The 72,089-nt window shown below is 38.7% G+C and overlaps 1 protein-coding gene and 1 pseudogene across 4 annotated transcripts; one reads left to right on the forward strand and one right to left on the reverse strand.

Moving 5' to 3' along the window:
- The first annotated feature begins 17,532 nt into the window (after window positions 1-17,532).
- Window positions 17,533-18,560, forward strand: LOC101443914 (oxysterol-binding protein-related protein 9 pseudogene; annotated as a pseudogene).
- A 3,150-nt stretch (window positions 18,561-21,710) lies between these two features.
- Window positions 21,711-51,103, reverse strand: ZMYM1 (zinc finger MYM-type containing 1). Of its 4 annotated transcripts, none has more exons than XM_058303926.1 (12): window positions 50,999-51,099; window positions 46,410-46,490; window positions 46,126-46,242; window positions 35,920-36,087; window positions 34,697-34,769; window positions 34,252-34,501; window positions 30,221-30,395; window positions 29,918-30,130; window positions 27,296-27,449; window positions 25,940-26,077; window positions 25,729-25,766; window positions 21,711-24,879 (listed from the first exon to the last, which is right to left on the reverse strand). In XM_058303926.1, exons 4-12 carry the CDS (start codon window positions 36,013-36,015, stop codon window positions 22,570-22,572), a joined length of 3,447 nt encoding a protein of 1,148 aa, XP_058159909.1. In that variant the 5' UTR covers window positions 36,016-36,087; window positions 46,126-46,242; window positions 46,410-46,490; window positions 50,999-51,099; the 3' UTR covers window positions 21,711-22,569. The 4 variants fall into 4 exon arrangements, with proteins under 4 accessions (XP_058159909.1, XP_058159911.1, XP_058159908.1 ...); XM_058303928.2 differs by having other exon boundaries at window positions 27,296-27,404; window positions 50,999-51,088; XM_058303925.2 differs by lacking the exon at window positions 46,126-46,242 and having other exon boundaries at window positions 50,999-51,103.
- Window positions 51,104-72,089: the final 20,986 nt, after the last annotated feature.

Below are 72,089 nucleotides of genomic sequence, written 5' to 3' on the forward strand. Positions count from 1 at the left end.
ATATTTCCTTGACCTAACAAAAAAGCAAATGAATCAACACATAAAAGCGCCTTTCACAGTTTTTGCAAATTGGCTCTGCATTGACTGGTGCTCTCCTTCAGAGTCTAGTCCTCCTATCAAGTAGTGCAGGATTTTCTACATCTTTTTTGAATGTGTCTCTTGTCTTGGGCTAGTGTGTTCTTGTGGCTTTAGAAATTCCCCTGTTTATAGGAATTAGAATGCCCCCTCTACTCCTTATGAAATAGACTTTCCCCCCTCCCAGATAGACTTTATTGTGTGACAAAGTAGATAATCCTTTGCCCCAGGCCATTTTGACTTAATTGTTTCTTTTTTTTTTGTCTTTATTAATTTTTTTAATATTACATTAAAAAATATTAGGTCCCCATATATCCCCCACCCTCTTCACCCCACTCCTCCCCCCATAGCAACAATCTCCTCCATCATCATGAGACATTAATTGGATTTGGTGAATACATCTCAGAGCACCGCTGCACCTCATGGTCAATGGTCCACTGCGGTCACCCCTCGGGCTGAAGTGTGGTTTGCTGGCCTGGCAGGGGAGCGGCCGCGGTAGGCCTAATTCCGCTGCCCCCATAATAGGGTGGTTGGTCGGGCCCACCGCCACCCCTGAAGGAAGCTCGGCATGGGCGCAGAGTGCCCTCGGGTCTCCCCTTCTCGGCAGCCATGCTTCGGCGGCCGCCCCTCCTCCCAGATGGCGTCACCCGATGCCTTGTGGGGCGGCACCCTTCTTCTTCCTTCTCCCTGCGCAGGCGCAGGGCAGAAAATTCCAGTCTGCCCTTTTCCCCTCCCCCGAGCGCGCGCTTGCACATCTGAAGTAATCCTACCACAGCCCTACGCCCTCCTCTCTTCTCACTTTGGGACTTCTCTCGTGCAACATTGCTGCTACCTGAGCCTTGGCTACCTCATACGATCCACGGCAGTCTGGGAGAATCGCTGGATGGCTTTCTCCTTCCATGTCGGGGGCTTATACCGACCCGCTATGATTAAGAGGAGCCTTGGATTTCTCGGGAGCACGCGCTTGCACGTCTGAAGTAACCCTACCATAGCCCTACACTCTCCTCTCTTCTCACCCCTATCTTTTCACTCTGCATTGCTGCTCCTGAACCTTGGTGACCTCATATGATCCACGGCGGTCTGGGAGAATTGCTGGATGGCTTTCTCCTTCCATGTCGGGGGCTTATACGGACCCGCTATGATTAAGAGGCGCCAATAAAACTCTCAGGAGCGCATGCCTGAGCACCTCCACCCCTGCCTTCACCTCTGCCTCCTCCCCTCCGCGCTTGCTCCCCTTTGCCTTGCTCCACTGCTCATCGTTCCACCCTCCCCTCATCGGGGCCTTCTCTTGGCCCGCGACCACCGTCGGGGCCCCACCGGCTCTGACCCCTCGTCTCACCGCGCACCTCGGCTCCCATCGCCGCGCTCTCAAGGTAAGGGCCCCTTTTCTTATCGGCTCCAAAAGGCCATTAGCAATGGATAACATCCTATCTGCTAAGCAAGCCCCACAAGTTCGGGCCCTCGCCGGTCTCCTAGACACTCACCGGTGTAAGATCTCTTTCAAACAGTTTCAAGTATATTGGGACCTTCTTCTCCCCTTTAATCCGTGGCTTACCACGTGTCAGCTTTGGGACCCGGACACCTATACTCGCCTTATAGATAGGGTCACTTTTGCTGTGGAGCAGGAAGGTAAAAGATTCCCTCCTGGCTTATTACAGGCAACATGAAGTCCAGAAGAAATCTTGAAGGGTATAATCTATGATATGCTATATAAAAAAGGATTTAAAAGCAGCTATACCAAGAAAGTAAGAATTATGAGTCAACTGTAAATAAATTATATATTTCTGTTAATGTGTTGTAATTGTTCTGTGTTTGTCTGTCTGTTCGTTCAATGTCAATGTATATTGTGATACCTCCGGATGGTAAATATAAATTACTAGAAATCTTTAAAAGAGCTCTATTCAAATGGCCAAAAATTAAATAAGTGCTTATATTAATACTTAAGTTTATTATATTAATACATAAGTTTAAATGTTAATAAGATATCTACAATTTAAAAAAAAATGTAAGTCTTAATTAACAAAATTAACTGTACGTCTTCATAAAAAGTTGTTCTTGCCTAGATTAAAATGAATAACTTATTTTTCTTCACAGGATAATATAAAGAATGTAAAACTTATATGAATATTAAAAAGGTTAAAAGTTTGTAAAAATGCTAACGGAAATGTAATAAGTTTTGCAAAAAGACGTATTTTGTCCTAAAGTAAGATGGCTAATTTTTCATAAACTCTTGAACTTAATTTGCATGCGGCAAGTGTAAAAGGTATTGTGATAACTTTATGTAAGGGAATGTGTTCTGTAAAGATAAAATTTATCTTCAATAGCTTACATTAAGGTATTAAATGGCTAATTCCAAAAGGTCATTCTTAAATATATATATATAAAACTGAATTGATGATAATAATAATAAAAGGTAATTTTATAACAGGAAAGATTAACAGCAACCAAGCTCCCCTACCAACTTGCTTTTAGGAAACGGTTTCTAATATTGCATGCTACTAAGTATTTAAAGAAAAGTTATTTTTGAGGAAACAGAAGATGATTTTGTCTTTGCAGCCATTGTCTATTTAGCAACACCCCTCGCTATCAGCCTAGCCACTGTTGCGCCGGACGATTGGAACCTTAAACAAAGACTCCTCCTCACTGTCATCTTCCTATCTATCGTTACTATATTTACTGCCCTCATTCTCCTTCGTTTATAAAGCAGTCTCCTACAAACCACAAAGCTTCTGTCTTAAACATACCATTCTCAACCCTATCCTCTAAATGATCTTCTCACTTCCCCCACAGCCTTTAATACTTTATTTCTTCCTCATAACCTTTGCTTTCTTGATAATATTTTCCGCCATCTGTCTAGCCGCTACCACCCCAGAAGATTGTAACCACGGCCCCCCATGCCGCCATCGCTCTCAAGCAGCTCCAGCCCTGCTAAACGGCCCGCAACCCGCTTTCCCCGGCCCGTGGCCTGCTTTCTAGCATCCAATAACGCTTCTGCTCTTGCCTCCCCATACTTCTGCGGAGCTTCCTCCTGTCTCGACCTCACTCCTCTTCTCAGCGTCCATCCAAAGCATCCTTTCTCGTCCCCCGCCCCCCTCCTTTTTTCGCTTGAACCCCTACTGCGTTGCAGATTGGGCCGCCCCATGTTGGCCCGCCCCATTAACATCGGCCTCTCTGGCGCCCGTGAAGACTTTGGCCTTCTTATTGTCCTCGCCTACGTCTCCACCACTCCCGACGCTGCCGCCACCACCATCGCTGGTGCCCTGACGCGACTTGTCCTCACAGCTGCGATCCTCCAGACCATCACACAGTCTGCCTCTACCGCTCTTCGCTGCCAAGAAGAGATCAACTACCTGTAACGCGCTGTCATCCTGGACTTTTAACAAGCAGATGGACCTTATAGCCACCAAGATCAACAAGAATTGGACATTGGCCACCCTTGCTTGCAACGGCAAGATACTGCCCCCCAAATTGTACATTTGTATCCCCGTCATACTCACCTCCCTCTTCAGCCCCGCTTCCCTCATTGCTTACTGCCTCTTGGGCCTCGGCTACTTGTTGCTGCTGCCATCCTGGCCCTTATTTGAAAAGAAGGGGGAAATGCGGTCACCCCTTGGGCTGAAGTGTGGTTTGCTGGCCTGGCAGGGGAGCGGCCGCGGTAGGCCTAATTCCGCTGCCCCCATAATAGGGTGGTTGGTCGGGCCCACCGCCACCCCTGAAGGAAGCTCGGCATGGGCGCAGAGTGCCCTCGGGTCTCCCCTTCTCGGCAGCCATGCTTCCGCGGCCGCCCCTCCTCCCAGATGGCGCCACCCGATGCCTTGTGGGGCGGCACCCTTCTTCTTCCTTCTCCCTGCGCAGGCGCAGGGCAGAAAATTCCAGTCTGCCCTTTTCCCCTCCCCCGACAGCAGCAACAGCCAGGCGTGGGCGGGAAACTCAAGTCTGCCCTCCACCCCAGCAACAGCAGCCACCAATCCCTAAACCCTGCCCCTTCCCCCAGCAACAGCGACAGCCAATCCCTAACCACCACCCCTCCCCCGTCCGGTACCGCCCACTGACCTTTCGCCGGCAACCAATCAGAACGGGGCGTGGCTTCGACCAATCAGCCTTCCCCAGCCCCTATAAAACTGTTGCCTCTCCCTCAATAAAGTGGACTTGCGTGTTTACCTTGTCTCCGCGGTAGTTCTTCTGCCGTGCGCCCTCCAGTCCTGAGAGCCCCCGACAAGGGCCTGGCCTCCCTTGTCCCCAGTTCGTCGCCTGCTTCTCCGGGCGACCCCTTCGTCGCCTGCTTCTCCGGGCGACCCCTTCGTCACCTGCTTCTCCGGGCGACCCCTTCGTCGCCGGCTTCGCCGGGCGACCCTGTCAGCCGAACCGCGCAACCCCTTGTGAGACCGATCCCTCGTCTGCTGCCGGACCGACCCCTCGTCCCAAGTGGGACCGACCCCTCGTCCCAAGCGGGACCAACCCCTCGTCCAGAGCTGGACCAACCCCTTGTCCGCAGCCAGACCCCACCTCTACCGACCGAGCAAGCCGCCGCAGTCCACATCATAGAACACACTCTCTCACGTTCCATCCAGTGGGCCATGGGAGAACATACAATATCCAGTAACTGTCCCTGCAGCATCACCCAGGACAACTCCAAGTCCTGAAAACGCCTTCACATCTCATCTCTTCCTCCCATTCCCCACACCCAGTAGCCACCTTGGCCACTTTCTCCACACCAATGCCACATTTTCTTCAGTTACTAATCACAATAGTTCATGAATAGAATATCAGTAAGTCCACTCTCATCCATATTCTCTCCCTCCATCCTGTGGACCTTGGAATGGTTGTGTCCACTCCACATCTATATCAAGAGGGGGCTTAGATTCCACATGGATGCTGGATGCAATCCTCCTGCTTTCAGTTGTAGGCACTCTTGGCTCCATGGTGTGGTGGTTGACCTTCTTTAACTCCATGTTAGCTGAGTGGGGTAAGTCCAACAAACCAGAGGGTAGGAGCTGAAGTCTGTTGAGGCTCAAGGCTTGGCTATCATATGGTCAGTCCAGAGATTCAGATCCCCTGGGTATATATTAAACCCCAGCACCAACTACAGTTCTGGTTTAATTGTTTCTTACACTGCTTTAGCTGCTGGCAAGCAAGCTTCTGCCTGCAGGGCAAGTTATGGGAGGGTGAGTCAGGGAAGTCTCCTATTTCAGTCTTTCAAATTGCCACCTAATTGACTGACATACAGGCACCCCAATATGCATGCAGGGGTTACTCTGCTTCCCCCAGATCAGGGCCAAGGGCCTACAGTTGAGAGCAGGTTGCCCAGGGAGTGGTTGGGGGAGTGGCTGCCAAGTACACCACAAGCTTCTCCTACTGCTTTTAAAGCTCTTTTCTTTTCTTTTCTTTTCTTTTAAAGATTTATTTTGTTTATTTATTTCTCCCCATACTCTTGTTGTTTTGCACTTGCTGTGTCTGTTCATCTTCCTTGTCTCTTCGGGAGGCACCAGGAACCAAATGTGGGATCTCCGATGTGGGAGGGAAGTAACTAATCACTTGAGCCACATCTACTCCCTGCTTTGTTGCATTTCTCATTTATGTTTCCCTCCATGTGTCTCTTGTTGTGTCATCTTGTTGTGTCATCTTGCCAAGCCTGCTTGCTGTGTTGCTTATCCTCTTTTAGGAAGCACTGGGAAACTCTGCTCCCTGCTTTTGTTGTGTCTCTTGTTATGTTTTTCTTCTTGTGTCATTTGTTGCATCATCTTGTTGCGTCACTTTGCTGAGCCTGCCTGTCATGCCAGCTCAATGTCTTCTTTTAGGTGGCACCAGGAACCAAACCAGGGACCTCTCATGTGGTAGAAGGGAGCCCAATTGATTGCACCACATCCACTTCCCAAACCTGTGTTTCCTCGATTCGGTCTTTGTCCAGTTACTGCCACACTTTAAGTGTTTTCTGGAGTTTTGAGGCAGATGGCTCTGCCAGTTTTTGCTAATTTTTCAAAGGTTCTGTGGGGGGAAGAGCACCCTGGAATATGATGCCACCATCTTGGTCAACTGGAACCATGTCAGTGTGTCTTTTTAATACATCATTTCATATTTTTTATTTCAAGCAAGTTTTCTTGAATTATAATGTATCAGCCAGATTCCAGTCAGGACAGAACAACACTAGTTATTTGAACAGAGAAAATTTAATATAAAAACTTATTAACTAAGGATAAAATTAGCTGGGTTACTCAGAGAATAGAAAGAACACGGAGGTAGGAGCTAACTTCCCCAGAGATGAGGGAACAAAGGAAGGAAATTGGAATTATTAAAATTAAAGGAAGAGCCTCATGGAGCTGAAAGATCTCTGAGGGACATTGCTCACCTGGTATTGGTCTCAGAGCTGGTGCATAAGACCTAGATCCCTGGTGAAGGAGTGCTGGCTGGCTGGTGCTAGTGTCATCGAGGAGGGGGCATGATGAAATTGGTTCTGCAAGTATTGTAAAAACTGCAACCTAGATTCAGCTGCTGGTCTGGGAAGGAAGTGCTGCTGCTGGGAAAAGAAGCATTTTGGAGATGATGCTCACAAGAGCTATAAGCAGACATGAAGTCCACAGGAAGCAGACAGGATGAAACAAATCCTTTCTTTCTCCTCTGCCTTGTGGTTGCCCTATAGTGCCCCCCTATGGGCAGAGGCTAACAGAGATACAGCTGGCCAAGAAGAAATGTGATTTGCAGTGTTCTAACTCCATCATCACGAAGCAGAGTATAGAAGGGAGCTAAGGGAAGTGGACATGGCTCAACTGATAGAGTGTCCACCTATCATATAGGAGGTCCAGGGTTTGATCCCCAGGGCCTCCTGACCTGTGTGGTGAGCTGGCCCATGCACAGTGCTGCTGCCATGTGCAAGGAGTGCTGTGCCACACAGGGGTGTCCCCGCGTAGGAGTCCCCCATGTGCAAAGAGTGTGCCCTGCAAGAAGAGCCACCCCATGTGAAAAAAGTGCAGTCCACCCAGGAGTGGTGCCGCACACATGGAGAGCTGACACAGAAAGATGATGCAACAAAAAAGAGAAGCAGTTTCCCAGTGCTGCTGGATAATGCAAGCAGATACAGAAGAATACACAGCAAGTGGACACAGCAGGCAACCGGGAGAGAAGGGGAGAGGAATAAATAAAATAAATCTTAAAAAAAAAAAAAAAAGAAGGGAGCTAAGGACATATCTTAATAACTGGCATAAGTAGATTTTATTTGCTTTTTTTCTATTGCTTCAGATTTCTATATAGTTTTTAGTGGTTCTTTTGCATTACTTTGTATTTCTTGAGAATTCTTATTATATAGATGGCAGGTCTTTGCCTATAGTCTATAATACTTGAATCCATTTTAAGTTTCTTCTCTTTTGATTTAAAAAATTTTCCTTCTTTCCAATCTCTCTTTCTCTTAAGTAATTATCCATTGTGTTTATTCACTTTTGGGTTCCCTCTAGTTTACTTTTCACTGTTAAAGTGATTATTTCTTTTTATTTTGGATGTGTCCCTGAATCCCTGTCACTTCTCTTTACAAATATTTTATCAAATCAGCTCATTTTTGAGTTTTTCTAATTCTGATTTGTATTGTTCATAGCTTTCATCATTTTCAGAATTTCTTTTAGCTTGCTTTGAAACCTTAGGTTAATTTTTATGTTGTGTAGGAATTTCCTGTCTTTTATTCTCTTTTATCTTATAATTTTAAAATCATATCCAACCACAGTTCTTTTCTGTTACTCACCTTTATGTGAAATATGTTTTCCTATATTTTCGTGAGGGTGAGTTGGGCCAGAATAGCTTTTCTGGCCTCAAGGCTGAAGAAAGTCTATTATTTTCACAAAATGATCAATATAAATGGCCCAGTACTTCCTGAGATCTACTTCCTCTGCTTTTCTATCTGTATCTTTTCCTTCCTTAGTCCTATTGTCTCTGCTGTGTTCAACTAGGATTTTACAACCAGCAGTTCTCCTTAGAAGGAGTTTTTCCAGAAGGAAGCTTGTTAGTTTTAAAAGTTCATAAGAGGGAAGCAGCTGTGGCTCAATCAGTTGGGCTCCCGTCTACCATATGGGAGGCCCTGGGTTCACATCCTGGGGCCTCCTTATGAAGGCAGGCTCACCCGCATGCCTGAGAGAGTCACCGGCCTACAAGCGCCACGGAAAGCCAACTCTGCAAGGTGACACAACAAAAAGGGAGACAAGTAAAAACACAGTAGAGTGCACAGCGAATGGATACAGCAAACAGCAAAGCAAGCCGCAAGGGGGGAGGGGAATTCAAAAAAAAGTTCATAAGGGCCCAGACCACTCCATTATATTCAGAGCTTACTATATTCATCTTAACCTGACCTGCAAATTGGAGATTGCAGAACCTACCCTCACACCCCACCCCTGTTTTGACTGCTGTCTTCAAAGTTTCCTGCTATATTCTTTCCAATGAAAACCTGTGGGTGGTTTGGGAGATCTCCTGGTCTCAGGGCCATCACATATACTACTGTCTCCCCCATGTCCTTCCATATTGACAGCCCATACCACTTAGGCCTTGTAGCTGCTTTTGAGTTTGTCACTACTTGATCATATGTTGGGATTTGTTGGGATACCTTGTTTGACACCAAGTTCTGTTGTAGATGTTGTTCAGAGGTTTCTGCATTAACTATCCTAATTGCTCCATTTTATATCTGGGGAAATTAAAAAATGACACTGCTGTTTCTGCCATCCTCACCTATTCTTTAATGCACTACTGGTAATGTTTGTTAGTCTTTTACTTTGGAATATTTGTAAGTGATGATACATATAAGAGGCAGTTGAGAATGGTGATTGAAAGCATGAGCTGTGGAGTCAGACCAGTACAATTCCTGGTTCCAACATTTACTAGTTGTATGATCCATAACCTCTCTAAGTTCCTTCTGTAAGATAATAAGACCTATCTTATGGGTTGTTGTGAGAACCAAATGAAATAATTTGTGTAAAGCCCCGAGAAAGTAGTAGGTTACATAGTAAGTTTTCAACAAAGTTAGCTATTATAACGATCTTTTTTTTCTTTTTTAGGTCTAGGCATATATTAGGCTACAAAAAAAGAGTAGAAAATAAATAAAAATCTTGAAAATTAACAAAACAAAACAAACAACCTTTTGTAATAACTCTTAGTTCCATGACAAGATAGAAACCACAGCTGCAAATAGCTAGAAAATAGGGAAAATTATTTCTCAAAACACATTGTAGACAAAGCTAACAGAAGAAAGCTCATAGCTTAATTAAGCAATTTCATTATAAAACAGAGTATGAAAATATATGCAATAAACATTCCAATACTAGAATTTAACTGTCTTCTATTTTCTTTTATTTTAAAAGATCAAAGCAGTAATCAATTAAATTTTAAAAAGTAAAATGACAATAACAAATGTTGGGGAAGCGGACTTGGCCCAGTGGTTAGGGCATCCGTCTACCACATGGGAGATCCGCGGTTCAAACCCCGGGCCCCCTTGACCCATGTGGAGCTGGTCCATGTGCAGTGCTGATGTGCGCAAGGAGTGCTGTGCCACGCAGGGGTGTCCCCCACGTAGGGGAGCCCCACGCGCAAGGGGTGCGCCCCATAAGAAGAGCTGCCCAGCGCGAAAGAAAGTGCAGGCTGCCTAAGAATGGCACCGCCCATACGGGAGAGCTGACACAACAAGATGACGCAACAAAAAGAAACACAGATTCCCATGCTGCTGACAACAACAGAAGTGGACAAAGAAGACGCAGTAAATAGACACAGAGAACAGAGAACCAGGGGTGGGGTAGAGGGGGAGAAATAAATAAATAAATAAATCTTAATTTAAAAAAAAGATTACTCTTAAAAAAAAACAAATGTTGGAAGGATGTGGAGAAACAGATGACAATGCATTGTTGGTAGGAATAGAAAATAGTGTACCAGAAAGATCCATTTGACCATATTTAAGTTGAAGTTGCATATACTTTTGACCCACCAAGTCTGATTTCAGGTAAGTTCCCTAGAGGAGACCTTCCCAACTGGTGGGCCAGGAATGGGTTTATTTATGCTGAAATATTCCCTTGGCCCACAGGGTGGTTGGATGAGGCCATATATGGCCAAAGATCCCAAAGTCTCATGTTTTACTTCAGTGTACCATACAAATATTATTTTCCATATTATCATCTACCTCCTGAAAAAGAGTTGGTAAACAACCTCTTCCTCTAGTACAGGGGTTCTTCACCTTTTATATTCCATGAACCCCTTTGCCAGCTAGGTGAAAACCACAGACCCCTTACTAAGTCCACACTATACTGTGTATTATTTAATAAATACATCATACCTGCATCAACACATCCCCACAAGAATTATGTTTTTTTTTTTTAAAATTTCAGTTCAAGCTCACGGGCCCCTTATTAAGAACCCCTGCTCTAGTATCTTTCTTGGGTTTCCACATTAGAAAGTTAAGTTCCACTGAAGTCATGGCTTTATCTTATCTTGTTCTTTCTTGTATCACTAGTAGCTAGAACAGTAATGTCTAGTATATAGTACTTGCTAAATAAATATTTGTGAAATGTACAAATGTGCATAACACATATAAAAATATTCATTGGAGTATCATAAAAGTACAAAATTATAAACAATATAAAGTGTCTATTTAACAGGGGAGAGGATAAACTTGTATACTTAAATAATGGAATAATATTCAGCAGTTAAATGAACTAGAAATCCAAGTATAAATCTCAAAAAACAATGTTTAGGGAAGACAACAGAGGCTGGAAAATGACTCCCAAGTGCTGAATCAAAGAAAAAGAAAACACCAAAATCAGGATATTTGAGTCCCAGACCTGCCAATCCAGATACACCCCCTTATTTGGTACCATGCAACTAAAGAATTACACAGAGGCATCACAGCCTGGGTCCCTTCTGCCACAGATGCAGACAACAGAACCACCTGCAGCAGTAAATTAGAACCCCAGGCATAATTAAGCACAGGGATCCACGTCTGCAGTGACCTAGAGCAGAACACAAGGGGCTGAGCAGTGCTGCCTAAAAAGTGTCACTAGGGAAAAAGAGGATGTAGTAGAACTGTTGGCAAGATGTGCACACACTCAGCCTCATCTCTGTAGGAACACCTAAACTCAAAACGGATCATTCTGGATTGACCCCATTTCACTCCCCTGGGTGGAATTCTCTAATGGTGAAGAAATGGAGACAGAAAAGCCTCATGGAAAAAAAGGAGCGGTGGTGGGACTGAACTGCTGTAAGACAGGATGGGTCCAAGAACTGAAACATATGGAAAAGGGGGCACTGACTGACGGAGAGAATTTAAACAAATCATAGGAACTTGGGAGAGATTTCTGCACAAAAACAAACAACAGATAAAATTCACAGAGAAGGAACAGAGGAAAGGAAGCTTACTCCTGGAGGTGGAGTAGTTGCACACAAAAAGAGCATCTTAAAAAGTGTACTGCATATTCTGGACAAGCATCAGATGAAGAAGAACTGAAAATATCTGAATATATAATGAATATATGATATATAATGATATGGACTACTCTAAGGGTCCAGAATAAATCTGACCAAGTGTCAAAAAGACACTTAACAAGAAAACCTAGGCAATAGGAGAAACTGACCTTCAGAGTTAACACATCAAAATAATCAGATGCCCAGACATCAGCAAAAAATTACAAGCCACACTAAGAAATAGGAAGATATGGCTTAGCCAAGAAAACAAATTACAACTTCAGAAGAGACACAGAATTTGGAACAACTAATCAAATAAGTTCAAACAAATCTAATTCAAGGAAATGAAGGAAAATATGGATAGAAATTAACTAATGGTGGATATATATCTAAACAATACTAAGAAGACATTGTGTGAGCATGAAGATGAATTCTAAAGTCTAAAAAGAAACTTAGAAATTATGGGGATGAAACACACAATAATGGAGATTAAAACTATTTTAGGCGGTGTATTTGGCCCAGTGGTTAGGGTGTCCGTCTACCGCATGGGAGGTCCGCGGTTCAAACCCTGGGCCTCCTTTACCCGTGTGGAGCTGGCCCACGTGCAGTGCTGATGTGCGCAAGGAGTGCCCTGCCATGTAGGGGTGTCCCCGCATAGGGGAGCCCCATGCACAAGGAGAGTGTCCCATAAGGAGAGCCACCCAGTGCGAAAGAAAGTTCAGCCTGCCCAAGAATAGCGCTGCACACACGGAGAGTTGATACAATAAGATGATGCAACAAAAAGAAACACAGATTCCTGTGCCGCTGACATAACAGAAGCGGACAAAGAAGAACACGCAGCAAATGGACACAGAGAACAGACAACTGGGGCGGGGGGTGGGGGGGGTGGGGAAGGAGCAAAATAAATAAATAAAGAAATCTTTTAAAAATATCTATTAGAGGCATACAACACCAGATTTGAACAGGTAGAGGACAGAATCAATGAACTAGTGGATAATGACTGTGGTTAATAGTACAAATATAAGAATGTCCTTTCATGAACCATAACAAATATACATCACTATTAGAAGTCTTAATAAGGTGGTATATGGGAGAAATACTCCTAATGCAAACTATTCAATATAGTTAACAGTAATATTTTAATATTCTTTCATCAGTTGAAACAGAGGTACCAAAACAATGCAAATTGGCAACAATATGGGGGTATATGGGAATGTTGACTTTTTAAAATGACTTTTATATGAACCTAAAATGTATAAATAAATAAATGTATAAAAGACAGAACTAGACTAGAGGTTATGAAGGGCAGAGGACAAATAGAGGGACTGAGAAATGACTGCTAAGAGGTATGGGGATTTTCATTTTGGAGTAATGAAAGTGTTCTAAAATGGATTGTGGTGAAGAATGCATAACTATGTGATTATACACTTGTGGATGGATTGTACAGTACGTAAATATATCTCAAAAAAATTAAAAAAAAAAACTACATTAGAGGTCTCCAACAGCATATTTGAACAGGCAGAGGAAACAATTAGTGAACTAGAAAACAGACAATCAAGGTCATAAAGACAGAAGAGAGAAAAGAATAGAAACTGAGCAATGTCTCAGGGACTTGAGTGACAGCATGAAGCATACAAACATACACATCATGGGTGTCTCAGAAAGAGAAGAGAACAGAAAATGGGCAGAAAGAACATTGAAGAAATAGTGGCTGAAAATTACCCAATACGTATGAAAGATATAAGAATACATGTCCAAGAAGCACAACATAGTCTAATAAAACCCTAATAGACCTACTCTGAGAAACATACTAATCAGAATGTCAAATGCCAAAGGTAAAGAGAGAATTCTGAAAGCTGGAAGAGAAAAGAAAAACGTCACATCTGTAGCAGTTTAATATTATTGAAATATTGGATTATGTTTATAAACTGATCTTTTCCTCTGGGCATATAAGATTATACTGGATTCATGGGTTTACTTGATTAAAGTAAAGGGTGGGGACTCACAGATAAAAGGCATGGCAAAGGACAGAGTTAGGGGTTCTTAATTTTGGAGTTTTGTGTTGGAGTTTGATGCTGAAGTCTTAAACTGGAGCCCCGGGAAGTAAGCACACAGAGGAAAGAGAACCAAGCCCCAGGAAGAAAGGAACTTTGAACCTAGAGAGAAGCAAGACCCTGGAAGGTAGGAACCCAGGAAGACTGAACCCTCGCGCATGTTGGCAGCCATCTTGCTCCAACACGTGAAAATATACTTTGGTGAGAGAAGTAACTTATGCTTTACGGCCTGGTATCTATAAGCTCCTACCCTAAATAAATACCCTTTATAAAAACCAACCCATTTCTGGTATTTTGCATCAGCACCCCTTTGGCTGACTAACACAACATCCAAGGGATCCTCAATAAGACTAACTGCTGAGTTGTCATCAGAAACAACAAAGGTAAGGAGGAAGAATTAAGATGTATTTAAAGTATTGAAAAAGAAAAACTGCCATGCCCAAATTCTTTATCAGGCAAAAATGCCCTTAAAAATGAGGGAGCATTAAACAATATTCATAAGTAAACAGAAACTGAGAATTCATCAACAAAAGACCTGCCCTACAACAATTGCTAAAGTGAGGTCTTCAGGTAGAACATCTAGACAGAAGATCAATATGGAAGCTGAGAGTTTGAATAATATGATAAATGAACTAGACCTAACAGACATATATGAAATATTGTACCCCAAAACAGGAGGATATACATTCTTCTCAAGTGCACATGGACTGTTCTCTAGGTTAGGCCTCATGTTGGGTCATAAAGCAAGTCTCAGTAAATTTACAAAGATTGAAATTATACAAAAGGGAAGTGGATGCAGCTCAAGCGATTCAGCTCCCGCCTACCACATGGGAGGTCCCTGGTTCAGCTCCCAGTGCCTCCTAAAGAAGACAGCAAGCTGGCACGACATGCAGACACGGCAAGTTGATGCAACAAGATGATACTAGAAGAGACACAAGAAGGAAAAAAAATGAGAGACACAACAAAGCAGGAGCAAAGGCTCAAGTGCTTCCTAAAGAAGATAGCAAGACAGCAAGCTGACACAACAAGACACACAAGAAGAAAAACATGAAACAACAAAGCAGGGAGCAGAGGTTGCTTAAGCAATTAGGTACCTCTCTCCCACATCAGAGGTTCTGGGTTCGGTTTCTAGTGCCTCCTAAAGAAACAAGGAAGATGAACAGAAACAGCAAGTGCATAGAGCAAGGGGTTGCAGAGAAATAAATAAATCTTTAAAAAAATTACACAAAGCATATTCCCTGAAAAAAATGGAATGAAGCTGGAAATGAATAACAGGCAAAAAACTGGAAAATCCACAAATACCTGGAAGTTAAATAACACATTCTTAAAGAAATTGCAAGGGACATCAGTAAGAATCTTGTCTCAATGAAAATAAGAACACAAACTTATGAGATACAATGAAGGCAGTGCTGAGAGGGAAGTTTATAGCTCTAAATGCTTGCATTAAAAAAGAAGAGCTAAAATTAAAAACCTAACTGGAGGAACAAGTGAAAGAACAGCAAACTAAACTGAAAGCAAGCAAAGTAAAGAAATAACAAAGATTAGAGCAGAAATATATGATATAAAAAGAACAAGAGAGCATCAACAAATCTAAAGCAGGCTCTTTGAAAAGATGAATAAAATTGATAAACCCTTCTCTAGACTGACAAAGAAAATGAGAGATGATGCAAATTTGAAAAAATCAGAAATAGGATGGAGGATATTAATACTGACCCCATAGGAAAAAAAAGGGTTATAAAAGGATACTGTGAACAACTGTATGCCAACAAATTAGATAACCTAGATGAAATGGACAAATTCCTAGACACACACGAACAACCCACACTGACTCTAGAAGAAAAGAACTCAGCAGACCAAATACAAGTAAAGAGATTGAATCAGTCATCAAAAACCTCCCAAGAAAGAAAAGTCCAGGACCAGAAGGCTTCACAGGTGAATTCTATCAGACATTCCCAGAAGAATTAATATCAATCCTGCTCAAACTGTTCCATAAATTGAACAAGAGGGAACACTACCTAATTCATTCTATAAGGCCAACATCATCCTTTATACCAAAGCCAGAAAAAGATACTACAAGAAAATTAAAGACCAATATATCTTATGTATGCAAAAATACTCAACAAAACACTAGCAAATTGAATCCAAGAGCTCATTAAAAGAATTATACACTATGATCAAGTGGGATTTATCCCAGGTATGCAAGTGTGGTTCAACATAAGAAAATCAATTAATGTAATATACCACATTAACAACATGAACATGAAAAAAGCACATACATGATCATTTCAATTGATGCAGAAAAGGCGTTTGACAAAATTCAGCACTCCATGATAAAAAACACTGAGAAAATTATGAAAAGAAGGAAACGTCCTCAACATGATAAAAGGTATATATGAAAACCCCACAGCTAATATCATCTCAATGATGAAAGACTGATAACTTCCCTCTAAGATCTGGAACAAGAAAAGGATGTCCACTCCAACCACTGTTACTCAACATTGTACTGGAATTTCTAGCCAGAGTGGTTAGGCAAGAAAAGGAAATAAAAGGCATCCACACTGGAAGGCAGTGAAGAAGTAAAACTTTCACATTTGCAAATGGCATGATTCTATAATAGAAATTCCCAAAAAATCTAAAACAAAGCTACTAGAGCTAATAAACAAAATCAGCAAAGTGCAAAGTACAAGGTCAACATGCAGGTGGCGGACTTGGCCCAGTGGTTAGGGCGTGCGTCTACCACATGGATGGTCCGCAGTTCAAACCCTGGGCCTCCTTGACCCGTGTGCAGCTGGCCTATGTGCAGTGCTGATGTGTGCAAGGAGTGCCCTGCCACGCAGTGTTGTCCCCCACGTAGGGGAGCCCCATGTGCAAGGAGTGCTCCCCGTAAGGAGAGCCGCCCAGTGAGAAAGAAAGTGCAGCCTGCCCAGGAATGGTGCCACACACACACACACGGAGAGCTGACACAAGATGATACAACAAAAAGAAACTCCCATACCGCTGACAACAACAGAAGCGGACAAAGAAAATGCAGCAAATAGACAGAACAGACAACCAGGGTGGGGGGGAGAAAAGGGGAGAGAAATAAATAAATAAATAAATAAATCTTTAAAAAAAAACATGCAAAAATCCCTAGTGTTTCTATACTATAGAAATAATCTGAAAAGGAAATTTTTAAAAATATTCCTTTTACAACAGAAAATAAAAGAATCAATATGTAGGAGTAAATTTAACCAATGATGTAAAGGACTTATACACAGAAAACTATAAAATGTGCTAAAAGAAACTAAAGAAAAACTAAATAAATAGGACATACCATGCTCAAGGACTGGAAGACTAAATATTGTTACGATGCCAATTCTACCCAAAAGGATTTACAGATTCAATGCAATCTCAATCAAAATTCCAACAGCCTATTTTGCAGAAATGGAAAAGCCAATCATCAAATTTATTTGGAATGGTTAAGGGGCCCTGAATAGCCAAACCATCTTGAAAAAGAATAAAATTGGAGGACTCACACTTCCTGACTTTAAAGCTTGTCACAAAGCTAGAGTGGTCACAAAAGCATGGTACTAGCACAAGAATAGATACACAAAAATTAACCCAAAATGGATCAAAGACCTAAATATAAGAACCTGGACTATATGTCTCCTAATAGAAAACATAGAGAAGCTTCTTCAGGATCTTGTTAGACAATGGTTTCTTAGGTTTCACATCCAAAGCACAAACAACAAAAGATAAATAGGATCTCATCAAGATTAAAAACCTTTGTGCATCAAAGGAACTTATCACAAAAGTGAAAAGACAACCTTCTCAATGGGAGAAAATATTTGGAAACCATATATCTGATAATAGTTTAATATCAATAATATTTAAAGGAATCCTACATTTCAACAAAAGAGGAAACCCAATTTAAAAATAGGCTAGTATGAATCAAATTTTTATTTGCTGAAAAATCTTAACTGTGTATTTGTGGATTTTTAGTGATCGCATGGTAGTTCTTTCAACATTTATTCTTGAAAGATCTCTTTTAGAGATATATGCAGACTCTTTTGCACACCTGGACCTGTTTGTGATCATTAGTGACCAGAAGGATCCCAGGGACTGAATGGTTCAAGTTGTCAAAAGGTACTTCTCAGCTTTTCATGCAGGAAGGAAAGGGTCAGTTACCAAAAAGCCATACAACCCTATTTTGGGCAAGATCTTTCAGTGTCATTGGACATTGCCTAATCATACAGAAGAGAACACAGAGCCAGTTTCGGGAGGACCAGTTCCCCGGGTTTCTAGAAACAGTGTAACATTCGTGGCTGAACAGGTTTCCCATCATCCAATCATTTCAGCCTTTTATGCTGAGTGCTTTAACAAGAAGATACAATTCAATGCTCATATATGGACCAAAGCAAAATTCCTTGGAATGTCAACTGGCGTGTACAACCTAGGGTAGGTCTGTGTTTCGTGTCTGGAATATGACAAATATATTTGTTATTCTCACATTCCCTGATGGTTATGGAAGATCTATCCTCACTGTGTCCTGGGTGGAGCTAGGAGGTGAATGCAATATTAATTGTTCCAAAACGGGCTACAGTGCAAATATCTTCTACACCAAACCTTTCTATGGAGGCAAACAGCACAGAATTACTGCCGAGACTTTTTCTCCAAACAATGGGAAGTCTTTTTGTTTAGTTGAAGGGGAAAGGAAGGCATATGCAAAATATGCAACACGGGAAAATACAGTATTTATAGATACCACAAAGTTGCCTATAATCAAGAAGAAAAGCGAGGAAGTTGGAAGATCAGAATGAGTATGAATCCCACTGCATTTGGAAGGATGTTACTTTCAACTTAAAAATCAAAGACACTGTTGCGGCAACTGAAGCAAAGCCAGACTTGAAGAAAAAGACCAGGAGCCAGGAAAGAAAGAAGGAAATTCAATGGGAGACAAGATTATTTCATAAAGATGGAGAATGCTGAGTTTATGATCAGCCATTACTGAAACAACTTGGGGCTGCCAAGCATTAGGAGGGCAGTAGGCATAATTAAGCAGTAATCTTCCTTTGCAAGAACCTTTTCTCTCCCTTCTTATTGTAGTGGTCCCCATCTCAGGGATCCTGGACTTTCTGATGCAGATGAACAACTAAAGTGAGAAAAGCTTCCCTTTCCCCCTTTTCTGTGGCAGTTAAGATATTGAGTCCTGAGAAAAACTTCAGGTTTTGGAAACAAAATGTCTGCTCCTCCAAATCTCATGCTTTGAAAAGCATTCACAGATCCCCTAATACTGCTGTTGAGATATACACCATCTGTTTCCTAGTTCATATAATCACACACATATACCCACATATACCTGATGCCAGATTTTGCATAGATACATCTACTGTAAATACCGATTCCTCTAAGTTGTTTTAGAAATTTAGTGCAATGTAATTAAAATCAAGTGTGAAGAAATTTCATGATCTTGCCTACAATAACTTTTAAAAAAATTAAACTATTATTAAATTCTATCTTTAAAAAAAATAGGTTGAAGACTTGAGTAGACATTTCTCCAAAGAGTACATACAAATGGCTAAAAGGCAAATGAAAAGATGATGATCATGATTAGCCATTGGGGAAATACAAATCAAAACCACAATGAGATACCATTTCACACCCATTAGAATGGCTACTATTTAAAAAACAGAAAGTAAGTGTCAGAGTGGATGTGGAGAAATAGGAACACTTGTTCATTGTTGGTGGGAATGTAAAATGGCACAGCTGCCATGGAAAAGTTTGGCTGTTCCTCAGAAAGCTAAGTACAGAATTAACATATAAACTGGCAATCCCACTTCTAGATAGACACTCAAAACAACTGAAAGCATGTACTTAGATACTTGCACAATTTTGCTCACTGAGCTATTATTCACAATTGCCAAAAAGTGGAAGTAACGTAAGTGTCCATCAAGTCATATAATGGGTAAACAAAATGTGGTATATGCAATGGAATATTATTCAGGGATAAAAAGAAATGAAGTCCTGGTACATAAGACAATATGGATGAAACTCGAAGACATCATTTGAGTGAAATAAGCCAGACACAAAAGGACAAACATTGTGTAATTGCACTGATAGGAAATAACTAGAATAAGCAAGCTCATAGTCAGAATCTAGGTTACCAGGGACTGGGCTAGGGGTAGTTGAATGGGAGTTAATGCTTAAATTATAGTTTCTATCTGGGTTAACTGCAAAGTTTTGGTAGTGGATGGCGGTGATGGAGGCACAACTTTGTGAAAGTAATTAACAGCACTAATATAAAAGGAGAAATTTTAGGTTGTCTAAATGTTACTAGAATAAAAATAAACAACACATAGGAATGCACCACACAGTGAACCTTATTGTCAGTGATGGATTACAATTAATGATTATAAAAATGTTTTTCATGAATTGTAACAAATGTAGCACAGTAGTGCAAGGTGTTAATAAGAGGGTGGTATATGGGAACTCTATGCATGATTTTTCTGTAAACCAACAGCTTTTCTAATAAGAAATCTTTAAAAATGAGTTAAAAAAAGCAAATTGCAGAAAGGTATGTACAATGTATAAAACTAGGTATTGTTAAGTATAAAATGACACATGCATGGAATGGTACCCAGCATTTAATAGTAGTTTCTCAGTTAAGTAGAAGGGGAATGTTATCAGGAAGTGATTTGCAAAGGGATTTTTAAACTGTGTTGTATTTTATTTCTGAATTAAAATTTGGAGCATAGCAAAACTTTAGGATCTGATAGGACTAAATGTCACATTATGTTCTTTGTACTTTTGTATATATTAAAATTAATATATATATTTTTGTATATATTAAATACAAATATTTTTGTATATATTAAAATTAATATATATATTAATTTTTTAAAAAGTTAAATTGGATTGAAAACTAAATCAAACAGTGCGAAAAATAAATAAATCACTAGTTTGCCTAATTAAGGAAGATCAGTGTGATGGTTACTTTTGTATTACCTTGGTTAGGTTATGGTGTCTAGTTGTTTGGTCAACCACCAGCTTAGTGGTTCGTATGGAGGTATTTTGTAGATAGCATTAGGATTTTAATGAGATTATCCTTGATAATGGAGGTGGGCCTCATCTAATCGATTGGAGGTTTTAAGAGTAACAACTGACAGTTCCAGAGATCAGAAAGAATTGTCTCAGGGAAGTGGACATGGCTCAACCGATAGAGCCTACCATATAGGAAGTCCAAGAGTTCGAACCCAGGGCCTCCTGGCCCATGTGGTGAGCTGGCCCATGCTCAGTGCTGTTGTGTGCAAAGAGTGCCACGCCGGGTATCCCCTGCATAGGGGGCCCCACATGCAAGAAGTACACTCCGCAAGAAGAGCCGACCCGTGCGAAAATAAGCACAGCCCACCCAGGGGTGATGCTGCACATACAGAGCGCTGATGCAGCAAGATGACGTAACAAAAAGACACAAGTTACCGGTGACACCAAGAATGCAAGCGGACACAGAAGAACACACACAGCAAATGGACACAAGAGCAGACAACAGCAGTGGGGGGGGAGGGAAGGAGGGAGAGAGAAAGAAATAAAATTTAAAAAAAAAAGAATTGTCTCAAGACTACACCCTCTGCTTTCCTAGCCTCTCCTATAAATTCTGACTAAAGACTTTAAAATCACTCCTCCAGGAATTTCTAGTCTCTGACCTACAGTAGAGAATTCAGACATGCCAAAGACCCATAACAGCGTGAGTCAATCTCTTACAACGAATCTACCTACCTACCTATGTGTATATACATATACATATATCCTGTTGATTGTTTTTCTGCAGAATCTTGACTAATACAATGAGTATACAAGGTCAATAAAGAAAATAGCTACAGATATCCAGAATAAATTAAAGAGAATACTTTCTACAACTCTTAAGCAGATGTATTTGAAAGTCTGAATGAAATGGGTGCTCTCTCTAGAAAAATCACAAATGATAAAAAATCAACTGTAGAAGAGATAGGAAACATTAATAAACTAATAACCACAAGAGGAAAGAAAAAGGAGAGAGGGCACCCAAAGCAGTATCCCTATCTGCACCCCCACCCAAGAAATATCCAAACCCAGATAGATTTACCACTAAAGTCTTTTAGATCTCTGAGGAACATATAATTATTTCAACTGTTTTAAATAACAGAATAGTCCTTTCTTTTGGGTTATTTATTGGAAAATAAGTAATACTTTCATAAAGTAGCTTAATAATTTCTATTACATCATCCCAGAAAGTAATATTTTACAACCAAACCAGCAACATTTAGAGTTTGTTTAAATGTGACAGTTCACAGAAATGGAAATAAAAATGGCTCAAACAGATACTCAGCCTTATTCTTAAATACAAACTAAAACCCCACTGAAATTAAAACACCATTTTTCAACCACAGATTGGCAGAGATTGAAGTTTGATAACACTGTGAAGATCTGAGGAAACAGGCACTGAAGCATTACTGGTGGGGTTGTAAATTGGCATAAACCCTATAGAAAGCAATTTGCCAATATCTATCAGGAACAAAAAAGGAACGTTTTGATCCAGTAACTTCCATTTTAGTACTGATCTTTCAGAAATTTACTCATGTGCAATATGACCTATGCACAAGGTTATAAAACTCAGTTAAGAATTAAATGGAATGAACTAAAATGTCTGTCAGTAGGAAATGCTCAAATACATTATGGTACATCATACAATAGTACACCACACAATGAAATTTTACAGAATTGTAGAAAAAGGCATCAAGATAGGAGATGTCTCAAAAGCACATTAAATGGGAAGGATAAGCTGAAGAACAGCTGTCCAGTATCATTTAAGTAAAATATCTCTGACTACTTAAGAAACTAACACTCCAGGAAGGGGATGTTTAGCTGTATTTTTAAATTTCTGAACCATGTGAATGCACATGTTCTAATAAAAAAAATTTTCTTAAAAGAGACAAAATCTTGAAATCCAAACCATAACTCTTCAACAGAAAGTGAAAATTCTTTTAGGCAGGTTCAAATTAGCATGCTAACATCATAGTTCTTTCATCTGATTGATAAACTTTTCTACAATTCCATTGAGTCTTTCAGGCTCCATCAGTTTATTCACCAATTCTTGCTCAACTGCCATCAGAGCCAAGGCACTATACCTCTCTTGTCCCCTGGTATGATATAAATAAGTCTTAAGGCGGGGTACTGTAGAAAATAAGGTGTCAGAACTTCCTGAAGTAATTGGCCAACACAAAGCAATATATAATAGATTTGAGAGGCAAGGAATATTATTGTGAAGACCATGCTGAATAAACAAATAGCCAAGACTGATGAAGTTGATACAATCATAATCTATGACAAAGTTGAGCTTTGCAAAGTGTCGATAAAATCTAAGCTCTGGGATAATATCGGCATCAAGTTTATAAAATTTTTGAACATGTTTGGCTGTTGCTTCATTTAATGGTTCATTCCATTTAAATAATAGTTCTGAAATTTGCTTTATTTTGCAATAATCAAATTCTGAAAAACACAATTTTAAATTTTGTAATATAGTATCCAATCCTTGGTAGTAAATATTTTTATATTGTTCTTCTGTTGAAGTAGGAAAAAACATACTATCTGAATTGCCATGATCTATTATTTTCTGAATTTTTCTTCGTTTTTGAGGTGAAGGCTTTTCAACTTCAAAACCTCTGCAGGTTATTTTTTTATATATTTCCTCTGCTCCATCCCAGATCGTTTTAAAATAAACATCATTCCTCTCAGATGATAAACATTCAAATATTGCTTCTATTTTTGAAGACAAAGAAAAAATGTCTATGTTATTACTTTGAAGTTCTTTGGAAAGAATTCCTGTAACACTCAGCACTCGATAAAGAAACTTTAAACAAAAGATAAATTCAAATTTAGAAACCAATGTCAACAAGTCACTCAATTCATCAGCCAAACTTGGGTCTGAAGAATGGCTTGATAGAACTTCCAATGTTTCAATAATCTCTGGAAGACCCTCAATCACAGACAATAATGTACGATCATGGACTGTCCAACATGATTGTGATGAATGTTTCTTGCAAGTTTTGTTTTGGCTTAGCTTACAGATGTTTTGAAAATTTGCTAACATTTCCCCAGACATATGAATAGTGTTGAACAAAGAAGTTAGAGTATTTAGAGTGCTTCGGAGTTCTTTTACTTCTTTACAAAACCTAATCACTGTTAAATCAAAAAAATGTGAATAACAATATATATATAAAGCTCTTGGTTCTTCCTTTTTGAATTCTGTTGCAATTTTATTAAATTTCCCCCTCAAATTAGTGGTACTATCATAGGCCTGGCCACGTATTTTATTCAAATCAACTCCAATACGCTGCAGGTAAGTTCTGATAATCTTATGTAAGCTGGTTCCAGATATCTCTTCAGTATCAAGGAAACCCAAGAATCTTTCTTTAATTAAGATAGCATTTGACACTTTTTGTGGGTATCGCACACAAATTGAAAACTGTTCTTTAGTGGTACAATCAGTTGTCTCATCACATATTATTGAAAAAGCTGAGGAGATATTGATCTCGTTCACAATATCCTGCAACATTTCAGTCTTTATTATTTCAATAATTTCATTTTGAACTTGAGTACTATTATAGAAGTCAACTTGTGAATTCGTAAGTTGAAATATTTCTTCTCCTTTATCTTTTGCTCTGATTTCTAACAATTCTAAAAAGTTGCCTTTATTCGCAGATGAAATAGATTGGTCATTTCTTTGTAAAGGTAAACATTGCTTTCCAAGAAATAAAATATTTTCAATTACAAACTTCAGGTACTTTTTATTTCCTTCAACCTGTTTTGAATGAATAGATACATTATCATTGACAGTTTCATCACAAAAATGGTATTCTCTCCAAAATTGCAAAGACTTTAAATGCATTTCACTTTTTTCATGCTTTCTGAATTTTTCCAGAGTTTTTTTCCAATTAGAAATTCCTTGAATTGTATATGACTCTCCTCCACAGCTGTATTTTTTTTGGCAGAACAACTGGCATGAATAACAGAATGTCATATCCTTTTTAACACTGTTTTCCAGATGCTGAAAATTTGAACGCCAAGATTTTTTAATACTTCGTGACTTCCCTTTAACTTTATGTACTTTAGATGTAAATTTAGAGTGACATAGTCCATCATTTATTTTCACAGATTTCATATTGTATGCAGGATCCTGGCTTGACACTTTATCTTTTTGTACTTCTATATCAGAGCCAAATGTATGCTGACTGAGTACTGATGAAGATGGTGAAAGGCTTGGCTGTTCCACACTATTATTAGCAACACCATTACTTGATTCACTGGGTGAACTCTTAGAAATCTTTGGGAAAAAATGAAATAAATATTTCAACAAGTTTTCAATCAATTAAAATATTGAACAGATCTATTCTAAAAACACAGTAAAATGACTGGGTGAGTTATAGTATGAGCTCCACTAGGGGGAAACAGGAACAATTATAATTATATACAATCTAGATTTAGCATTAAATAGTCAAATGGCCTTTTCTACATAATTGTAATAAAAATAATTTTTATTGTTTAGATGGCTAGAATTGCTTAACAAGTATTAAAAACATAATAATTGAAAACAAAAACAGGTGACTATACAGTGAATTGTGAGGTGGAGATGGACTGTAGTTAACAGAATATGAGAACATTCTCTATGAACTATAAAAAATATATAACAACAACACAGGTTGTTAATATTCAGGTGGGTTGGGGGGAAAATATACCAAATGTAAGATAGGAACTATAGTTAGTAGTAGTATTTTCATGATGCTCTTTCATAGTTTGTAACAAATATTTCACCACAATGCAAGGTGTTGGTGGTGGGGTGATGTATGGGAGCCCTGTATGACGATATGCATGTTTGTTGTGTGCATAACTTTTACTATACACTTATTGTTTATGTATGTTCATGTATGAATATTTCAATATAAAAAAGAGGAAAATATGACTGATAATACTTCTGTTTAAGCATTCTTACTAGTAATTTCAGAACTGAGACTTGGGAAATTGAATGTGAACACCAAAAGGTACTTTGTGTTTATTTACATTTTTGCAAATTAAAATGAAAACAGGCATGAACATACTCAGATATACATACATAAACTACCTCAAAAAGAAATCAAATGCTAACAGCAGCAAAAATATTAAGAATAAAACTTACCTCTGCAATGACATTTGCTGTTACAGAAGAAACTGTATCTGTTAAAATAGAGCATAAATTCAAGATATTATACTAAAATCGATAAAATAGCATCATAAATTGTAATTGTTTATTTCACATTGAGAAACAAAAAGTAAATGTGGAATACAGACAGATACATTAAGTACAGGACAACAATGTACATGCTAAATATCTTCAAATTAATTTATACCTTGTAAGACATCAGAGTTTAAAATGGGCAGGTCAACATGAGTATCTGCCAATGACACTATATTGCTTATGACTGGTGTTGTATCTTTCTTTGGAGAAAGGAGCTCTGTTGAAGTATCTTGCACCATGGAAACATTTACTGATGAAAATAAACAAAAAGACTCCTTGTAAGCTAGGCAGAATGAACCAGAGTTATTAAAGTTCTATCTAATAACAAGCATTTAAAAAAACTGTACAAATATTAATTGCTGGGGTAAGCAATTCTATCTTACTGGAGTAATAATTTCTATTACGTCTTAGGGATAGCCAGGTTCTTTAGGATAATGTTAATAGCAACAACATTAAATTGATAATTTACATTGCCCATCATTTTATATCTTTTATCTTTACATATAATTTCTCAGTCCTTTCATATTATTTTCTCGAAATAACAAGCAAATTTTTACATGAAATTATCCATGAAGAAGATAAAAGAGATTCCTGAAGAAGATAAAAGAGATTCCTAAAGAATCTCTTAGTAAGCATCATTTCTAACACTTTCAGACTTCATAAACCTCAACATTAATGGTGTTAGGTTGGTGTCTAAGTCAGTACTGAAGAAATTTCTTTAATATGCTAGTTTGCACGATCTACAATCTCCAGGGGTACCATTCACTCTGTAGTTTATGTGAATGGCACCTATGGCCCTATATGAGGCCAGGGGTGGCCAAAAAGTACTCAATTGGCCCTGTACTATTTTTGCTTTCCTCTTAGTGAATTTTAAAGCATTTTCAACTAGTTCAAATGCATGTGAAAACTATAATAATTGATAGCTTTATTTTTATAAAGCAGAACTAGGTTTGATATCAATACAACATCCTATATTCTAAGAGAAACATTCTTTATAATAAATATATTGAATCAATTCAATAAATACTGGGTGCCTCCTATGTACCAAGTCCTGTAGGTGCTCAATATATATACTAATATAAACATGTATTCATTTACTAAAGGATCCAAAAAATTGTAGACATGCATCTTTAAATTTTTTGAAAACCTTGTCTTAAAATTAAGAGGGTTGATATCAGTCTGATGCAACAATCTTTATGAGTAAATATTAAGTTTCTGGTGGTGAAATAACTTTCCTTTACAAAAAATACTGGAAAATAATTCTTTACAAGTTTTGAATTATTTTGACTAAATTTTTAAATTGTGATAACATGTATGACATAAAATTTGCCATTTAAACCATTTTTAAGTATGTGTTTTGATTTTTAAATCATTTTAATTTGGAAGTAAATTAAGGTTATTAAAACACAGCAGTAATATTCTTCTTCAGCAGTTACTAAACTTCTGAGAACTGCTAAACAAACTTTACCTGAAGAAGATTCCATCCTCGATTTATTGTAAGCAGAGAAACAACTAATAGAACAGAAAAGCTCTGTCTTCCCCAAGTCATTGGTAGTCTCAATAATTTCATCTGAGGGCTTCAATGATTTGAAAAGAACAGATGGAAGTGTTTTAGCTGGTTTCTGTTTAGAGATTAAAATAATATTCATATTCCTGATAATGACACATATTGTTAATGAACAAAAACATACTACCACTACTCTTAGTTGAAATATTACAAATAACTACAATGAATGCACATTTTTACACTTCCTTTTTAAAAGCTTAAAAAGGAGGCACCAAAGATTGCAGTGACTGTAAAATGAAGGAAATTGATAAATCCATTAGAAAACTATTTGTAGAAAGCTATTTGTATTATTTGTCAGATACATTAACAGCAATAAGAATACATATATGAGCAAAGAAGAAACTGGTCCTAGAAGACATTCATCATTCCAGGCAATTAAATCCAACTGGACAAATATGCAAAGATGTTACAATTTTAGGTCTCTTCTCAATGTTAGCATGGGCATCAACTCAGGAAAGCCTCCTATTAGTGCTGAAGAGGAGCTAGAAAGGGTGATTAACACATATTATGAGATACTGTGGGAATCACTGTTTTTCTACATAAACTTCATGGTACGAATTGCAAATCTATTGTAAAAAAGCAATACACAAGCAATAGGAAGTACAGAATCAAGTGAGTTCAATAAGCAGTAAATGTGCAAAAGGAAAGGGTATATAAAGTATGATATTCACTACCTAGTCTTTCTAGTGAAATAGGAATCATCATTCCTGGACTTTAAGAACACAACATTGGAGAGCAGATTTGGCTCAACTGACAGAGCCTCCACCTATCATATAGGAGGTCCAGGGTTCAAACCCAGGGCCTCCTGACCCATGTGGTGAGTTGGCCCATGCACAGTGCTGATGTGCGCAAGGAGTGCCGTGCTACACAGGGGTGTCCCCTGCATAGGGGAGCCCCATGTGCAAGGAGTGTGCCCCACAAGGAGAGCTGCCCTATGCAAAAAAAGCACAGCATGCCCAGGAGTGGCACTGCACACATGGAGAGCTGACACAGCAAGATGAGGCAACAAAGAGACACAGATTCCCAGTGCCACTGACAAGAACGCAAGTGGACACAGAAGAACACACAGTTGAATGGACACAGAGAGCAGACAATGGGGGGGGGAAGGGGAGAGAAATTAAAAAAAAAAAAAAGAATACAACATTGATGGCAATAATGGAACAGAACTGCTTTTGGGTGCACAAAGTACAAAGAAAATAAAAATAAATATACAAAGTTTCTTTTTCTGTAAAAAAAAGAAGATAATGGCAAAGGAAAAATGAAACAGAAAGCAGAGGATTTTGAAAATTTCCATTTTTATCCTTTACTAGTATGAATATAATTTTTAATTTTGAGAAACACTGACAATCACTATCATTTATCATTAAGCAACAATATAAATAATTTATAATTGTATTAATTCATTATTCATATGGGAAAGCAAATACTTAATAAACTCTATTAGGAAGATAAGGCCAAAATAATTAATTACACTAAACAATGTACTTTTTGAGATTCATACATTAAAAAAAGTTTCTAATTTTTTATTTTAGTTCACTAACAATATGGGCCTTTTCTCCATTACCACTATCATAGAATATCTCACATGCAGAGTATAAATGTAGGGCAAAGTCTGAGGTGGTATCTGCTAACTTTTACCCAAATAAGCCCTATTCTATTATATGGGCTGAGTAACTGGTAATGAAGATAATAGGTTCTTAAAAATATGAGTCCTGTTTATTATTTACTATATTCCCTCCCATTTCTGGTCCCAATGCAGGATTCTCTCATAGGGAATTCTCCTATAAAAGATATGGCTCACAAATAACCTATTCTGAATTGTGATTCATTCAAACTCTCATCTTTCAGTTACTTGTTTTAAAGAAGAATTCATAGAGTTGTGTCTTGAACATCATCTGAAAAAGCAAGGTATTTAACAGTGCCCCCTCATTAAATGGGCTCAGACCCCTAAAATAGTGTTCATTTCATTTAGTACACCAAAGCAGGGCGAGCTTCTCTGTGGTCAAAATTACCCATTCAAGGCTCTCCTGTCAGGAGGTGGGGCTCAATTCTCATTGGTTTATTTTTCTTATGAATGATTCAGCAAAAAGCATGTGACTTTCTTGATACATCTTTACCTTGTTGAACACATGGAATTAAAAACTCATTTTTGTGGCTGGGCCTTACTGATCAGCAGACCTTGCTATTTTTGCTATCTTTATTTCTAATTTATAAACATGCTTCCACTTCCTTGTCTTTCCTTCAAGTAAGTTGATCACCCTGAGATCTACTTACAGCATTTATTATGGATTCTTATGCAAGAACGAACTATTAAAAATCTTCCATTTCATCTTCTAACCTCATCTTACCAGTCCACCATTATTCCCAACAGTACCAAAATCTATATCCCCACATTTTCCTAGAGTAGGAACAACTCACAGGCCATCTAATGGAAGGAACTCAGTCTTTCATTTTTCATCTCAGTCCTATGCAGTCAATTCAAATGGAGTGTTCCTAACTTTATACAATAGATATTATTCATACCTGCTTATATGCTGCAATACTTTTTGAACTATAAAAGTATTGAGTCTGTCCTTCCATATGAAGTATGTTGAATGGATTAGAGCTAGTGTAACAGTAAGCTCCACAGTTCTCACAACAGTTCATGATGAGGTTGTTGGCAGAGTGAAATTTTAAAAAGCAGGCATTACTGCAAAGACTATGTTTCATGTTCTGATATTTTACTTCATACTGAACCTGGAAATTAAAAAAGTCAAGTCAAAAACTTTAATACTTAAGTAGAATCATCAGAGTCCCTAAAGATTAAAAAAAAAAATTGCAACTTACACCAGTAGTCTTCTGACACATGCTGCATTTGGTTAAAATGCTATTAGTACATATGGTAACAAAAGGCTTTCTTTTTCCTTCGTAAGATGAAAGACAAGATTGGCTGCAAAAATTTTTGTTATAAGTAGTATCTTCCACCTGGATATTGATCACATCCTTTGGATTTAAAATGTCTCTAAAATAAAGAACAAAGCCACCATTCAACACTTTGATCACGTAATTATTTTTCTTTTCATAAACTAAATCTCTCCGTCAAGCAACCGCCTCCTTGTTTTATTTATCTGATGAACAGTAAAATAGTAGTAGGACTATCAGCCTTGGAATAAGAAAACTCAAATTTGGTACCCAGTCCTAGATAAGTCATTTATTTATACTCTCTCAACGCTAATTTCCTCATCTATAAAGAAGGAATTATAAAACACATTTGATAGTGCTATTTTGAGAAATAACCACCCAATACTATTAGGGAATGCTAGAGATAAAAGAGTGATGATGAGAAATCACAGATGCATACTTGAGGAACTTTGGACTTATCCAGAGGACAGAGGATCTCAAAGTGTGGTCTGTGGACTCCAGGGCCCCTACATTCTTTCAGGAAATCAAACTATTTTCATAATAATATTAAGATACTATATGTCTTTTTCACTGTTGACCTCTGAACTAATGATATAAAAACTATGGCAAGTAAAACTACAGAGCCTTAGCATGAATCAAGGCAGTGACAACAAAATGTACTAGTACTTGTATTGTTCATTGCCACACATTTGCAGTAAAAAATCTCAAACAGGACCGTTTGAGAATCCTCAATGAATAAAAATTATTAATTTTATTAAATCCTGATCCTTGAGTATGTTTTTTTAATAGTCCATGTGACAAAGTGGAAAGTATACATTAAGTACTTCCCCTACACACCAAAGTACATTGCCTATCTCAAGAAAAACCATGTATAGGAATGTTAAGAGTTGTGAACTGAGTTTGTTGCCAATGACAAAATTCAAGCTTTCAAGTAAAAAATAAGAATTTTGGAAAGCCTCTATCTGCTACCCTCCGAACACTAAAGATTTTTCTAATGAGATTGGTGGTTATTTTAATAGACATGATTTTTAAAATATTATTTAATGAAATATATCAACATGTGGAAGATCTGTATAACTCAGTGAACCAGTATTTTCCAAATGACCAGTGTAATGTTACAAAAAAAATCATTCGTGAGTAAAAGAGCCATTCAAAGTACAAGAAAGACAAGTGGATTTTATTCTAAAAAGAGTACAAATGTTCACTGATATAATTTCAGAGTCCACGCAGCAACCAACCTTTTCTTTTTAAAGATTTATTTTTATTTATTTCTCTCCCCTTCTCCTCCCCCCTCCCCCCTTTGTCTGCTTTCTGTGTCCATTTGCTGTGTGTTCTTCTGTATCTGCTTGTATTATCAGGTGGCACTGGGAAACTGCATCTCTTTACTGTTGTGTCATCTTCCTGCACCAGCTCTCTGTGTCTGCAGTGCCACCCCTGGGCAGGCTGCGCTTTTTTCACATGGGGGTGGCTTTCCTTGCAGGGCGCTCTCCTTGCGTGTGGGGCTCCCCTACGCGGGGGTGGTGCCTGTGTGGCATGGCACTCCTTGAATGCAACAGCACTGAGCATGGGCCAGCACATCACATTGGTCAGGAGGCCCTGGGTATAGAATCCTGGACCCTCCATATGGTAGGCGGACGCTCTATCAGTTGAGCCACGTCCGCTTCCCACAGCAAACAACTTTAAAGAAATGACTTATCTTTTGGTGTAGTATTAAAGAATAACAACCACAAATACCAAGAACTCCTCCCTTTTCCAACTATGTATTTGTGAGGCCAGATTTGTTTCACTGACTTAAACCAAAACAACACATTACAACAAACTAAATACAGAAACAGATATGAGAATCCAGCCAGACGTTAAAGAGGTTTACAAAACTGATAAAAACATGCGATTCTTCTCACTAAATTTTTGTTTTGTAAAATATGGATTTTTAAAAAAATGCTATTAACATTAACATGTATGGGTTTATTAATCTTAAATGAATTAACAGTTAAATTTTTTAAATTTCTTAGTTTTAATTTCCAATACAGTAAATATTGATAAATATAACCTATAGAAACGAAGCTCTTCGGGGTCTAGAATACTTTTTAAGCGGATAAAGGGTCCTGAGGTCAGAAATTTTGAGAACTGCTCCTACAGGAAAAACCAATATAGCTAGCTTTCTAATTGTTATTATGTTATGAACTTCCTACCTTCTTAACCAATAGTACTGAAAATAACAGGTTCTATCAAATCATTCATTTTACTAGTTTTAAAATACAGCTCTATCTGTAGTGCCCCAGTTGTGTTATCTTGTACTTCATTTGACAAAAAATTTCTAGGATTCTCTGTGGCTGGGCAGTGTTAGGCCTTGAGGATGTAAAAATGAGTAAGTTAGTCTCTGATGTCAAAAAGTTCACAGTCCAACAGGACAATATCCACATTAAAAAAAAACATTACTGCAATATATTATGATCAAAACTGCAGGAGTTATAAACACAATACTGCAAAAACATAGGCCACAGAACAATTAATTTTTGGAGGGTAAGATGGGAGGGAGGAATAATGGGGGGACAGATAAGAGGTAAAAATATTTGAGGCAGATTTTTAAGATGCAAAGAAATTAGCCAGAAGGGAAGAGAGGCCAAAGAAACACTGCTAACAACATGCTAGATTACTGGCTTCTGCTCTACTAAGGCCTTATAAAAAAAAAATTAGAAAATGAAATCTTGTTAGAAGTACATAAAATTAGCTGAAACAAACTGAGCAGAGGTCTGAATAACTTTTCTATAAATAAGTCAAGCGTTAGCATTTTAGTATATAGACTTATTTTGGCCTTTAATGACTGCTTCCCAGATTTCTGGTTATTCAATTCTCAAAATTAAATAACTTCCCTTTACAAGAAAAATACTGTATTATTTTACATTTTAGAAGTTCCAAAGCAACTGTTAAATGATAAAATAATAGAATGGGTATCCATTAATCCTACTTGTGAAGAATTTCAACTGAAAAGAATAGGAAAATAAGTTTTGGAAGACATTATTTAAAGTTTAAGAGAAATAGAACTCTTCACACATTGTGACATTTCTTCAGAGAAAAAAATATGTAGAAAACTACAACTAAGACTATGATCAAGATTTGGCCCAACAGATAGGGTGTCTGCCTACCACATGGGAGGTCCAAGATTCAAATCCAAGGCCTCTTGACCCATGTGATGAGCTGGCCCACGTGCAGTGCTGATGTGCGCAAGGAGTGCTGTGCCACGCAGGGATGTCCCCCACGTAGGGGAGCCCCATGTGCAAGGAATGCGCTGCAAGGAGTAAGTGCTGTAAGGAGAGCCACCCAGTGTGAAAAAAGTGTTGCCTGCCCAGGAATGGTGTCGCACACACGGAGAGCTGACGCAACAAGATGACACAGCACGGGGAAACGGACTTGGCCCAGTGGTTAGGGCGTCCGTCTACCACATGGGAGGTCCGCGGTTCAAACCCCGGACCTCCTTGACCTGTGTGGAGCTGACCCATTCGCAGTGCTGATGCGCGCAAGGAGTGCCCTGCCACGCAGGGGTGTCCCCCGTGAGGGGAGCCCCACGCGCAAGGAGTGCACCCGTAAGGAGAGCCGCCCAGTGCGAAAGGAAGTGCAGCCTGCCTAGGAATGGCGCCGCCCACACTTCCCGTGCCCTGACAACAACAGAAACGGACAAAGAAATAGGACACAGCAAATAGACACAGACAACCGGGGGGGGGGGGGGAGGGATTAAATAAATAAATAAATAAATCTTTAAAAAAAAAAAAAAGATGACACAGCAAAACAAGACACAGATTCTGGGTGCCGCTGACAAGAATACAAGCAGACACAGAACACAAAGCGAATGGACACAGAGAGTAGACAATTGTGGGGGCGGTGGGGGCAGGGAGAGATACAAAAAATTTAAAAATCTATTAGGGAAGAAAAAGGGGGCAAAATTGAGAATTACATACTTTAAGCAGTTTGAGCAAGTTCTCTTGGGAAGAGCTGGTGAACTGGCAGATGAAATGTATTCAGTGATGCATGGTATGGAGCAGAAAAGCTGAGTAGACCCTTTCCTCTGATATGCAGTTTGCCCCTTCTGGAGAATTTTTTTACAACCAGAACAGGAAACCTGAATAATTGTGGTTGAAACTGAAGGAAGCATTTTATTCATGCCAGATGACGCCAGTAAAAGCTGAATGCCTGTAGTCAACTGTGAAGCTATGAAAACAAAAAAGGCAAAAAATTAGTATTTACATAAAATTAAATATGCATTATTTCATTTTCTTTTAGTGGTAATTCTTCTGGACTTGAAACTCAATACTAAATGCAATATTCAAAGGCATTCTAAAAAAAAGAATAAACTGGCTATCATACTGGTCAGAATATAATATGTGATTAACTTAATTTTGTTACCATTGTCTGAAAATGTAGTGCTTATTTTCAGTTCACTTTCTGGAGTTTTAGACTGTTGGGCTTGACAATACTCCTAAAAAAGAAAGTTGAAAACAATGAATACAATTATTTAAGACAATCAATTACTCAATAAAAAGTGATAATTTATTATACTCAAGTCTGCAGAGTGAACTGTATAACTGAATTGATGAAGGGTACATTGGTAAGCACTCCCTCTTTTGGTGCCTTTGGCTGATATATACCAATAAATCACTACATTATTTTCTATCCCATCCAGATGTGACTTTTGCATCTCTGTCAATGCATTCCCACAAGAGCCTCTACAAAAAGAAGACATACTCAGTGGCTCCTATTTTCCCTCTTGTTTTAATCATTAACAACTAACCGTCTTCATAAAGACTTTAAACACACAAACAGACTGGGATGAACGGTGAATGATCCTTACAAAAGAGGATTTTTCAGAGCAGCAGAAAATCTCATGGCTACCATTTCTAAACTTGGTGTATATGTTTGAATGTCCATGGGTTGGAGAAGCAACAGATAATTCTTAGATGGAAACATTCCCCAGTCATACATTGGGAAGCAGACTGACAACCGTTACCAACTTAGTGAGGGTCATACCTTTATCTAACATAAATCTACTTTAGGTTATTACTAGAAATAAATCTAAAACTTAATTTTCTGATTTATAATTTTTCATTAGAAATTTCATCTGGTTCATGTACAAATATTGTAAAGAAAGCTTGCCCTACTTCCAGAATACTCACAGCTTGAGTCAGTTTATCCTTTCTGGGATATGTCTAAAAATGTTTAAGATTATTTTAAACATGAAATTAATTTGATAAAAATTTAAAAAGTAAGTTATTCCACTATTTAAAAAAGGCAATACCATAAAACATACAGTTATTATTTGCATTGTCCCAAGTTAGGAAAAATGAAAAAAAAAAAAAAAAAAGTGTTACTCTCAGTTAGGCTCATAACACTCTAAGCAATTCTTTTACATATCCAAAGGTCCAATTCCAAATACTCCATTCTTTTCTCAAGTCCCTTTCTTGCATATACTTGTTATGGCACTTAACACCATATACTCTATATTACTTGATCAACTGCTTTGGAGATGATAAAGATTTAAGTTTTTCAGCCAAAAAAACCATCACCTGCAAAACTAAAATCTGCAACTAAATGCTGTTCTAGAAAAAAGAAATTAAGGTTAAAATATTTACTTGAGCATTGTCGGGTTCTGTCTTAATTTCATCAAGTCGTGTGAGTGGTGGTGCCACTGTCTTGTCACAGTCACCATTTAATGGTGGTTCTTTCATTTTAATAGCCGATGAAAGGAATCCTCCAGTTTCAAACTAACAAGTTTCTTCTTGTGGAACAGTTCCCAGATCCTAAAATACAATATGAATTGCTGAAAAGTCTGATTTTAAAATTTAGACATTTTAAAATATAATTGACAATAAAGAAACAAAACAAAACAAAATATATATAGTAGCAGTTTGATGTTATTGATGAATTCCAAAAAGAAATATTGGATTATGTTGGTACACTGGTCTTTTCCTATGAGCATATGAGATTATATTAGATTGTGTCAGTAGGGCATTGAGTACCCGCCCCTTGGTGGGTAAGGACTTGCAGATAGAAGGCATGGCAAAGGACAGAGTTGGGGGTTTTTGATGTTGGAGTTTAATGCTGAAACCTTAAGCTGGAGCCCCAGGAAATGAGCTTACAGAGGTAACAGAAGCAAGCCCCAGGAAGAGAAGAACCCTGAATGCAGAGAGAAGAAAGACTCTGGAAGAGGAACCCAGAAAGCTTGAACCCATGCAGATAATTGGCAGCCATCCTGCTCCAACACGTGAAAATAGATTTTGGTGAGGGAAGTAACTTATGCTCTATGGCCTGGTATCTGTAAACTCCTACCCCCAATAAATACCCTTCATAAAAATCAACCAACTTCTGGTATTTTATATCAGCACCCCTTTGGCTGACTAATACATATATGTATAATCTTTCAGCTCTTTCTGCTTAGAGGAGCCCACACCAAATCTTGGATATTTCTGTTCTTCTCTCTCATCTCTCACCAAGCTCTGTTCTTTCCCCCATTTCTCAATAAATTCTTTTTACTAGCCTAAAAAAGAAAAAATATACAATTGTTTAGTAACCACAAAAGGGTCCTTAAACAGGTGTGGTGTGCTGGCAAAGGGATGTTATACAGGAATTCCACACGTGCATGATTAAGCCTACAACTTCTGAACTTCTGTAATAAAAATTTTAAAAATAACTGAAAAAAAAAAAAAAAAAAAAAGCTCCTTATCAAGGCCTCAAGCTTCCTTCGCAGAACTAACACTTGGCTTCCCTCATTCATGATTCCTCAATATAGTTTTGCTTCTCACTCCTCTGACATGTAACACCTCTATCCTTTCTTCTGGGACTAATCTTTCCATTTCTTTTCTCCCAGGCCTGGCTGCAACATAAAACAACCAAATCGACTAGTTTCAGTTTATCAAGTCTTAGAGAAAATGGTTGCTCCAATCACTTCCAGGCTGGATCTCACTAACCACCTCTGCCCTCCTACAAAGCCAGTTATCCTTTCTCCTCAGCATCTCCAACACTTCCTTCGTCTCTTTATTGATTCCTTTCACATAAGCAGTTAAATACATTCAAGGATCCAACTTACTGCCTTCTTTCTAATCCTTCCCTCTTCCTTGAAATTTTCTCCTTAAGATGTATGACTCCAAGATCTCCAATTATTCCTCTTACCTCTTTGCCAGGTCTTCTCCACAAATGTTTCTTCAGTTTCTAAAATATTTGTGTTTCCCAAAGCACAATTCCCTTGGATTCTTCCTCACTAGCTCTATGGTCACATCCTTGAATTCAGGTATCACTTACAGGCTGATTTTCCCTTCAATTCCTGAGCCCAACCCCATATACCTAATTGTCTATTAAAGAGCTCCACCCAGATGTTCTACAAGTTCCTCAAACTCAAGAGATTTAAAACTATATTCATATTATCTTGCAAACCTGCTTTTACACATATTCCCTTTCTTGGTAAATGGCAACATCACAATCCCAATTTACCTAGCCATAAATTGAGGAGTAGTCTCAAGTTCTTTTTTCTAGACTTCCTACATTCTCATCACTAGATTGGACCAAATCTACCTTCTAAATAGGTCTTTAATCTGTTTTTCCATTATACTTCATTCCTGCTTCTCCCCTGATCCTACAGCCCCCAAATCAATGGATTTCTTCTTGGTAACTAGCTAAAATAAAAATTACACTATAAAAGATTGTTGAATATTCAGATTTACAAAGAATTCTACTTTATAATTTCTGAGAAACCACAGGGTCCTTTTGATTGTTCAGCTCCAAGGCCTCTTTCTCAAGGACAGTCTGGCTCCAAGCGGCTCTCATTCCTTGACAGAAGCCTACTTTTCCACTTTTCTGGTAGCTACCACCTCAGATTCTAAATTCTTTGGAATACTCTCCCTTCCTGCCACCCTGGCTTGGCTGTAGGGTACAAATCTCCTGGTTTCATGATTTGACCTTCCTTGATCATCCCAAGACAAAAACACATTCTTTTCAAAAAGGGCTTTGCAACTAATTATTATGGACAGCAGGGGATAACTAAAATAACAAATGCAGAGAAGTTAAAGTTCTTACAGGAGTTATACCAGGTCAATATTTTTATTCTTAGTACATGAAAGACCCAAAGGGTTCTGCCATCATCTTTTATTTCTGAGGTTGGGACTCAACTACCTCTTCCCACCCCCATCTATAACTCAACTTTTATTGAAAGCCCTTATCCCAAAGCAGGAAATGAAATAATTAAGTAAGGCCTGAATATAAACAGAACAAAATTAAAAGTGCACACTCCCCTCCTCTATTTAAAGCCAGCAAACTGTACTGTTGAGACTCTCCAGACTGTGAAGTGCAATCAACAGTTCATATGGTCTCTGCCCAACCCATTTGAGCACTCCACATAATCAGCCAAAGCAAAACTCACCAGAAATACACTACTATATTGTCATTAAGTAGATTCCCTTCACCTGAAAGTAAATACATTATGCAAACCTTAAATATCAATTAAATACCAAGTACCTGTAAGCTTGGCATCTTGGAACCCCTTTATACTTGTCATAACACAAATAGGCAAATAATGGAAAGCATCCTGAAAACTTAATGTACAAGTTTTCTGAGGTAAGGAAAAAACAGTATGTAACATTTGTTTAGCCATTAGAAAAACAAAAAGAGCAAACCACATACTTGAATGACAAATACATTACTTTACTTTACAAGATCCAACATTCGAATGTAGTCCTAGAGATCTCCTTTTCATATAGTCCCACCCATCTTTACAAACTGTAGTACCAGAAAGTGGATGTGGCTCGAGTGATTGAGCTCCTGTCTACCACATGGGAGGTCCATAGTTTGGTTCCTGGTGCCTCCTAAAAAACACAGCGAGCTGGCATGTTGGGCAGGCATGGCAAGCTGACACAATAAGATGACACAACAAGAGACACAAGAAGAAAAACATAATGAGAGACACAACAAGCAGGAAGCAGAGGTTCCCGGTACTTTCTAAAGAACACGAGCAAAGACAGTGAGCTGACAGGATGGGCAGGTGCGGCAAGTTGATGCAACAAAAGACACAAGAAGAAAACACATAAATAGAGACACAACAAAGCGGGGAACAGAGGTGGCTCATGTGATTAGGTGCCTCCCTCCCACAGCAGAAGTCCCAGGTTCAGTTCTTGGTGCCTCCTAAAGAGACAAGGAAGACAATAGACACAGCAAGTGCAAACACTGAGGAGGTAGGGAGAAATAAATAAATAAATAAATAAACAAACAAACAAACAAAACAAAACAAAACAAAAACAAGGACTAAATACAATATGATAGTTATAGGATAAGTGGGGCACATCTTCCTGCTGGTCAATACCATTGATAGTAATTCACACCATTTTAATTTAAAACAAAGAGACAGATTATGGAGAGAGAACAGAATTAACATTCCTCTTTTAAAGTAAAGCATGAGACTGAAAAGAAATTGCAAGCTATGAGGAATTACTTCCAGCCACACAGAGGATTCCAGAAGGAATGTCTCTACTTTGCTCCTGGAAAATAGTACAATATTGCTTATATTAACCTGAATCTTCAAGTTGCTTAACTTTAATCTTAATTTCTCCCTACCATATATGTGTTCACACTGTTTCCCTTCCTGCAGAAGTTATATCTATTTCTGCCTATTCAAATCCTACTCAGTTTCTAAACCAACTCAGCTCTGGAGTTTTCAGATTGGCAAGAAATTTAAAATAAGGCTGATAAATCCAGTCACAACAGAGTAGCCTCTATCATACTAAACCTTCCCAATGAAAACAATTATAAAATTAATGGGCTTTTCTCTTGAGGGCATTTTCCAAGACACAGTAGAGACAAAAAAAAAACAAACAAAACAAAGACACAGCAGTACACTGGACTAAGAAGACTGAGTTAGGAGTTTTGGATTGCAAAAGTATCTGGAATTCAGGAGGCACAATCTAGGAGAGGCGGGAGAAATGGAGAATTAATTTCCCAAATTTGCACATAAGTCTTCCCTTCCTAAGTCATGGACTGCACATCTACAAAGTGAGACTCTGAAAAACCTAACAGAAAACAGCAACTGGGAGGCTAAAGAGCAGAGAAGAGATTATACTAGATATGCAGAGCTAAGAAGAGAGACCTCAAAATTCAAGTCCAGTAAAGATGGAGAGGACTTGGTAAGACCTGTACTTTCAGTAGAGTCTCCAGGAACCCACCCTCTAGGAGTTAAGAGTCATACCCTAGTCAGGAAGATGGTGGACTATGAAGACACAAGACTCTCTTCTTTCCCAGAAAAATAGCTAGAGAACAGGCAGAAATGGCCTGGAAAAAAATCTTCTAAGGTTAGGACACTATGGGAAGGCTGAACATCACCCAGAAGAGAGAGGGACAAAGGATAAGAATCTCGCAACCACAAAACAGTGAGTTAAAGCCATGGCTGCTACTGCCGGTGCCCTTGCCCACAGTACAGACACTTGAATTCTCAGGCCTCTGGGCCAGCAGCAGCTACAAAGAGGGCTCCAGAGATCCACCTCCTCAGGAAAGAGGAAAGAGGGGCATAGCCTAAGGCTGACTCGGCTTTTGGCCCACAAATTTGTTCTACTGTGTCCCACAGGCCTTTCCAGGCTGGATGGGGCCATGCCATTGTTTCCCTCAGGAGCCAGAAAGGGACTAAAGGAAATGTGACCCTTTCCATATTCCTCTTTAGTAACTGGAACTAATTAAAGAGGACATGGAGAAGAGGGGAATTTTCTTACTCGGGAAAAGGGAAGCGACTGCCTGCGAAGGTTGGAGAACTATCTCAGAGAAACTCTGAACTGCAAGACTCTTAGCCTCCAGGCAGGATCCTCTACCACAATGATCCAGTCTCTGTTGCAGCAAACACACTCCAACCAGGCACTGAGCTAAGAGGGCTGCTAAAAAGGCATACAACAGCAGACGTGAAATGACAGAAAAAAGAATAAATGATCCTGAAGACAGAACAGCAGAAATTGAAGATAGAAAAGAATGTAAATACTGACAAAGGAGTTGAATGACAAAATAAAACCAACAACATACATGTCACAGGAGTTCCAGAAGGAGAAGAGAAAGAAAAAGGGGCAGAAAGTATATTTAAGGAAATAATAGCTGAAAATTCCCAACTCTCACGAAAGAAATGAACTTACATGTCCAAGAAGCACAGCAGTTCCCAATCAGGATAAATCTAAAGAGACCTACTCAAGACACATTACCACTCAGAATGTCAAATGTCAAAGATAAAGAGAAAATTCTGAGAACAGCATGGGAGGAGCAAACCATCACATATACAAGGGACGCCCAGTAAGACAAATTGCAGATTTCTCAAAGAAACCAGGGAGGTGAGAAGACTGCAGTATGATACATTTAGGATACTGAAAGAGAAAAATTGCCAGCTGGGAATTCTTTATCTAATAAAATTGTCTTTCAAATATGAAGGTGAGTATAAAATATTCACAAACAGAAACTAAGAGAGTTCATAAAAAAGATCTACCTTTGCAGGAACTATTAAGGGAAGTCTTAGAGCCTGAAAGAACAATAGGAAAGAGAGGCCTGAAGGAGAGTATGAGAAAAAATAACAGAAAGGAAAACCAAGAGTAAAAAGGCAGATGAAAATAAAATATGACAAATGAAAACCAAAGAATAAAATGGTAGAAGTAAATAATGCATTTACAGTGATATCACTGACAGAATAGTGGGGTGAGGGGGTGGGGGATATAGGGACCTCATATTTTTTTAATGTAACATTAAAAAAAAAAAGAGAAAAAAAAAAAACTAGCCCACTTTTTGGGGGAGGAAAAATCATCTATATACCTCAAACCACATACAAAGATAAATCCCAAATGTATTTAAGTATCAAAAGGAATAAAATATGGACTAGAGTGGACTTACTGATATTCTACTATAGAATTATTGAGATTCTAGCAATGGAAGAAATTATATCACTGATGTGGAGACAGTGGCCACTGGAGTTGTTCAAGGCAGGGAGAGGGAAAAAGAGGTATAAAATGGGGCAATTTTCGGAGTTAGAGTTGTCCTGCAGTCTCATTCAGGACCCACTGAATGGACTGGAAGACAGTGCAAACTACAATGTAAACTATAATCCATGCTGTGTAGCAGTGCTCCAAAATGTATTCATCAATTACAATGAATGTACTATGCTGATGAAAGAAGTTGTTGATGTGGGAAAAGTGGGGGGTGTGGGGAGTGGGGCATATAGGAATCTCCTATTTTCGTTTAATGTAACATTTTGTGTGATCTATGTATCTTTTAAAAATAAATAAAAAATATATTAAAAACAACAACAACAACAAAACCCATGAGCCACCCATATCCTGCTTTACAAGAGACTCACCTTAGACCCAGGGATATAAACCAGCTGAAACCGAAAGGTTGGAAAAAGATACTCAACACAAATAGAAACCAAAAAAGGGCAGGGCAGGGGTAGCTATACTAATACTGGACAAAACAGACTTTAAATGCAAAAAAAGTCATGAAAGATATAGAAGGCCATTGTATATTAATAAAAGGGACAATCCACCAGGAAGAAAGATACAACAGTCATAAATATCTATCTGTCTGACCAGGGTGCCCAAAATATGTGAGGCAAACTCTGGCAAAACTAATGGGAGAAACAGACATCTCTATAATAGTTATTGGAGACTTCATCACACCACTCACATCATTAGATAGAACAACTAGACAGAAGATCAACAAGGAAACAGAGAACTTTAACAATATGATAAACAAGTTAGACCTAACAGACATAAACAGAAAAATGTACCCAAGCTCAAGTGACCATGGATCTTTCTTCAGGAGAGACCACATATTAGGTCAAAATGCCATTCTAAATAAATATAAAAAGACAAACTATACAAAGCACCTTCTTAGATCATAATGGAATGAAACTAGAAATCAATAATAGACAGGACAGAGGTAAATTGACAAATGTATGGAGGCTAAATAACACTCCTAAATAATCAGTGGGTCAAAGAAGAAATTGCAAGTGGTATCAGTAAAGATATCAGGCCAAATGAAAAAGAGAACATAACTTACCAAAACTTAGGGGATACAGCAAAGGCAGCCCTGAAATGGAAACTTACAGCCCTAAAAGCCTATTTTTAAAAAGGAGCTAAAATCAAAGATCTAACTGAACAGCTGTAGAAACTAGAAAAAGAACAGCAAACCATTCCCAAAGCAAGTAGAAGGAAAGAAATAATTAAGATTAAAGGAGAAATAAATTAAATTGAGAACAAGAAAACAATAGAGAAAATGAACAAAACCAGAAGCTGGTTCTTTGAGAAGAACAATAAAATCAACAAATCCCTAGACTAGACTAACAAAGAAAAAGGGAAAAGATTCATTTCAATCAGAAATGAAAGATGGGAAGTTATGACTGACCTCACAGAAATAAAAAGGATCATAAGAGGATATTATGGGAAACTAAATGCCAATAAACTAGGCAACCTAGGTGAAATGGACAAATTCCTACAAAGACACAAACAACCCACTCTGACACTACAAGAAATACAAGAGCTTAAGAAACCAACCACCCATAAGATTGGCAGCCATGAAAAAAACAGTAGAATACAAATGCTGGAGAGGATGTGAAGAAAGGGGAACACTCATCCATTGTTGGTGGGAATGCAGAAGGATCCAACCATTCTGGAGGACAGTTTGGCAGTTTCTCAAAAAATTATCCATAGATTTGCCATATGACCCAGCAATACCACTGCTGGGTATATACCCATCAGATCTGAAAACAAGGACACAAACCGATATATGTACACCAATGTTCATAGCAGCATTGTTCACCATCGCCAAAAGTTGGAATCAATCCAAGTCCATCAACAGATGAGTGGATCAATAAAATGTGGTATATACACACAATGGAATACTACTCAGCTGTAAGAACCAATACACTACAATCGCACGTGATAACATGGATGAACCTTGAGAATCTTATGTTGAGTGAAGCAACCCAGGCATTGAAGGACAAATACTATATGACCTCAATGATATGAAATAAGTTAACTGCCTCAGAAAAAAAAAAAAAAAAAAAAAGAAACCAACCAGGCGGTAGACTTGGCCCAGTGGTTAGGGTGTCCGTCTACCACATGGGAGGTCTGCGGTTCAAACCCCGGGCCTTCTTCACCCGTGTGAAGCTGGCCCATGCGTGGTGCTGATGCACACAGGGAGTGCCGTGCCACGCAAGGGTGTCCCCCTCGTAGGTGAGCCCCACATGCAGGGGGTGCGCCCTGTAGGGAGAGCCACCCAGCACGAAACAAAGTGCAGCCTGCCCAGGAATGGCGCCGCACACACGGAGAGCTGACACAACAGGATGACGCAACAAAGGGAAATGCAGATTCCAGTGCCGCTGGCAACAAGAGAAGCGGACAAAAAGAAGAACACGCAGCGGATGGACACAGAGAACAGACAACTGGGGCAGGGAGAGGAGAGAAATAAATAAAATAAATCTTAAAAAAAAAAAAAAGTGTTAAAAAAAAAATTCAATAGAGGGAAAGTGGCTGTGGCTCAACTAGTTGGGCTCCCATCTACCATATGGGAGGCCCTGGGTTCATGTCCCAGGGCCTCCTTGTGAGGGCAAGCTGGCCCGTGCGCTACGGAGAGCTGACGCAGCAAGATGACGCAGCAGAGGGAGACAAGCAGATACAGGAAAAACAAAAACAAAAAATGTGCAGCAAATGGACACAGAGAGAAGACAGCAAAAGAATGGAACAAGCTGGGGGGGGGGGAATAAATTTTAAAAATCTTTAAAAAAGGAATTCAGTAGATACTTTAATATCAGTTTAGTGAACTAAAAGGTTAGGAGAAGGTAGTTAGACTGATGCACAAAGATAAAATGGTGAAAAATACAAATAAGAATGTAAGAGGTGTGGGACATGGCAAAAAAATCTAACACATGTAAGCAGAGTCCCAGAATGAGAGAAAATAAGACAATGGGACAGAAATAATATTTGAAGAAATACACAAACTGCTGAAAAACCATAAGTGAAAGGAAAGTCTTACAAGTAACCAGATTAAAAAAAGACACAACATAGAGGGAAACAAAAATACTGAAGGCTGTCTTCCTGTCAATAATGATGGAGGGTGGCAGGCAAAGTGCTAGCAAAAATAAATATACCTAAAGTTTTGTATCCAGTAAAAATATCCTCCAAAAATGAAAGCAAAATAAAGATATTTTCAGATAAATGAAAGCTGCAAGAATTTGTTACCAGCAAATGTACCCTTTTGAAATGCTAAAGGAAATTGTTCAGGGTAAAGTGAAATACTTGATGGAAATCTGACGAAGACCAGAAAGGAAGAAGTAAAACTGTATTTGTAAACAAACTGAGTATGGGAAAAATCCTAAGGACTCTCCTCCTCTCCCTCTCCACCCCCCAAAAAACTCTACTAGAATAAATGAATTTAGCAGGCTCATTGGATAATACAAGGTCAGTATTTTAAAATCTTCTCTCTTATTACTTCTCTTCAACATTGTACTAGAGGTTTTAGTCAGGTCAATGGAACAAGAAGATATAAATCTTGAAAAGGAGGTAGTAAAATTGTCATTATTCATAGATTACATGATTGTGCACATAGAAAATCCAAAAGAATCGTCAAGTAACTATTAGAATTAAGTAAATTTGCAAGCTTAATATTCAAAATTCAATTACATTTCTTTGTACTAGATTTGAAAATAAAATTTAAAAAATAACAATTTCAATAGCACTGTAAACTAGGAATAAATCTATGAAAGATGTCAAGTCTTCTATGTAAAAACAAAATATTGCTCAGAAAAATTTAAAAAGATCTAAATAAATGGAGAAATATACCTTGTTCACTGACTGATAGACAATATTGCTAAAATGCCAATTTTCCCCAAGTGGAATTGCAGATCAAAATCCCAATCAAAATCCAGCAGGGGTTTCTGTTAAACTTGCAAGATGAGTCTAAAATGTGTGTAGAAATACAAAGACTCTGTAATAGCCGAGACAGTCCCAAAGAAGTTATTGAAGGACTTACTAAAAAATTAAAGTAATTAAGATAGCACGGGTATGAACACAAGCATAAAAATAAAATGATCAATGGAACAGAGTCCAGAAAGATATATGGTTACCTGTTTTTTTAAAAGGTGTCACTGCAATTCTGTGGGGAAAGGCCGGAATTTTCAAGAGAGGATGCTGGACCAACTAGATACCTGTATTTGAAAAAAAAAGAAAAGAACCATGGCTCTGCATCACACCACATAATTACTAATTTAAATTAGATCACAGACCTAAATGTGAAAGGTTAAACAATAAAGTATTTAGGAGAAACATAGGGCATTATCTTCATGATTCAGCAAAGACTTCTTAAATAGGACACAAAATGTAGTACCTATTAAAGAAAATACTAATAAAGTTGAATTTCATTAAAATTAAAAACTTCATTCATTTATAAAACCCATTAAAACGAGAAGCCAAAAAAAAAAAATTCTTTATCTCCAACAAAGGATTTATGTCCAGAATACATAACTCCTACAAATCAGAAAGATACACAATCCACTTAAACAAAACAGGCAAAAGACGTGCAAACAGGCACTTCATAAAAGAGGATATCAGAATGGCCAATAAACATGAAAAGTGCTCTATGCCATTAACCTTCAGTGGAAATGCAAATAAAAACGATACACTACTACTATATCCCTACCAGAATGGCTAAAATTAAAAGGACTAACAATACCAAATGTTTGTGAGGTTGTAGAGTATAAACTGCTGGCGGAAAAGTCTCTCATTCTAAGAGAATGTTTGGTAGTATCTTCTAAAACTAAACATACATATGATTCTGAAACTTCATTCCTGGATATATATCCAATGAGTGCTTATATCTACCAAAAGACACATGGAAGAATGTTCACAGCAACTTCATTTTTAAGAGTCAAAACCTGAAACAATTCATCTATTAATAACAGAATGGATATAATGGACTGCATATATAAATTGTAGTACAGCCATACAATGGAATATTATATAACAATAAAAAATGAGTTGATGCTACACAACACGGATGAATTGCACAAAGATAATGCTGAACAAAAGAAGCCATTCACTGCATGATTCCAATTATATGATGATTAAAAACAGGCAAAACTACCATAAGATGATAGAGGTCAAAGAAGGGGAATATTTACTAGGAAGGGCCATGAGGAAGTCTTCCGGGATGTTGGAAGTGTTCTGTCTTGATCTAGATGGTGGTTACATGAGCATATACATATAAAACCTTGTCTAGTTATACACTTGGGATTTGTGCACTTTACACACATACACACACCTCAGAAAGAGAAAATTCTTTAAAAATGATTGCTAATATACAACACTGACAAGATACGGCAACATGAACATTCCCTGTTAATTGGAATATAAATTGATTCAGTCTTTTTTTTTTTTTAAAGATTTATTTATTTATTTAATCCTCCCCCCCTCCCCTGGTTGTCTGTTCTTGGTGTCTATTTGCTGCGTCTTGTTTCTTTGTCCGCTTCTGTTGTGGTCAGCAGCCCGGGATGTGTGGGCGGCGCCATTCCTGGGCAGGCTGCTCTTTCTTTTCACGCTGGGCGGCCTTCCTCACGGGCGCACTCCTTGCGCGTGGGGGAGCGTGGGGCTCCCCCACGCGGGGGACACCCTTGCGTGGTACGGCACTCCTTGCGCGCATCAGCGCTGCGCATGGCCAGCTCCACATGGGTCAAGGAGGCCCGGGGTTTGAACCGTGGACCTCCCATATGGTAGACGGACGCCCTAACCACTGGGCCAAAGTCCGTTTCCCGGTTCAGTCTTTCTGGGGACAATTTGGCACCTCTTAAAATTTTAAATGTGCTTTGACTAGGCACTTCTAGAAAGCAATCCTACAGAAATATTTGCAAATGTATGTAATGATGTACATGAACAATGTTTCCTACAGCGTTGTTAGTTATAAAAACTTGAAACGTTGTAAGTAAAAAGAGTTAAATAAATTTGGGTATATCTAGACTATAAAAAATTGTGCTGTTGCTTGGTTTACAATATATTTTCTTGGATAGTCATCTTGATATACTGTTAAAAGGGAAAAGCAACTTGTAAAACAATACTATTATCCTATTTATATGGGAGAAAACTATATATACGTGATAAATTCTATCAGATGTTCTCTTAACTGATCTTCACTTAACTTGTCATATTAACCAAAAAGAAATAGTTGTTTCACTGAAAAAGAAGTTGAATGCTTGGAAAAGACTCAACAAGGGCCATTAAAAAAAAAAATACTGAGAATTAGGGGTAAGACAATTATAGAGAAGATAATTACAGAAGATTAGGGGAAAAAAATCATAAAAACCCCGAAAGACTTTGTACTCCAAATATTTTTAAAGTGCTTTAACTGCTTATTTCACTTTTCAAAAACTGAAAGGGAGAATCTTCAAAATTCTGTTATGAATTTGGTTTAAGACAAAAACCAACTGTTAACTGTAGCTTCATACTCAAAGGAAAGGCCATGAGCCTACACATATGATTGGCAAATGAATGTATTTCCATTTCACTAACCAACTACCAGTCATGAATGTTCAACACTCAACAAGGAGGAGAGAGAATTAAGGCAAAGTTGTCCAGAGTTGGGTATGAAGAATTAGAGGAAGAGCAAACAAGCCATAAATTAAGATCACATCTCCAGCTGGGAGGTTGTGGACTAAAATCCTAAGCATCCTTTAAGGCTCAAATGTCATACCTCCCCCAGAGCATTATGACTTCCTTCCTTTCATTCCCACCTTCAAGCAGAAATTAATGGCCTTGTTTGGGTTTCCCTGCTTCCCCGATCTTTACTAGTGTTTTTATCTCTTTGCCGTATAGTTATATATATATTACACCTTGCAAAGATTTGTTTTATTCAGTTGAATTCTGCAGTCTTGATGGCAAAGGTGGAGGCAGGTGGCTAAATGCTTTTCAAACCAATCTTAGCTCTGTAGGCAACAGGGAGCCCCCATTTATGAGATGCCTAGGTATGGGGGTTGCAGATGGTAGTCCTGACCCATATAATGCTCTGCCTCGTATAGTTTTAGTGCAACAAGGTAAATATATACAAGGTAAAAAGGAGAAATGAGGGATAAGATGATCAACACGAAGTCTTCAGGAAGGAAATCTGAGTTAGATTTAGTGTATACCAAGCAGTGATGGCAGACATTCAAGGCATAAAGGCAACAGAAGCAAAACCACAAATACATATATATACTACAAAGGGCAGAGTATTGCTGAAGGTAAAGTGCAAGAGTGCTAGTGTAAGGAGATGAAGTTGGAAAAGCAGACATAGGTCACATCAGGAAGGTCACTGGACAAAAACCAAAGAAACAACTTTATCTTACCGGGCAGCAGCTCTCAAACTGTGCTTTTGGGAATCAACAAACTTTTCACTCATATTTCATTTTCAAAATAAAAACTAACTTAAAAATAAAATACGAAATATATTAAACTGTTAGATATCGAATGTTAAAGTATTTTGGAGACCTCTGATGAATTAACTTGTGCTAGATTAATATAGACCTATAGAAAACAGTTTCTCCTGACATCTGGGTGAATATAATTCAATTCTTTGTGGCTAAGGGACTGACTGAGTAGGAAGGTTACAGCTTTGCACCGACTCTGGCGTGTATATGTTCACTTACACAAACTCTAAAAGCAAGTTCACTGTTTCAGCAAGAGCACCTACTCCTCTAATACTCTTGCCTTAACCTAAGAACTAAATGGTTGAAGTGAATGAATGTCTAACCGTGTGGGTCCTAATTCTTGTTTTAAGTGTCCGGGGCTCCATGCCTTATACATTTGTCAAGAGACATACAAGCTGTCGTCAGATGTTATTAGTAATTCGACTCAAAGCAAAAATTCCCCACTTCTCTCCTTTAAACTGCTGGTGCAGTTTGAGAATTAACCTGATATTGCATCCCGAGAAAGCTGATTAAAAAATTACCGTTTACAAACACTAATAATCCATGCAAACCGATATTCTCAATCCTGTACCGTAAAGCAAAACACTGAAAATAAAGTGATGAAATAAAGGCTGGTAGAGCTTGCCTCATCTAATCCCAATTTCAAGCCCGAATTCACCAAGGGTCAAACTTATAAAATGGGTAATAATCATTTGCAATAATTCTTTCATTTCTTTTAGCTGAGCTCTCGTGTACAATCCCATTTGCAAAAGGAGTCCCGTGATTTTCTATTTTCTTGAGGAGGTACCGGGGATTGAGCGAGCGATCTTGTACCTGGGAGGCAGGCGCTCAAGCCTACAAGCTACACCCGCTCCCCCGCCATTTTTTAAAGCTTGAAAAATCACTTCTTAATGGAGAGCCACAAAGTCTAAGAACTTTTCAGAAACTAACGGAGGCCGCAAGAGAAGCCAAAAGTTCAAAGCCCAGTTACGACACAGATGCGGTAAGAGGCAAGAAACACTGAAAGTGGGGAGCAATAATCCCGATTCTTCGCTGGCAAAGTTAGAGACTTTGACAAACACAATCCAGGTCCGGGCCTGGCCCAGAGTTCCCGACCCCCATACGGCGGAGTCCACACTCAAAAGAGTCCGTCCCTAAAACCCCCGGCCGGAGCCCGCACTTCGTCCTCCCTCCGACAGGCGAAACTTTCCGCCCTTCTCCAGAAAGGCATGGGGGTTGGACAGGAATAAAGACAGAAAACAGAGCCGCATAAAGAGGCTTACTAATTTCTCTCAGGGACGCTCGCCGCGAGAGGATTCTGAAAGAAACTTCGACGCAGAACGGCCTCGGCAGGCCCGCCCCTTTCCCGCCATGCTCTGCGGCTGAACATGCGCAGCACCGCCGAACCGGCGTATCCCTTTCACTCTTGTTTGGGAAGGGCAATCTTGGAGTAGGAAAGGATGCGGGAAGTGGGGAGAGGGAGGGAGTGTGGTGTAGGGTTCACCCATGGGTAATATTCGTCCAGGATCTTACAAATGAAGCCAACTCTAGGTCGTAGTCAAATTTGGACCTTTAAAGGCTAGAACAATTTTGGCATTGACGCATAGCTCTGACGGGGCAGGTAGATTTCCTGGATACATGAGATAACTTTACTGTTTACTAACAGCGATTCGGAGCGATTGGGCAATCTCTGCAAATTCCGTTTTTCATCCTTGAAATGGGAATAATTATAGTGCCTATGTCATAGGCTGGTGAGGATTTAAGAAGTAATTTTAGTAAAGTGCCAAAACAGTAAACTCCCAGTAAAGGAATTTATCAGCAAAGGAAAAGCAAATACTCAGTCTGCTTCCATTTTTGGAAACTCCTAATATATTAAAATTAAAATAATCCCAGAACAATGTTGCAAAAATCAAGGTATGTTTTAAATGCTTATATTTAACAAGTTAACGCTTTCAATACCTAAAAAGTATAGCATCAAATAATTGTGCCATTCCTAAAATCATAATAGGACAATTTAAAAAATATAAAGCTGAATGATAAATTTATTGTGATTCTGTCTTGTACCATAACTTTTTTTTTCCAATTTATTTTACCATAATTTGTTAAGGAGGTATTATCAGAAGTCTTTATTATCAAGAGGCCCTTTGTGAATGCAAGGTCTAGGCCAAAACAGCCTTCTGACCCCTGCTGTTGTAACCCCTAAATATCTTCTGCAGTTAATCTCAAATGCAGACCCTATGTTGATTTTAAATACTAGATTAGTCATTGACGTTAATTTCTCCAACAGTTACTCTTACCTTCCAAATAGTAATAATCTATTCATTTAGATTGTTAGAATTAGAAAGGACCCCTATAAATTATCTCCCCTCTCCTGTACCCATTTTGCCACAGGGGAAACTGAGTGTCAGAGGGCAAAGGTCATTAACCCCAAGTGACATGGTGATTCAATGACTGAGATTAAATTAGAACCCAGAAATGAGTGGTCATCCAGTGGGCCTCCAAAAACAAGTGATGTCATCATCACAAACATCCTTGGAAGTTGAAAGATGGAGGATTCGTGATATCACAAGAACTGTTAAAATGTGTGACAATTTTGATATTCTTCTACCACCCCCACTAATGGAGCTGAAAATTTGGCCTAAATTTTCAGGCAATAGATTAGGATGTAGGCCACAAGTTGTCTGGGTCTTTCTTGCTCTGAAGTCTCAACAGTTTACAGTAACTAAGAGATTATGTTCTAATCTAAATTAAGAAAGGATCAGGGGAGAACTCTGAGAGATAGGGGGCTTGATTCACTTCTTTTCAGTCCCATTCACCATATCTTATCTAGAGAAAATGGCCTTCATGATATGGTAATGATGGTTTAGGTGTAGTGGGAAGAAACTTAAACCAATAAGAAATTGTAACCTGAAAGCATTTCCCCACCTCAGGAAAATGCACTTGAGAATGCGCAGCACCTGGAAATGAACAGTAACTTTTGTCACACCAGGAACCTGCAGGAGCTAGGATGTACTAGTAAACTAAGGCAGTAAGGTAGGTATAGGTAAGAGTAGGGAACGCTGCTGACTGTGCTTTGTAGATCACATGCTAGGCCTAAAGGGGTAGTTCCCACTCAGTTCTAATTGTTGCTATTCAGGAATGCAGCCCCAGTGTTGCCCAAGCTTCCAGTTTCCAAGAGAAACTAGAAATATTTTCATATGACGTTGCCTGATTTAAAAAAAAACGTTGGAGACGAACTAAAAATTTTAGAAGTATCAGGTAGGCCCAAATTCTGTGGGGTGAATCTGGTTTATAGGCTAAAACCTTTGCAATACATGGCTGCTAGTCCAAAGCCCAGAAGTTAGCAATTTATGACTAATTTTGAGTGCTGGTTTCTGTTGAAGACTGTACATCGTTCATTTTAGCCCCTGGAGAACTGCCAAGGAGAGAGAAACAGGTTCTATTAAACCAAAGACAAAACCTGACTGAGCTTAATATTGGAGAGGTTTTACCCCAATACTTAGTGCAGCTAGAAAGAAAGAAGAATACAAGAACTGAAGGAAAGATGCCTCCACTAAGAAGGCACATTTGGTTTGGTTTTTAAAGTTTTATTATTTCAATTAACATGGAATAGAATAGACTTTTTTGTGTATACAGTTTAAGGAAGTTTAACACATTTGTAAATTTGTGCAACCATTACCACAATCACGGTACAAAACAGTATTATCACCCCAAAATAAACTTCTTTGATGTTATTATCCCCCTTCATCCTAACCACTAGCAACTACTAATCAACTCCAGTCACTATTATTTTGTCTTTGAAAAAAATTTGGAATCATACATTAATTGTGACTTCTTAAAACAGGCTTCTTTAAATCTGCGTAATGCCTCTGAGATTCTTTCAAATTGTTACACCTATCAATAGTTGATTTCTTTTTATTTCCGAATAGTATTCCATTGTATGGAGCTACCACAGTTTGTTCACCTAATAATTCATTGAAGGACATTTTGGTTGTTACTAGTTTTCGGTGATTGTGAATACAGCTGCTATAATCAATTTTGTACATGTTTTTGTGTGAACATAAATATTATTTCTCTAGGATAAATATGTAAGAGTGGGGTTGCTGTATGTTTAACTTTATAAGAAACTGGCAAACTGTTTTCCAGAGTGTCTGTATTATTTTGTATTCCCACCAGCAATGTATGAGAGCTCCAGTTTCACCTCATTGTTGCTAGCACTTGGTATTGTCAGTTGTGGTTGTTTTTTTTTCTTCATTTTTAAAATGTTTTAAAATTTTAACCATTCTAATAGATGTGTAGTGGTATCTCATTGTGGTTTTAATTTGCATTTCCCTAATGGCTAGTATGCTGAGCATCTTTTCATATGATTATTTGCCTTCTGTCTATCCTCTTTAGCAAAGAATCTGTTGAAGTCTTTTTTTTTTTTTAAGATACTACTTATTATTTCCATTCTACAGATGAAGAAGCTGAGGCAATAGATGTTAAATAACTTGCCCAAATTAGAAAATGTTGAAACAGAGAATTGAATTCAATCTGCTGAGTTTTGGAGCCCATAAACCATTAACTAGTCTGCCTCAATATACAGCTATTTTTATATTTATGTGCTCTTTCTCCCTATGATATTGCCCATATGCATGCATATTTTACATAGTTGTAACTGTAATGCACAGGAATATTTGGATCCTGATTTTTTCTTTTAAAATATTAATATTTCTGGTATTTCTACATAATATATTTTTTTGAGGTACTAGCATTAGGGATTGAACCCGAGACCTCGTATGTGGAAAGCCAGCACTCAACAACTAAGCCGCAATGGCTTCCCTGAGTTGTTTTTTTTTTTTTCTAAGATGAAATAAGCTTTTTTTCTTTTGAGGATTTTTTTAATTGAATTGTTTTGAAGTTACATAGATCACAAAAAATGTTACATTAAAAGATATAAAAGTTTCCCACGATTTTTTGTTTTATGTTTTTGGCTTTTTTTGAAAAAAAATAAATAGATCACACAAAACTCTGAGTTGTTTTTTTTCTGTTTGTTTGTTGTTAGTTTTGTTGTTGTTTTTTAGGAGTCATTGGAAACCAGATCTGGGACCTCCCATGGGGGAAGCAGGCCATTCAACCTCTCAAGCCACACCTGCTCCCTTCTACATAATTTTCATAACCAGTATTTTAACAGCTGCTTAATTTTCCCTAATGTTGATGTACTATAATTGTGCAATCACTCTGTTATTAGCTTTTAGATTATTTACAATTTTCTTAAATTAGTATAGAAAACAATGCAGTGTATATCTTTATCCTGAATTGTTTCTTTGTATATGTTTTAAAGAGAGCAATTAATGAATCAAAGACAATTTTAATAGTCTTTGATTTAAAAAACAATTAAATTATTTTTAAACTATTTTAATCATTTTTGCTGTAAGTATTGCTTTATTTTTAAAATATGTAGTGATATGCAAAGAGACTAAACAAATGCACTAAATTTGCCACCAGTTTGATAGCTCTGGGTACTATAATTTTTAAATGCCTGTTAATTTCACAGATATGAAATGAATATTTAAATCATTATGTACTGAAATCTACATGCCAGTAAGGGATCATGTGTCACAGGACATTTTGGAGGTGTGAGCCAGTCATTTAACTGTAGGAGACCAAAAAGCTAGTAAGGGGAAAAACAGTAAACAAATAAATGTAATACAAAAAAACATGCATTACAGGGAAGTGGATGTACCACAGCGATTTGAGTGCCTGCTTCCCATGTATGAGGTCCAAAGTTCAATCCCTGGTACTGTCTTCTGTTAAATTCTTTTGGCCATTTTTTAACTGAATTGTTTTCTTACTGTTGAGTTTTGAGAGTTGTCGTGAATACAAGTCCTTTGTAAGATATGTGATTTGAAAACAGTTTCCATTTTCTCCCAGAGTGGAACTTGTCTTTTAATTCTCTGAACAGTGTCTTTAATTGAGCAGACTATTTTAATTTATCAAGTTTTTCTTTTATAGACTCTGTTTTTGATGTCATGTTAAGAACTCTTTGCTTAACCCCAAGTAATGAAGATTTTTCTCTTGTGCTTTCTTCTAAAAAATGTATAGTTCTACATTTTACATTTTCATCTATGACGCAATTTGAGTTCTGGATTTTCCACAACTCCCCCCACCTCCCAGCATATGGATGTCCATTTGTTCCAGCACCACTGGTTGAAAGGGTATTGTTTCTTCATTGAATTTCCTTGTCACCTTTGTCAAAAACTAATTGGGCTTCCTTTTAGCTGGAACCACCATCTTGCAGTAATTTGCCAAAATGAGGAACACAAAGGGAAAGGGGAGAGACATTTTCTCTAGGCCTTTAGAAAACATGGTGTTGTTCCTTTGGTCACACACATGCGAATCTACAAGGAAAGTAATATGTAGACATCAAGGAATGGGCACTGTTCAAAAATGAATGTCCCACAAATGTTGCCATGGCAAAACAAGAAGAGTCTACAATGATACCCAGCATGCTGTTGGCATCATGGTAAATAAACAAGATCTTGCCAAGAGAATTAATGCTATGTTGAGTGTATTAAGCTAAGAGCCAAGATAACTTCCTGAAACGAATGAAGGAAAAGGACCCAGAAAAACAAGGAAGCCAAAGAGAAAGGTTCCTGGGTTCAACTGAAGCACCAGCCTGCTCCACCCAGAGAAACATACCTTGTGAGAACGAGCAGAAAAGAGTCTGAGCTGCTGAAACCTATTACCTATTAATTCATGGGATAAGTGATATAATAATAAAAGGGAAGCAGACTTGGCCCAATGGATAGGGCGTCCGCCTACCACATGGGAGGTCCACGGTTGAAACCCCGGGCCTCCTTGACCCGTGTGGAGCTGGTCCATGCACAGTGCTGATGCGCGCAAGGAGTGCCGTTCCACGCAGGGGTGTCCCTCGTGTAGGGGAGCCCCATGTGCAAGGAGTGCGCCCCGTAAGGAGAGCCGCCCAGCGCGAAAGAAAGTGCAGCCTGCCCAAGAATGGCACCACACACACACGGAGAACTGACGCAACAAAAAGAAACACCGATTCCCGGTGCCGCTGATAAGGATGGAAGCGGTCACAGAAGAACACACAGCGAATAGACAGAACAGACAACCGGGGTGGGGGGGGGGGGCAGAGGTGGAAAAGGAGAGAAATAAATAAAAAATAAATCTTAAAAAAAATTAATAAAAGACTTGTGGAATGTTAAAAAAAAAAGAGGTCATATGTGTCTGTATCTATTCTGTGATAATCCTGTTCCATTGTCTATGTGTCTATCCCTTTGCCAATACTACAGTTGCTTGATCATAGTAGTTATACAGTAAGCCTTGACATTTTAAAGACTACTTTTTTCAAAATTGTTTTGGGTATTCTAGTTCTTTTGCCTTTCATATAAACTTTAGAATCAGCCTGTCTATATTAACAAAAAATTCTGTTGAGATTTTGATTGAGGTGCATGTAATCTATAGCTCAATTTGGGGAGAGTTAACAGCTTACTAACTTGAGTCTTCTAATCAATGAACATAGTGTATATTTTCATTTATTTAAATCTTTACTTTCTTTCATTAGTGTTTTGTAGTTTTCAGCATACATATATCGTACATGTTTTGTTAGATTTATATATAGGTATTTCTTTTTTTTCTTTTTGAGGACCAGTGATGGGGATTGAACCCTGGACCTCGTATGTGGGAAGGCAGCACTCAACTACTGAGCCACATTGGCTCCCCTGAGGCAGCCCTTTCATTTGTTTGCTTGTTGTTTGTTTTTTTTGTTTTTTGGAGGCACTGGGGACTGAACCCAGGACCTCCCACATGGAAAGCAGGTACCCAACCGCTTGACCCACATTTGCAACTAGAATTTCATATTTTGAGCATTTGTAGATGGTATTGTTTTTAAAATTTTGGTTTCCTGTCATTCTTTGTTAGTATATAGAAATAAAATTGATTTTGTATGTTGACCTTAGTAAACACATTCATTAATTCTAGGAGGTTTTTTTTCCTCTCCCCTTCCACCCCCCCTCCCCAGTTGTCTGCTCTCTGTGTCCATTGGCTGTGTGTTCTTCTGTGACCGCTTCCATCCTTATCAGTGGCACAGGAATCTGTGTTTTTCTTTTTGTTGTGTCATCTTTCCTATGTCAGCTCTCCGTGTGTGCGGTGCCTTTCTTGGGCAGGCTATACTTTCTTTCACCCTGGGCGGCTCTCCTTACAGGGTGCACTCCTTGCACGGGGGGCTCCCCTATGCAAGGGACACCCCTGTGTGGCACGGCACTCCTTGCACGCATCAGCACTGCACGTGGGCCAGCTCCACACAGGTCAAGGAGGCCCGGGGTTTGAACCACAGACCTCCCATGTGGTAGGCAGATGCCCTATCCATTGGGCCAAGTCCACTTCCTCTAGGAGGTTTTTATAGCTTCCATGGGATTATCTACTGTAATCATTTGTGAATAGGGAGAGTTTTATTTCTTGTTTTCAATCCATATGCCTTTATTTCTTTTTCTTGCTTTATTGCATTTGCTGGGATTTGCAGTATGATGTTGAGTTGGGGTAGTGAGAATGAACAATCATGGCTTGTTACAGTAGGGATATGTTGTTAGCTATAGGTTTTTGTAGATGTCCTTTTTCAAGTTGAGAAAGTTCCCTTCTATTCCTAGTTTGCTGATAGTTTTTTAAAAAATCATTAATGGACACTAAATTTTGTCAAATAACTTTTTGTATCAATTGATATGATCATGTGGTTCTTCTTTAGATTATTAATATGTGATTTTACACTGATTGATTTTCAAATATTGAATCAGACTTCATTCCTGGGATAAATCCCACTTAGCCATTGTATATTATTCATTTTATTTCGCTGGATTAGATTTTCTAATATTTTGTTGAGAATTTCTTTCTAGGTTCATGAGGGATTTTGATCTGTAGTTTTCTTTTCCTATCTGTCTTTGCCTGGTTTTGATATCAGGGTAATTCTGGCCTCATAAAATGAGTTGGGAAGTGTTACTTCTCTATTTTCTGGAATATATTGTGGGGATTAATGTTATTTCTTTTAAAATGTTCAGTAGAATTTACCAGTTAAACCATATGGGCCTTGAAACTTCTATTTGGAAGACTTTTAATTATGAGTTGAATTTTAAAAAATATTATAGGATTATTTGGGTTATCTATTTCACCTTGGTAAGTGTGGTGGTCTGAAGCTGTATGTATCCCAGAAAAACATGTTCTTTAATCTATCCTGTGGATGTAAACTCACTGTAAGTAAGATCTTTTTACTTTTTATTTGTTTTTATTTTTTTTAAGTAAGGGATGAGGCTACCTCAGTTAAGGTATGATACACCTTAATCAGGATGTGATTTAATCCTTTCACTGGAGTCCTTTATAAAAGGAGTGAATACAGACACACACAGAGAAAGCAGGGAAGCAAGTAAAACCTGGAAAAGAAAGGAGAGACCAGCTGACTCCACCATGTGCCTTGCCATGAGGCAGAGGAGCCAAGGATCGCCAGGAGACAGTTTTGTGAAGAAACCCCCCCCTCGATGATGCCTTGATTTGGACATTTTCTGTTTCCAAGAAAACAGCTTTTGGTTTCACCAATTTTTTCAATTGTTTTTCTTTTTCAATTTCATTGATTTCTGCACTTATCTTTTTTATTTCTTTCCTTCAGTTTGCTTTGGGTTTATTTTGCTTTGCTTTTCTAATTTCTTATGGCAATAGCTTATTGATTTGAGACCATTCTCTTTTTTTTCTAAGATAAACGTGTAATGATATAAATTTCCCTTTTAGCACTACTTTAGTTGCTTCACACAAATTTTGATATGCTTTATTTTCATTTTTGTTGGGTTAAAGTATTTTCTAATTCCCCATGAGAATTTTTCTTTGACCCAAGGGTTATTTAGAAATGTGTTGTTTAATTTCCAAGTGTTTGGAAGCTTCCCATTATCTTACTGTTATTAATTTTTAGTTTAATTTCGTTATAGTCAGAGAACAGATTTATGATTGCAATTCCTTCAAATTTGTTAAAGTCTGTTTTATGGCCCAGGACATTATCTATCTCAAGCATGTTTGAAAGGGACATATGTTCTATTGTTGAGGAGGGTTGAAATTTCCAGTTATAATTTGTGTATTTTTTTTTTTCAGTTCTATCAGTTTTTATTTCATGTATTTTGAAGCTCAGTTGTTAGGTGCATACAGATTTAGGACTGTTATGTCTGCCTGGTGAATTGACCATTTCATTGTTATGTAATGTCTCTCTGTTTATCTGGTAATGTTTTTACTATGAAATCTACTTTGATATTTATAACCACTCCTGTTGTATTTTGATTTTTTCCCCCCCATGGTATATCTTCCATCCTTTTACCTTTAACATACCTATAACATTATATTCGAAGGGTGTTTTTTATAGATGGCATATAGTTGGGTCATTTAAAAAGAATCCATTATGACAATCTCTTTTTTTTTCATTTTCTTCCTCTTCTCCCCCTGGCCTGCTGTTTTTGCTGTCTGTGTCCATTGCTGTGTGATCTTCTGTATCTATTTCTCTTTTTTGTCTTTTCTTCTCATCTTTCTCCTCTAGAATTCACTGGGATTCGATCCTGGGGACCTCTGATGTGGAGAAAGTTTCCCTGTCAATTGCACCACCTCGGTTCCTGGTCTCTGCTGTGTTCCATCTCGACTCTCCCCTTGGTCTCTCTTTTGTTGCATATTATCTTGCTGTGTGATTCACTTGTGCAGGCTGGCTCACCATGCAGACACTTGGCTTCCTGTGCAGGTACTTGGCTCACCACATAGGCACCGACTTACCATACGGGCACTGGCTCACCATGGGGGCACTTGTGTGGGTACTTGGCTCACCACACAAGCACTTGGTTCGCTGCGCAGGCACTTGCATGGGCACTCAGCTCACCACATGGGCACTTGGCTTGCCACGTAGGCACCCACATGGCACTTGGCTCACTGCGAGGGCACTAGGTTCACTGTGCGGTTCTCAGCTCACCACACAGGCACTCGCTTACCATGCAGGCATGCTTTCTCTTCTTTTTCAACAGGAGGCCCCAGGGATTGAACCCAAGTCCTCCCAGATGGTAGACAGAGGCCCTATCACCTGAGCCACATCCACTTCCCTCTCTTTCTTTTAATTGGTCTTTATAGACCATCTATATTTAATATAACTATTTATATGTCTGGATTTTGGTACATCATGATGCTTTGGTGCAGCTTAAGACCCACCGTGGGACCCTATGCATAATCCTAGTGCCATTCTTCGTGGGAATAAAGACTGAGGTTAAACTTTCTGCCAGTGTAGCAGGATAAGGACTGATATTTTGATTTAAGTTGATTATAAGAAAATAAAGAAATATGCTGTTTCCTACATACCTGATATTAGTCCATCAAAGGGGTGCTGGTGCAAAGTATCAGAAAGCTTTTGGCTTTTATAATGGGGATTTATTTGGGGGTGAAATCTTACAGTTCCAAGGCCAAATCAAGGCAACAGCAGAGATGATTTCTCACCAAAATTAGCTACTGTCGATCCCAGAGTATTACCACATGGTAAAGCAAGATGGCCACCAATCTCCAGGAGGTTTCAGCCTCCCCCCTTGGGCTTCCTCTCTCAGGCTCAGCTGCTCTACTTTCTTCCCAATTTCAGCTGCAAGCTGGCATAGGGCTTGTTTCTTTCCAGGCCTTCTCTATCAGTCTCAGCCATTCTCTTCTCTTCCTGATTTCTGCTGTAAGCTATCAGGCAAAATGGTTCATCTCTCCCTGGGCCTCAGGTGTTTGAGCCTTCTCCTTTCTGTCACATGGCAGGATCAAAAATGACAGAGCTGGGGAGCAGATGTAGCTCAAGTGGTTGAGTGCCTGCTTCCCATGTATGAGGTCCTAGGTTCACTCCCTGGTACCTCCTAAAACACACACCCACACACATGCAGAGGTCTCTCTTCCTTGTCTGTCTGAGGGAGTGTCTATTTATGTCAGATGCAGCAAGGGGGAAGGGACTCAACCCAAGTCACGCCCACTGGCTAATTTTTTGTTTTTCACTTTTTATTCATTTCATTTTATTTTATCCGCCCCCCCCATGTCTGCTCATTGTTTGCTCATTGTCTGCTTGTTGTTTTTGCTCAATGTCTATTCATTGTTTGTCTTCTTTTTTTTTTAAGGTTTATTTTTATTTATTTGTTTCTCCCATCCTCTTGTTGTTTGCATTTACTGTCTGTTTATTGTGTGCTGGTCTTCTTTTTAGGAAGCACCTGGAACTAAAACTGGGACCTCTGATGCAGGAGGGAGGTACCTAATCACTTGAGCCACCTCCACTGCCTGCTTTGTTGTATCTCTTATTCTGTTTTCCTCATTTCTCTTGTTGCGTCATCTTGTTACATTAGCTTGCTGCACCTATCTGTCACGTCAGCTCACTGTCTTACTCATCTTTTTGTTTTTATAGGAGGCACCTGGGACCTCCCATGTGGTAGGTGGGAGACCAATTGCTTGAGCCACATCTGCTTCCCTTTTTGTCTTCTTTAGGAGGCACGGGGAACCAAACCTACGATCTCTCATGTGGGAGGCGGGCACTCAACTCTTTGAGCCACATCTGCTCCACACTGACCAATCTTAACAGGTAATCTAATCAAAGCCAACCCAGTTGAATTTAATGCAATCAAAGCATATCACATCCAGAGGAATAGATTTGTTTACAAATATAATCTTCCTCTTTTGGGGATTCATAAAATGATCTCAGATTGCCACACCTGAATATGCCCTAAAATTGGATGAAGCTTTGGAACCCAACTTGGTTTGATGACGTACTTCATTTGAAGAAGCATCTGAAGAGAGAGGCCCCAGTAGCATAACCTGTAATATTCATTTCCCTTAGGTGAACACCCAAATGTTAAGAGTATCCTCCTTTGAGTCCAAGGGTGGGAATTCAGAAAGAATGGGAGTTATTCTTTGTACTACTTTACTCTTGTCGTCTTTGTATTCTGTACCCAAATAAATAGGCTTCATTCATTTTTTAAGAGCCCAGTGCTAAAATTGTTTCATTAGATTTTCTCATATAGGTGGTGCATCTTTTTAGCATGGTGTTGCAAATGACATGGAATCCAACTTATAACAAGTTTAAACAATAAAGGAACTGCATTAATCATAAAATTGAAAAGTAAAGAAGCAGGGCAAACATCATACTTGGTTCAATCAGGACTGGGTTGTGTTTTTCTGTAATTCCTTCAGCTCTACCCTCTGGTTGGCTTTATTCTCAAACTGGCTTCCTTTATGATAGCAAAGTGGCTATCTTCCTCATAGGCAATGAGAAGGAGGGCATCTCTTTCCACAACTTTTGGACCAACTTATCTATTTGGAGTCTTGTGCTGCTTCTGAACCAATCAGTATGGGAAGGAGGCTGGGCTATTGTTATTGAATTATACCAGTCAGGGCCCACACCTGAACTTGGGGATAGCATTATTCCCATCCAAAGCATGTGAATGCCACACAATGGGGAGGGTTAAAATGGAGGATTGTGTACGTAGCACAATTTCAATACATTAAAAAAGCAATTCATAGAAAGAAGATAGGGAGAAAATAAACTAAATGTAAAGAGAAAGAGTCTTTGAGGAAGACTGAAGATGGATTTCTTTTTCCCTTAACTTTTTACTTTTTTATGTCTTCTTTTTTTTTCCCCTACCAGAATCATGTATCAGTTATATAATGGGAAGAAAAAAGGCCCCTCAAGTTTATTAAAAAAATTCAAGAGTCAGAGAATGATGCAAAATAGCATGTGAGATTTCATCAGATAGTGCGCAGCTAATTGCCATTAAGTAGAACAATCTGTAATAGGGGAAAGTAAGAATGAGTCATAATTCTGTTTGTCTCCTTGAAGAGTCCTTCTCCTCTGAGGCTCCTTATGCTAAAGAAAAAAAAACTAAAAGCACCCTAATAATGTACAACATCCTGTCTCAGGACAGCTATTTAAGAAATATTTTGGGTTTTATTTGCTGATTATCAAACAAACAAATTCAAATGAAACTTTCTGGATAGGTCTTGCATCTGCCTGGCATGCACTTTTTGTTTCCAAACTATGTCTTCTGTCTCTTAAAGCCTCTGTCTCCTAATACCTAACAAAGTACTAGGTATAGAGTAGTCACTTGATAAATGTTTCTTTAATGAATGGATGGGTAAATGAATCCTTTCTGCCTAAAGAATTTTTTGTTTCTATCTCTCATTGTTACTGTCTATGAATCCAAATGATCAAGGGCTGAATAAATTCATCTTGAAATTGGTATGTTTTTCCAACTGTAATCAAACCTTTCAGGGGTATAGCATTTGGCACTGTGCCATATTGTTTCCATGATGACCTCTAAGGATGGCTTGGAGTTATTTAATCTGAGCTGAGCCAGTTGGTAACACCTGAAATATAAAATCTCCCACTTTTTAGGATTGATAATTAGCCTGGAATATTCTTTTCCTGCTAGTTCATATTCCCATTTTAAAGATAGACATGTAGCACATATCATTTTTGGAGTCAGACAGTCTATGTGTAAATTCTGACTGTCATTTACAAGCTGAACAACCTTGGGCATTAAAATGTTTGAACCTGTTTCCTGATGCATAAAATGGGAATAGTACTTTCTTATGGGGTTACTAAGGGGATCGGATGGGATAATGTACAGTATAATATCTGCCCTAAAGTATTTGTTGAAAACATGTTAGTAATTATTATTATTTAACAAACATCCTTTGTGTCCCATCTATGCGCTAGACATTGCTCCTAGATGGCGGGAATAGTTAAAAAAAAATAAAGCACAAAGACAGATGCAGTTCATGTTTTCATGGAGCTGGTTTAGTGAGGAATTTGGACATGTAAAATAGGCTTTGCCAATATAAGGCTATGAGAGTGGCAGCACAGGGTGCTGGTAAGTCATTAAAAGGCCATCCGTCCCAGATATGGAAGTCAAGGAAGGCTTCCAGGGAAAAGGTTACATAAAAGTTGACACAGAGGACTTCCGGCAAGATGGTGGCTGAGTGAGCTTGCCTTGCCGTCTCTCCTGGGAAGAGGCAGCTGGGCACCGCTGGAGGTTCTCCAGGACCAGGCTTTTTCAGGATTTTTTCAGGGCAGGAAGTGTCTGGACATCGATTTGGTGGGAAGGTAACGGAAAGGACTGGTCTATAAGATATAAATTGGGACTTTTCAGGAGGGGGAGGCAAGATGGCGGCTGAGTGAACTTCCCGGTTACTAGCTCCTGGGGGGAATTGGCTGGGAGGCGTCGGAGACTCTTTGGGACCGGCTGTTTCGGGATTTTTCCTGGTCCGGAGGTGTCTGGACATCGATTTGGAGGGAAGGTAACAGAGAGGATCCATCTGTGAAATATACACGGAGATCCCAGCTACGTGTGGAGGATTCCCTCCTTGGGTAGGTGGAGCCGAGGCAGCTAGCACCGCGCGGAGCCCCAGCGGGTGGCGGCCAGGGTAGCCGAGTCCGGCTGAGCCCGGCTGAGCCGCGGTGGGCGGAGGGGCGGAGCCCAGCTGAGCTTGGCCGAGCCCAGCCGCGCCACGCCGGGCGGCGAGCGGGAGAGCCGAGCCGCGTTGCGCCGCGCCGGGCGGCGGGCGGGAAAGCCGAGCCCGGCCGAGCCCAGCTGAGCCCGGCCGAGCCACAGCGGGCGGTGGGCGGGGGACCGGAGCCCAGCTGAGCCCAGCCGAGCCTGGCGGCAGGGTTTCTGTTCTTTGTTTTTTTTGTTTTGTTTTGTTTTTTTATTTTTTATTTTTTAATTTTTTGTTGTTGTTGTTGTTCTTGTTGTTCTTTTTTTTTTTTTTCAACCCTCTCTTTCTTGTCCCCAATATTCTTCTTATACTATTTTACCTTAACAATACAATAGGTCCTACAGGAAATACCTCACATTTGCTGGGTTTCCTCACCCTCCACTGCCTCATTTCTCTGTGAATAGATTTAGCCTATCTACACTATCCCCTTTCCCCTACAACTTGATATCCTCCACCATCTGCTATCTCTCCTATATTCCATCTCCCTTTCTTTGATCCACAAAGTGTCTAACTCTTAATTTCTAATATCTTTGTTTAGTTTTCCATCTGGTATTCGTCCCTGAAACTATTACCTTTCTTTTCTCTTTCCCTCTCTCACGAAAACAATAGCCTCTTAGTACGTACCACATTCCTCCCATATTCAGTCATCTACCTCATTATAGGTACTTTCCTACTACTATAACTCTACACAATTTACATGATCTAACCTCCATCCTCCCAGAACTCATATTGTTGCTTTGTAAACATATATCACCAATACTACTTCTCACTTTCTCCTTCCTTACACAATTGACTTTCCCCAGCACTAATACTTTCCTTTAAAGTGAGCTTAACTAGCAATAAGAAATTGGAATAAGAAGAACGAAGTGACAAAGAGAAGATATAACACTCACGCAAAAACAACAGCTAATTAATTTCCAAGACTAGACAAAGAAGCTAAGGAACTGATTAAACCCGTCAAAGAAAAAATGTTGACAAGACAGCAACAAAAATCTACAAACCAAACCAGTAATCAGGAAAACATGGCTGAATCCAATCAACAAACTGAAAATCAGGAAGGGGGGCAGGACTTCGCACAAGCAATGAAAGATCTCAGAACATTTATCACCGACAAATTTGATGAAGTAATGAAAGAGGTTAACAGCGTGAAGACAACACTTGGAGGGGAAATTGCAGACATGCGCAAAAAAATAACAGATTTGATGGAAATGAACACCACAATTCAAGAAATCAAAAATACACTTGCAGCAAATATCAGCAGACTAGAAGAGGCAGAGCAGAGAATTAGTGATGTGGAAGACAGTGCATTGGAAATCAAACAGATAGTAGAAGTGGTCAATAAAAAGGTAGAAAAAAATCCAGATAGGACTTAGGGACCTGAATGATAACGCAAAACGCTCAAACATACGTATTATAGGCATTCCAGAAGGAGAAGAGAAGGGAAAGGGGTCAGAAGGAGTGTTGCAGGAAATAATGAATGAAAACTTCCCAAATCTACTGAAAGAGACAGATGTACATATCCAAGAAGCACAGCGCACTCCACTGGTCATAAACCCCAACAGGCCCACCCCAAGACATATACTTGTCAAATTATCCAATGCTCAAGACAAAGAAAGAATTCTAAAAGCAGCAAGAGAAAAGAAAACCATCACATACAAGGGAAACTCCATAAGATTAAGTGCTGATTTCTCATCTGAAACGATGGAGGCAAGAAGGCAGTGGTATGATATAGTCAAGGTACTAAAGGAAAAAAATTTCCAACCAAGAATACTCTATCCAGCTAAACTAGCATTCAAAAATGATGGAGAGTTCAAAATATTCACAGATAAACAGAAACTGAAAGAGTATATCAACAAGAAACCTCCCCTTCAAGAAATTCTTAAGGGAATTCTGCAGGAAGAAAGGAAAAAACAGGACAGTCAGAGATGGAGGAGAGTGTAAAAGCAACAAGAAAGACAAAAATAGAAGGGGAAAATAAAATAATACAAACAAAATATAACAAACACAAATCCAACCAAAATATGGCTACCATAAATAACTCTCTAAACGTAATAACACTGAATGTCAATGGATTAAACTCACCTATCAAAAGATTCAGACTGGGACACTGGATAAGGAAATACGACCCATCTATATGCTGCCTACAAGAGACACATCTTAGACCCAGAGACTCATGGAGGTTGAAAGTGAATGGCTGGAAAACAATCATACAAGCAAACAACAACCAAAAAAAGGCAGGAGTAGCTATATTAATATCAGATAAAATAGACTTTAAATGCGAAACAATTGTGAGAGACAAAGAAGGATACTATATTTTAGTGAAAGGGACAATTTGTCAAGAAGATCGAACAATCATAAATATTTATGCTCCTAACAAGGGCGCCTCTAAATATGTGAGGCAAACACTGGAAAAACTAAGTGAAAGAATAGATGCATCTACAATTATAGTGGGGGATTTTAATACACCACTATCAACTCTGGACAGAACATCTCAAAAGAGAATCACTAAAGAAACAAAACATTTGAACAGTATATTAGAAGAGCTGGATCTAATAGACATATATAGATCATTACACCCAAACACAGCAGGATATACATTTTTCTCAAGCGCACATGGAACATTCTCCAAGATTGACCATATGCTAGGCCACAAAGAAAGGCTTAATGAATTCAGAAAGATCGAAATCATACAAAACAATATCTCTGACCACAGTGGAGTCAAGCTGGAAATTTGCAAGGGACAGAGACCCAGACTTCACACGACAATTTGGAAATTAAACAGCACACTCTTAGAAAAACAGTGGGTCAAAGAGGAAATCTCAAAAGAAATCAATGACTACCTTGAAACAAATGATAATGATAACACAACATACCAAAATTTATGGGATGCAGCAAAAGCGGTACTGAGAGGGAAATTTATAGCCATAAATTCATATATCAAAAAAGAAGAAAGAGCAGAAATTGAAGAATTAACTGCACATTTGAAGGAATTAGAAAAACAACAACAAAGTAACCCAACAGGAAGAAGAAGGAAGGAAATAACAAAGATAAGAGCAGAACTAAATGAAATAGAAAATAAGAAAGCACTTGAAAAAATAAACAAGACCAAGAGCTGGTTTTTTGAGAAGATCAACAAAATTGACAAACCTTTAGCGAGACTAACAAAGAAAAAAAGAGAAAAGATGCAAATACACAAAATAAGAAATGAGAAAGGTGATATCACCACTGACCCCACAGAAATAAAGACTATCATAAGAGGATACTTTGAAAAACTATATTCCAACAAAAATGACAATTTAGAGGAAATGGACAAATTCCTAGAAATACATAAGCAGCCCATACTGACGAAAGAAGAAATTGATGATCTTAACAAACCAATCACAAGCAAAGAGATAGAATCAGTCATTAAAAATCTCCCAACTAAGAAGAGCCCAGGGCCAGACGGCTTCACAGGGGAATTCTACAAAACATTCCGGAAAGAACTAACACCAATCCTGTTGAAACTATTCCAAAAAATCGAAACAGAAGGAACACTGCCTAATTCCTTCTATGATGCCAACATTACCCTAGTACCAAAGCCAAACAAAGACACCACAAGAAAGGAAAATTACAGACCAATTTCTCTAATGAACCTAGATGCAAAAATACTTAACAAAATACTTGCTAATCGTATTCAACAACACATTAAACGAATTATACACCATGACCAAGTGGGATTTATTCCAGGTATGCAAGGATGGTTCAACATAAGAAAATCAATCAATGTAATACACCATATAAACAGATTGAGAGAAAAAAACCACATGATTATATCTATAGATGCAGAAAAGGCATTTGACAAAATACAGCACCCCTTCCTGATAAAAACACTCCAAAAGACCGGAATACAAGGAAACTTTTTGAACATGATAAAGAGTATATATGAAAAACCTAAAGCCAACATTGTTTACAATGGCGAAATCCTGAAATCCTTCCCTCTAAAATCAGGAACAAGACAAGGATGCCCATTGTCTCCACTCCTATTTAACATTGTCTTGGAAGTACTGGCTCGAGCACTGAGACAAGAACCAGATATAAAAGGCATTCAAATTGGAAAAGAAGAAGTCAAAATTTCATTATTTGCAGATGACATGATCCTATATATAGAAAACCCTGAGAGATCTACAACAAAGCTCCTAGAACTCATAAATGAGTTTAGCAAAGTCGCAGGTTATAAGATCAATGCGCAAAAATCAGTAGCATTTCTATACACCAATAATGAGCAAGATCAGGAGGAAATCAAGAAACAAATACCATTCACAATAGTAAATAAAAAAATCAAATACTTAGGAATAAATTTAACTAAAGAGGTAAAAAACTTATACATCGAGAACTATACAAGATTGTTCAAGGAAATCAAAGAAGACCTAAATAAATGGAAGAATATTCCCTGTTCATGGATAGGAAGACTAAATATTATTAAGATGTCTATCCTACCAAAACTGATCTACACATTCAATGCAATCCCAATAAAAATCAACACAGCCTTCTTTAAGGAACTAGAAAAACTAACTATGAAATTTATTTGGAATAAAAAGAGGCCCCGAATAGCCAAAGACATATTGAAAAAGAAAAACGAAATAGGAGGAATCAGACTTCCTGACTTCAAAACATACTACAAAGCTACAGTAGTGAAAACAGCATGGTACTGGCATAAGGAGAGACACACAAACCAATGGAATCTAATTGAAAGTTCAGATATAGAACCTCATGTATATAGCCATATAATATTCGATAAAGCCACCAAACCCTCACAACTGGGAGAGAATGGCCTATTCAACAAATGGTGCCTGGAGAACTGGATAGCCATATGTAGAAGAATGAAAGAGGATTACCATCTCACACCTTATACAAAGATCAACTCAAGATGGATCAAAGACCTAAATATAAGAGCCAAGACCATAAAGACCTTAGAAAGCAGTGTAGGGAAACATCTACAGGACCTTGTAATAGGAAATGGCTTCATGAATATCACACCAAAAGCATGAGCAGCAAAAGAACAAATAGATAAATGGGACTACCTCAAAATTAAAGCCTTCTGCACCTCAAAGGAGTTTGTCAAGAAAGTAAAAAGGGAACCCACACAATGGGAGAAAATATTTGGCAACCATATATCTGATAAGAGACTTATAACTTGCATATATAAAGAACTCATAGATCTCGAAAACAAAAAGATAAACAACCCATTTAAAAAATGGGAAAAAGATTTAAACAGACACTTCTCCAAAGAAGAAATACAAATGGCTAAAAAGCACATGAAAAAATGCTCCAAATCCCTAGCTATCAGGGAAATGCAAATCAAAACTACAATGAGATACCATCTTACTCCCATAAGATTGGCAGCCATGAAAAAAACAGTAGAATACAAATGCTGGAGAGGATGTGAAGAAAGGGGAACACTCATCCATTGCTGGTGGGAATGCAGAAGGATCCAACCATTCTGGAGGACAGTTTGGCAGTTTCTCAAAAAATTATCCATAGATTTGCCATATGACCCAGCAATACCACTGCTGGGTATATACCCATCAGATCTGAAAACAAGGACACAAACCGATATATGTACACCAATGTTCATAGCAGCATTGTTCACCATCGCCAAAAGTTGGAATCAATCCAAAAGTCCATCAACAGATGAGTGGATCAATAAAATGTGGTATATACACACAATGGAATACTACTCAGCTGTAAGAACCAATACACTACAATCGCACGTGATAACATGGATGAACCTTGAGAATCTTATGTTGAGTGAAGCAACCCAGGCATTGAAGGACAAATACTATATGACCTCAATGATATGAAATAAGTTAACTGCCTCAGAGAGCTAGAGTCTGGAAAAGTGGCTTACTGGAAATCGGGGGGTGGAGGAAGGCTGTGAGTTAATGTCTGTAGGGGTGGAATCTGTGATGAGCTGGGGGTAAGTATGAGCACAAAGAAGGGACAAAATGGGGGCAAGGGGTTACCTTCGGGTGGGGTTTTCTGGGTTTGAGGGGGGCTGGGGATGGGAAGAGGGGTAATATGGTCCAAGAAATAGGTGGGAGGGAGGGGCAACATACAAACATGGGAGAGTGCCAGAAGTTCGTTGAGAACTAAATGTTGAGTAAAACGTATCAAAGTATAAGTAGGAGGGTTACCTGGTTAGGACACTCAGGGGGTATGGTCTGATGTGGGACGGACTCCGGAGGGAATAGCTGAAGGCTCATTTTGCCAAGGTGGGTTCTACCATTGGGTGGAGTGGACCCATATCCTGGGGAAGACTAATGCTGTCGAATAGAGAGAACTGTATCTCTCATGAGAAAGGACGGCTCCCAGGGCATTAGATTGGCAGGCGTTGTGGGCCCTAAGGGGAGGGGAAAATGGACGTGCAATGGATGGAACAAAGGTAAATAAGGGGGCAAAAGAGGAGTTATGTGAGAGTACACGAGGATGAATATAAAACAGCTAATATTACACCAAAAACATATAGGGGACGACAGACTAATAATGAAAACCATAAGACAAAACATAGGATAACTAAAAAATTTAGAAAACTGTACAACCTAAAGTATGGACCACATAGTAAGCACAAATGTTACCTCGTTTGAAAACTATAGTTTCGGAATCTGTACATCAGTTTCAGGAAATATGATATGAATAAGTTAAAAGATTATTGCTGTGGAAGGGAAAAGGTTTTATGGTGGATCTGGGGAAATACTGTATATTGTATATATGAATTTTGGTGATCTAAGACTCTTCTGAAGCTGGCATTATGTTGGGATTCACTTTACGGGAAGTTTTGGATCACAGAGTGGTTCAACAATGGCAGCGGAGGAATACTGATATGGG

Source organism: Dasypus novemcinctus, chromosome 9 (assembly GCF_030445035.2).
Source record: "Dasypus novemcinctus isolate mDasNov1 chromosome 9, mDasNov1.1.hap2, whole genome shotgun sequence".
Classification (NCBI taxonomy): domain Eukaryota; kingdom Metazoa; phylum Chordata; class Mammalia; order Cingulata; family Dasypodidae; genus Dasypus; species Dasypus novemcinctus.

Bases quoted from the DNA above. Each gene is read 5' to 3' on its own strand.
- ZMYM1 (XM_058303925.2), bottom strand. From the start codon at position 36,015: ATGAAAGAACCACCATTAAATGGTGACTGTGACAAGACAGTGGCACCA. The intron at 27,450-29,917 runs GTATGAATAATA...ATCTCTAAACAG, and splicing joins GTATTGCAGCATATAAGCAG to AAACCAGCTAAAACACTTCC. The intron at 26,078-27,295 runs GTAAAGTTTGTT...TATTTTCATCAG, and splicing joins GAGGATGGAATCTTCTTCAG to TAAATGTTTCCATGGTGCAA.